Here is a 72,089-nt window from a genome sequence, read left to right as displayed (position 1 = left end):
TTAGCTTCGCCAATATGCTGAATGAATTGAACTTAACAATTACTTAGCCAACATGGTCATTCATCGTATCGCATTAGTTTAAAATATGGCGAAACAGGTGTTGAAGTCGCATGTTGAGGAAGTGTTGTCATTTGCGAACCAGGTGGTCGGAGTTGTGTGTTGAGGGAGTGTCGAATGGTGAGAGCATGCATCATATCATATCTTCATATGCGTATTTAACAAGAGTATTTAGAAAATATTTATTTTTTTATTTTATCATTACCTGCACTGATTGAGTTGATAACATGTGTAACTTAGAACTAATTGAACCACTGAGTTAGCTACTCACTCCCACATGGGACGATATTTTAAAACACAAAGCAGGCATATTATTGATGCAGATTCTATCGAGCCCTCCGACAGGTAGGCTTAGATCGGCTTGTGCCACCACCGTTATGTTCTGGAAGATTTGAAATAAACTGAAAACTTTACACTTTAACCATCTTAGGTATGTATATTGTGACATGTATAATCCTTATTAGGGCGGACACAACTTTTCAATTGTACTTTGACTGTTTGCCATATATTTATTAAATTTTGTTATCTCTGCCTCATTTTGGTTCTACTATGTTGAATTGCGCAACTCTGATTATTCGTGTGTGGACTTAATGTGCGTTTTATTAAGTTAACACCTAGGAACTCGGAACTGGAGTCTATGTGCTTGGGTGCCGATTTTTTAGGCGTTACACTCTGTTTCTTCATCTGTCATCTGTCCTGTAACCGCTTCTTCACAACCACTTTTCCATCGATTGCTTAAACAATGATGTGGCATTGTTTGATGAGTTTCAGATCTATTCCTAAGAAATTTTCTTCACACATCCATGTAAATTTTCAAATACACCGTGCATATTTTCATAGATCATGCATAACCTATTTGGATTGGTTCTCATTAATGGCAGTAAAAAGGATGAACATGAATAATTGGATATGACTCAATCATGAGCTCAGGATAAAAAATAATCTCTTAAAAATCGGAGGGATATAATAAAAACATCATTGTAGGGTCACGTAACTTTGATCCCATTTGAACCGTTCGTGCAACATAGAGCTCGAGGAATGTCGGCTATGGTCTTCACACGCACGACACGTACCTACACCAGCTAGGTTGTCGGCGTGTGGTACACCAGCAAATCCACTTACCAAATGGGCTCGGTGGAGAAACTTTAGGTACATGGATTGCGACCTACCCCACCGTCTCTAGTGAGTAACGGACAGTTCTATGGGTGGGCCAACTGTGATGTATCTGTTTATCCATGCCGTCCATCCCCTCTCTCATATCATTTCACAGTATGATTACAAAAATGAGACAGATTCAACGCTCAGGTGGACCACACCAAATAATAAGCTTGGTTGCATTAACTGCCCAAAAGCATGCTAATGCAAGTTGCATTAAATGTAATAGTTATTTTTGCTGTGGTCCACTTGAGCGTTCTATCGGACTATTTTTGTCCGCATATTTTAAAATGATACAAGAGAAAGGATAGACAGCATGGATAAACAGATTCATCCCGGTGGGCCCACCCACAGAACTGCCAGTTCGTGGCTAGAGATGGGCGGCTGTAGGACGCAATCCCCATCCATTTTTAAGTGCGTCGGGTCCAGTCACATGGCATTGGGTTGTGTACGTCAAAAGGACCACATTGTCCAAAAATCAGTCACATCTACTGAGCGGATCATACTTTTATTTTATTATGTATCAATGAATAAACATGGTTCTCTATAGTTGGGCCCATCCGACAAGCGGACGTGGCTAATGTGGACGCGGATTGCGTCCTACCCCGCCGGTCTCTATCTGGGAATGGGCAGCAGCTTTGAGTGGCCACCGTGATATATGTGTCTTATCCACACAGTCCATTCACTTTTTTCTTATTATTTTAATATATGAGTTAAAAAATGAGGCATATTAAAGGCTCAAGTGGACTACAAAATGTGGATTAAACTCTTACCGTTGAAAGCTTTTTGGGGCCACGGAAGTTTTGGATTTAACTGATATATGTGTTTTCTCATCATCCAGATCTATGTAACTTTATGATTAGGTTGTATGGGAAATAAACATCACGGTGGGCCCTAGAAAAGTTTCAACGATGAGAATCATGATCACCGCAGCTTCCTGTGTTGTGGCCCACCTGGGCCTTGAATCTACCTCCTTTTTGGGCTTCTTCCATAAAATGATACGAAAAAATGGATGGACGGTGTGGATAAGACCCATACATCACAGTGACCACGCAAAGCTGCTGCCCGTTCCGAGCTGAAGACGGGCGGGGGTACGACGCAATCCGCATCAACAAGTAAATCGAATTGCGTACTGAGTTACTCAGAAGGCTCTTATCATATGAGTAAACTCAATTGGGCCCACCTTGAATGTACATGGACTATCCACGCCGTCCATCCGTTTCTCCATCTAATTTTTTATACTAAAATTGAAGCATATCCAAAGATCAAGTGGATCATAACACAGGAAACAGTGGGTATAATGATTTCCACCGTTGAAACCTTATTAGGCCTCACAGTGATGTTTATTTGTCATCCAACTTGTTCATAAGATCATTCAGACATAGATGAACTATAAAAACAAATATAAGCTTGATCTAAAACTTCTATGGCCCTAAGAAATTTTTAACGGTAGACATTCAAATCAATTGTTTCCTGTGTTGTGGTCCGTTTCAATATTTTATATAATTCATTTTTGGACTCAATGGATAAAATTATCTGATAAAATGAATGAACAGATCGGATGAAATAAATAAATCACGGTGGACCTCACAGAGTTTACTCAGTACACTAACCTTAGTGAGTTACAACGCAATCCGCTTCCTTGCACAAGCGGGACGTGGACTGTGTCCTACCCCACTCGGACAGTAATCCGTCCGGGTAGGGCTTGATTTAAGTATTTTATCCACGCCGTTTAACGCTTTTCTAATCTTATTTTGAGATATAAACCAAAAAATGAGGCAGGTCTAAGGCTTAAGTGGACCACAAAGTGGGGATTGATCGTCTACCATTAAAAACTTTTTCAGAGCTTGAGAAGTTTCGGATCAAGCTGATATTTGTGTTTTAACGTCATCCACGTCTACATGACCTCACGAATAGGTTGGATGGTAAAAGAACGTCACGTTGGCCCTTAGAAATGTTTCAACAGTGGGTGTCATTATCATTGTAACTTCCTTTGGTGTGGTCTATTGGACCTGTAGAACTGCCTAATTTTTAGCATCATAACTTAAAATGATATGATAAAAGTGATGAACGGCGTAGATAAAACAATTACCTCACAGTGGGCCCCACAGAGCCCTGCCCGTTGGTAGGACGGAATCCGCGTACGCACAAGCGATCGTCATGATGGGGGTGAACTTGACATTTCGTTCCAACATGGACCATCCATGGTGTGGACCACCACATCAACGTTTCGGATTAATGGATCATGGGTTCCACTCCTAAAAACTCAGAGGCTGAACGTAGCGTACGAAACTTCGGTCTGCACATTGCGTAACTGTATCTTTCTCAAAATGCATTACTTAGAAAGGGACTCGAGAAGCAAAGAGACGGAGATTTCTTGGCTCTAACGGGCGGTGGACCCGCGTCGTTTCTTGAACGGATTCGAGTGCGCGCGTGCTCAATTGGACGGACTGGGATCTACGAATGTGACAGGCTCCACTATTTATTTAAGGGATTTTATAAAACAGTACCTACTTAATGTAGAGTTTATATTCCATTCCCTTTTCTGAAAATTTTTCAGTAAGCTGCCCATGAATTATCATTTGCCGACCATTGATTTCTTTAGGGATGTTGGGGTTGGGGTGCCGTCAAAGTTTCCGTCTGGGAAATGGCAGGAGCCTTGAGTGGCCTTCATGATGTATAGGTCTTATCCACATTGTCCATCCATTTTTTCCTATCATTTTAGTATATGAGTGTAAAATTGAGGCAGATCCAAGACAGATGTGGACTACACAATGGAGATTAAACTCTTACAGTTGAAAACTTGTTGGGTGCACAGAAGTTTTCGATAGAGATGATATTTGTGTTTTCTCTTCATCCATGTGTATGTAACTTTATGAATAGGTTGGATGGAGAATAAATATCACCACGGGACCTAGAAAAGTTTCAACGGTGAGAATCATTATCATCGCTGCTTCTTGTGGTGTGGTCCACTGGAGCCTTGGATCTGCCTAAATTTTGGTCATATCTCATAAAATGATACTGAAAAATGAATGGAGGGTGTGGATAAAACTAGAGTTGTGCATGGGACGATTCGACTCATTTGACTCGTTCAGATCTGACTTACCCAAATCGAATGGGTGAGTCGGTCCGAACCGAGTAGGCTTCGCCCAATTCTAACTCAAACTAAGTCGAGTTCAAGTTACCCAGTAACTCGACTCGACTCGACCTGGTCAGACTCAATTTGATCCAAAATCGACTGGACTCGGATTCGGACACACACACACACCTTAATTTCTAAGTGTCTTTAACCCTATATGCCACACGCAACCCCAACCCGATCCCAAACTCTCCCTCCCTCCCTTATCCTCCTCTTCTTCCAAGCCCATAAATGAAAGAAATACAAGGGATAGATCTAACCACCTTAAGATTGGATGGCTTCGATCTTCCCTCTAATGGTGGCCACCACCACCTCCTCCTCCTCCTCCTCCTCCTCCTCCTCCTCTCTCTCTCTCCTCCTCCTCTCTCTCTCCTCTCCGTTCCCTCCCTATCTCATCTCTCGATCTAAATCGGTGCCAACTCGAATTGACTCAGTGCTTTTGACCAGGTTGGACTCGGTCCGGATTAGTCCAGGTTAGACCCGAACTCGGATCGGTTTAGGCATGCTGGACTCGCTACCGAGTCGAGTCGAGTTCGGGTCATGCCTATTTCAAAGCCGAATCGAGTCAGGTCAACCCTAACTCGGTCCAACTCAACTTGATGGCCAACTCTAGAACCCATACATCACTATGGCCACTCAAAGCTCCTGCCTGTTCCTAGTTGGAGACGGGCGGGGGTAGGACGCAATACGCGTTCTAGTCAAAGGGTGTGCGGCTTTGGTGGGCCCCACTCTGAAAAAACCAAGTGCACCACTCCATGCTATGCCTATGCACTAGCAGGTGGACCACTATAATGTCCTGGATTTTCATTGTTTTGGATTTTCAAAAATCCTTGATTTTTTTTTTGTAATTAACTTATAATATCACTTACTGACCATTAGCACTCAATGTTAGTTTATACACGGGTGGTACCAGTAAAGAACCGCACAAGTCTGATTAATCAACCGTAAGAAGCCAACGAATCCGCCCGATCACTTAAACACCAAATTTAGTTACATGATTTGCTCACACAGAACCTAAATCTAACTGACCTACCACTGATTAATCAAGACAATTATAACTAAATTAAAAATCTAATTGAAGCCGAGTCGAATAAGGCCCCGATCTTGACTAATAGACCAAATCAACCCCGTTACTCTTTTAGCCTAAAACCGACGATTTAGAATAATCATGACCAAATCTCCACTTTCACTAGTTATAAATAGGCCACACTAAGAACATAGTTAATCCAAACCCTAATCATTGCCGATGAGAAATCTCAATACGTAATTCATTCCAGAGATGCCCCGATTTCCCGAATAAGCTCTACACCGCTCGTTGGTGGACCACTAGTTCCAAAACTATAGAATAATGTCCATCTTACTGGGCTTGACGCCCATCGCGGGAGTCAGACCAGGGTACTGTCCAGAGCTGCTCAACTTGAGCCGAAGGACGAGTGCATGAGAAGTGCAAATACCCTAAAGAAATGAGCTGAAACTTAAGTGAATTGAGTCGTCCACTCTTATGCAAAGTTGAGGATTTCGGACCGTCGGTTTGCGACCAAACTTCACACGTGGAGTAAGGATATTTCCCTACTCATATCCGTATAGCCGCGGCCCCGATCGACCATCGGTGACCATTGAACAGACTTATAACCATATTTGTCAATCGGTGCATCCAAATGGCAGGTCGAACATGTCTATATGTAGATCATCATTAGGGCTAACTATCCTACGGTATATATCAATATGTACACCCCATAGTGGGCCCTAGAGACTAGAAAAACCCCCTCATATAGCTAGTATAGTAAAAACCCAACCCTTGGGGTCATTTGCACCAAATCTAACATTATAAAAGGGCCTCATTTGGGCACCCCCTCTCCCCATACGAATTTGCCTCAGAGCAAGAGAAGAAAAACAGGAGAGAAGAGGAGAAAGAGAGAAGGAGAGAAGGAAGAAGGGAGAAGGAAGAAGGGAGAGAAAGGTGTGCCCAAGGGAGTTTAAATCTTGCAACTCCTTCCTTCTTCCTCAAGAGGTCCCACACCCACCACTCTAAATTTGAATTCCAACCGATTGGAGAGATAAGTACCTATATTCTTGAGATCCTTGGTGTTGAGCTAGACGTTGCATGTAATCCTAACATGCAAGTTCATTTGATTCAGAATCTCTACGAATCCACCTGCGAGCTTGGCAACCCTAGATCGTTTCCTAGAGCTCTCAACAATTCATAGGTGTGGACTATTATGCTTAGGTGGCCTAGCACCAATTTTAGCATGAATTTCATGATTATGAGTATTTGGGTGGAATATTTGAGTAGCATAGGGAGAACCTAGTCAAACCCTCACATGATAGATTATCCGAATGATATGAATGATTTTGTATTGCTTGTTGTTCCTCAAACATGTTTGGGCATGAATTTGGTGAGTGCATGTTCATCTCATATATGTATTCTTGTTCCATGTTTCCTTGTAGTAGGTATGATAAGTTTACCCTTGTTATATTTTTGTGCTATGAAATATATAATTCTTGATCTCTCCGCTAACCCCTCAAATACACATGCACATTCATTTCGTAATATTGCTAGTACTTATATTTATAGAAAAATTTGGATTCCTATGTTGATGCATGAGTGCATGATATTATTTAAGTTTAGATGGTAAACCATGAATTATTGAAGTGTTACTGAATACCATTAAATCTCTAGGTTGGTCAAAAAAACTGAGGTGAGAGAAGGTGGCTCCATTGGTAGGATTGCCTTGAAGCTAGGCCGACGGATTTGGGCGAGTACGGATGGGCGACAGTAGTTGGACTACATGGGTCGTTGTACCCGATGTCGTCCGTCTTGTATACGCCCGGACTCGCAAGGTCTAGTCCACGTACTGACCAATCATGTTTATTAACCATGTTTGCCCACACCTGTATGGAACTTGGAATACCCTTCAACCATTAGAGCTCATTGCCAACCATTTGAAATCGATCCACTGACTAGAGAGCCGGACATGGTGGAATAGGACACTGTGTTCGAGTTGTCAGCCTACGCTGGGGTGACGCGCCTCCCCGTAGTGACCGCGAGCGATCCCACATTTCAGTACTCCCCATGTTCTTGAAGTCGGGGATGGGGGAAACCCGACGGGATCAAGGATTGCGGGGTCTCGGCCTCACACGTTGGGGGGCATTGGCCTCGCAACCAGTTTAAGGCATTGATACGTAGGGTGTACCAGTTTCTCCAATCTACTGGATAAACTAAACTAACTAAATACCCGGTTAACATTTTTCATGCATTGCATTAGTTAGGATTTTGCGACTCGGCAGTCAAGGTCGCAATGAAGGAGAGTTGGTCATACGCTATCGTTAGACGAAGTCACTTGAGTGAGTGTTGTTGTGAGGGCATGCATCATATCATTTCTCATGCACCTGCATTAACAAGATTAGTTAGGTGCTCATGAATGTATTGTCTTTCATTAAATTCATAGTATAATTGATGTTTGAGTAACTTAAGACTAATAACACCCACTGAGTTGATTACTCACTCCCACTCTTAGATGGTGTTTTAAAACACCAACCAAACTCTCCCGTAGATGTAGGTGATGAAGAGTATAAGGAGCCCGGTGGTGCGAGTCTCAATGAGGACGAGCTGTCCTACTTTCAGTTGATGGGCGGTTCTCCCTCTGCTTAGTAGGCGGGATTTTGGATCGCTGAGTAGTGGACTCAGCCCTATTCTTTTGGACACGACATTCTTTTTATGATTTTGTTAGGCAACGCCTTGTGCGACCCATTTATATTCTTTTGGACATATATATATATATATATATATATATATATATATATATATATATATATATATATATTTAACCTATTTCATTTCAGTAGACTGGTTGTGGTTGTGTTTCATGCTTCAAGAAATTTCATATTGTGCATTTAAGCCTGATTAATCATAAAACAATAAAATCGGTTATAAGTGACACTCGAGAACTCGGGAGTCAAGTGTAGGCACGACCCCCGATTTCCAGAGCGTTACAAGTTGGTATCAGAGCAATAGTTTGGGATTAATTGGGCCATGGGTCATGAACTCACTAACGCGTCCGCTGACTTGAGAGGATACGTAATAGAAAACGCAACAGGGACTTAGGACACTAGGAACCATCCCAGACCCTGAACTAACAATTGTAGACGGAGGGTAAGATTTCCAAGGAGTTAGGAATGGGTAGCGAGAGAGCGAATAGTAACACTAGAGAAGGGGATCTGAGAGTCTTACAGTGCCACGGCCCATTCCCCGGCAAGATATTGGGAACTTGACGGCAAGATTCGATTCGATTAACTAGGAAATTTAGCTAGTTTAGTCCACCAAATTCCTAAGGCCCGTTGGGCCAACTGAAATAGGTGGGATTAGGGTGAAATAAATTTTTTAGTAACGATAAATGTAGGTGTAAGGTATTGTCCCTGGGATGAGTGCATCCCATGTTCTATAATGCCCTGTTGGAATGTATTCAATTAAGGGTAAATCCTGAGTCTTCCTTCCCAATTATACCTAGAAATTCATCATCTTGGGAATTAGAAATCCCACATTACACCTTCCAATGCAAGACTCATTTAGTAAAGCCCGTGAAATGAATTTGAGTCCTATCCCACACTCATTCCAGACATGTCATTCCCAATCTTGAGCTGGGATTGGCATTGTAATTCCATTTAGTATAGCTTAATATCATTAGCCAAACAGGCCTAAGTCCAAATTCCTCTCCCCAACCTATCCCCTTAAAATCTTCACCTACATTTACTCTGTCCTTTAATTTTTCTGAGACATTGATAGAAATGAGCCGGAGACTAAATGATTTGACAATTGAAACCATTTTCCTAGATACATGTTCAAAAGAATAAAAGGGTCGCACATGGCGCCACCCAACAAAATCACAAAAAATAGCAAGTCCAAAAGAATAGAGTTGAGCCCACTGCGCCAACGCCCCATCTACAGATTCGATGAGGTCCCGCCCATTAACTGGGAGTAAGAGAACTCGTCCTCCTCCTCGAAGTTCGCATCGCTAGGCTCCACGTAATCTACATCACCTGCATCGAGAGAGTCGGTTGGTGTTTTAAAACACTGTCCCAGAGTGGGAGCGAGTGATCAACTAAGTGGGTGCTATTAGTCTCAAGTTATAACAGACATCAATTATAATATGAACTTAATAAAAAGCAATCAATCATAAATACCTAGTTAATCTTATTAATGCGCATGCATGATAAATGATATGATGCGTGCCCTCTCCACAATGCTCCCTCGAGCGACTCCATCTAACGATCACGTATGACAACATTCCCTCAGAGCGACCTCAACTGCCGAGTCGCCACCCTAACTAATGCGATGCGATCGTGTTAGCCGAGTTATTAGTTAAGTCCATTCATCCAGTAAGTTGGGGAATCTGGTATACCTCACGTATCAATGCCCTAAACTGGTTGCGAGGCCAAGACCCCCAATGCGTGAGGCCGAGACCCCGCGGTCCGTGATCCTGTCGGGTTCCTTATCCCCGACTTCAAGCACATGAGGAGTGCTGAGAGAAAGGGATCGCTCGCGGTCACTACGGGAAGGTGCATAACCCTAACGTAGGCTGACAGCTCAGACACAATGTCCCATTCCACCATGCTCGGCTCACGAGACTGTGGATGAATATTCAATTCGTTATTGATGGGCTACAACGGTTGCAAGGTGTTTCAAGTTCCATACATAGGTGAGCAAACAGTGGTTAACAAACAAGGTTGGTCACCGTAGACTAGACCGCACGAGTCCAGGCAAGTACATGACGAACGACATCGGTGCCAAAGAACCCATGTAGTCTAACCATCGTTGCCCATGCGCACTTGCCCAAACCCATGGGTTTAGCCTCGAGGCGGTCCTTCCAATGGAACTACCTTCGCTCTCCTCTTATTCCTGATCAACCCAAGGGTACAACTAGTGATTCCTAGCATGCCGACTACCAATGTATCATCTAGCATAAACAACATCATGTCCTCATACTTCTCACATACAATTCAAATTCTCATGGCAAGCAAGGCTAACAGTATCATGAAACAAGTGCATGTGAGATGTGGGTATGTGTGAGGAAGTTAAGCACTTCCTCCATCTTAGAAAATCATATACACAAGAGTAATGAAATCATACATAATATGAAGCAATAATATATAAAAATCAACACGGCATGAGCATGTAATCATCCATACACCAAATTATGTGAGAAACATGAACAACATCATGAGAGAGCTAAACATGCAAATCCATACAATTCCAACAAACATACAATTCCTAGGATTTCCCTAGACTTTCAAATATTACATCCAAGCAATCAAAATCATTAAGCTCATACTAAAATTGGTGCTAGGCCACCTAAGAACAATAGTCCACACTTTCGGATTTGTAAAAGGCGTGGGATTGACCTAGGAGGGTGGATTTCGGGGGTTGATCGGCCGAAATCCTTACAACAACATTTATATGTTAGAACCCAAGCAAATCCCTTCTCAATCACATGGGTTTCAACGAAAATGGGTGATGGATCTTACCTAGATGATTAACAGAGTGAAAAGGGCGCACGTGGATGAGGGGTTCTTCTTGGAGAAGATGTAAGGAGTTGTGGGGTTTGATTTCGCTGGGCCCCACCTTGATTTAGAGTCCTCCTAGCTCTCCTTCACACTCTCTTCTCTCTCCTTTACTCCTTTGCTCTCTCTCTCTCTCTCTCTCTCTAGAGCTTGGTTGTTGAAAAAAAATGGAGGAAGTTATTAAGTAGAGAACTAGGGTTTATTTCCTAAACTAGGCCCCTTTGGCCTTAAGTTTTTTTAAATGCCTACAATAGCCCTCTAGGACTCCATATTGGCCTAGGGGCGGCCATAACACTCATCCAGCCACTAAATTTGGTGGGTAGGTGCCTTATGGCCCAATGTGAGGTCATATAAAATTTGGGAACAAACAAATGAACGGTTAAGGAGTTTGAGTCAACGGTTTTGATCTTTAAATGACCCCGTGGGGGCCATTCCTCTGATTGGAGCGGTTCTAGTGGCCCTCTGGCCATGAAATTCATAGGATAGCTGCTTCATGGCCCGATGAAGGGCCATGTAAAATTTGGGGACGATCGGATCTGGGGTTTGGTCGTACGGGTTCGATTTGCGATCAACGGTCACCGCTCCTCGATTGGGTCCTAGAGTTTGTGGACGAGTCTAGAAAAATTCATTAGACCTTCGCCATCAATGTAGAAGAGATCCGATGGCTGGATAACTTAGTATCCCGGTTTCATTTACAAGTGCCAAATTTCGATCCTGACATTGATGGGGTGCGTTTAGCCAGTGCTAGATCCCATTTCTGGATGATCACCGGTTCCATGGTCCGTGATGTTCTACAAGCCCAGTGAGGTCTATGCTTCCCTAAAATTTCATAATTTTCTGGCCCTCCCACATCGCGGTATAGCCTGTACGGGTTGTTGCTGAGTGTAAATGACCATCTGGCTTAACGGCCCACACTTGGTCCTGTCATGATCCATCTGGTCTATTCAATTGGGCTAATCTTAGATTAATTTATTTGTGGTACCTCACTATGAGTGGCTTAAACGAACGGTCCTGTGGCAAATCCTACGTGGACGCCCCAGGACACTGTTCTGGTTGGACGGGACGTTACAATCTACCCCCCTTATAAATAAATTTCGTCCTCGAAATTTGTACCTGTTCGTATTGCTGAAGAAGGCTTGGGTAATGCTTGCGGACTTCTGCTTCTGTCTCCTAAGTGGCCTCTTCTTCATCGTGATGGGTCCATAGTACCTTGACCAATGGGATAACCTTATTGCGTAGGACTTACTCCTTCCTATCCAGTATTTTAGTGGGTCGAAGAATATATGTGGCAATTTTCTTGAGCTCCACATGCTCCCACTTGATGATGTGCGAGGGATCAGGGATGTATTTTTTCAACATTGATACATGGAAGATGTTATGCACTCTGGCGAGAGGCGTGGGTAGGGCCAAGCGATAGGCAACCGTACCCACATGGTCCAAAATTTGGAAGGGCCCTATGAACCATGGCGCGAGCTTTCCCTTCTTGCCGAAGCGTAAAACGCCCTTCATTGGGGAGATCTTGAGAAACACGTGGTCCCCAGCTTTAAATTCTAAGTCTCTCCGCCTTGTGTCGGCATAGCTTTTCTACCTGCTTTGAGCCGTCAAGAGGTGGCACCGGATAATTCCAATCTTCTCGGTCATGATCCGCACCAAATCCGGTCTTAGTAAACTCTTCTCGCCAATTTCCTCCCAACAATGCGGGGCTCGGCACGGACGCCCATACAAAGCCTCGTAAGGCGCCATACCGATGCTAGCCTGGAAGCTATTGTTGTAGGCGAACTCGGCATATGGGAGACAATCGTCCCAACTCTCCTGAAAGTCCAGGACACAAGCCCGCAACATGTCTTCCAAAATCTGGTTCACACGCTCGGTTTGCCCATCTGTCTGCGGGTGGAAGGCGGTGCTAAACTTCAACTTCACTCCCATGGCCTCTTGGATGCGGGTCCAGAAGATCGACGTGAATCGAGTATTCCGGTCTGACACATTCTCCAACGGGACGCCGTGGAGCCGCACGATTTCCTTGACATACAACTTGGTCAAATCATCTGCGGAGCTAGAAGTCTTGATTGACAGGAAGTGGGTTGATTAGGTGAGCCTGTCCACAATTACCCATATCGAGTCATGCCCCTTGTCTTGGGCAAGCCGACAATGAAGTCCATAGATATGAAGTCCCACTTCCATTCTACTACGGGCATTGGTTGCAAAAGGCCCGGCTTTCGGCGGTGTTCAGCCTTGACCTGTTGACACGTGAGGCATCGGGCCACATACTCTGCTATCTCCTTCTTCATGTTGTCCCACCAATAGTTTCGCTTTAGATCCTGGTACATTTTTGTACTTCCAGGACGCATCACTAACTTGGAGTTGTGAGCAGCATTTAAGACTTCTTCTCGCAGTCCCTAAAGATTTGGAACGAAAAGGTGGCCTCGGTACCGTAACCCCCCATCGGTACCGATCATCCACTCAGACCCCACATCATTCCTTGCTTTCTCTTTTATCTTCATCAACAACTCATCGCCTTCCTAGGCTTCAATGATTTTGTTGTTAATCATCGGCTGAGCCTGAATGTGGGCTATGAACTCGTATGGTTCCTCCACCGTTAACTTAATGTCGAAGTCCCGCACAAACTCCACCATGTCCCACTCTCTCACCATTAGCGGGGCCGCAAATTTGATTGTCTTCTTGCGACTCAGGGCGTCTGCCATCAAATTCGCCTTGCCAGGGTGATACGAGACGTCGAACTTGAAGTCCTTCAACGTTTCCATCCACCGACGCTGTCTCATATTCAGGTCCTTCTAGGTGAAGATGTATTTGAGGCTCTTATGATCAGAAAAGAGCTCAAACTCCTCACCATAGAGATAGTGTTTCCATATTTTTAATGCGAAAATTACCGCTGCGAGTTCGAGGTCATGAGTGGGGTAGTTCTCCTCATACTTCCTTAACTATCGAGAAGCATAAGTAATTGCCCGATCTTTTTGCATGAGTACATAACCCAAGCCTACGCGAGAGGCGTCGGTATATACGGTGTACTTGACCCCTTGTTCAGGTAACACGAGCACAGGTGCTGACGTCAGTTTATCCTTCAACTCTTGGAAGGCCGCCTCCGCCTTCCCATTTCAGGCAAACTTGAGGTCTTTTCGTGTCAGTTGGGATAGCGACCGAGCTATTTTTGAAAAATCTCTTATGAATCTTTGATAATAACCGGCGAGACCGAGAAAACTTCGCACTTCCGTAACCGACTTCGATTGCTTCCAATCTTGTACCGCCGCCACCTTGGTGAGATCCATAGATATTCCTTCCTTGGACACTACATGTCCCAGAAATTTGACTTTCTCATTCCAGAAGGCGCATTTCCTAAATTATGCAAACAGTCAATTTTTCTCTAAGGTCTCAAAGACTGCTCTTAAATATTCTCCATGCTCTTCACGGCTCTTTGAATAAATCAATATGTCGTCGATAAACACGATGGCGAATTTATATAAGAATGGCCTAAGGATTCTGTTCATGAGGTCTATGAATACCGCTGGGGCATTAGTGAGCCCAAACAACATAACTAGGAATTCATAATGGCCAAAGGAGGTTCTGAAAGCCGTTTTCTATATATCCTCGTCCCTGACTCGCAGTTGATGATACCCTGATTGTATATCGATCTTTGAGAAGTATTGAGCACCCCTCAGCTGGTCGAACAAATGTCGATTCTAGGCAACGGGTATTTGTTCCGAACCGTCAATTGGTTCAATCTTATGTAATCCACACATAGTTGTAAGGAGTCGTCCTTTTTCTTTACAAATAGGACCGGGGCTCCCCATGGCGATACACTGAGTCAGATGAAGCCTGACTCTAGCAAATTATCGATTTGAGACCGCAATTCTTCCATCTCACATGGGGGGATAGGATAAGTAGGCAAGGAGATGGGCTTGGCACCCGGAGTTAGATCGATCGTGAAGTCTATCTCACGTCAAGGAGGAAGTCCAGGTATAGCTTTAAATACGTCCTTAAAATCTTGGACCACGGGTGTGAATGTTACCGAGGGCCCATCAAAACCGTCATCCAATGAAGCATAACACAAAATTCTGCGATCGTAGCTGACCTGGACTGGGAATGTGAGGAAAGTGTCGTCGTCCTCATGTATCTTCATTGTCATTGTGTCACAATCGATTTCTGCTTTCATCATTGTCAACCAGTCCATGCCCAGGATGACATCATAATGGAAGATCTTGGTCACTATCAAATCTACAAGTGCCACCTTGCATCCCAAGTCGATGGGGCAATCATGGCATATATTCGTTGCTTCTGAGAAAGTACTGGCGGCGGTAATGATCTTTACCCCTACGAAGGGGCTAGGGCGTAGCCCTAGATGCTTGATAGTTGCATGGGATATAAGAGAAGAAGTGGACCCGGTGTCCACCAAAAGAAATATGGGAGTACCTTAAATGTGGGCCGTCACCTCAAAGGCCGTAGGAGTGAGAACTGCAGCATCTTAGCCCTCGGCCGCCAAGGCATGTACCCGTGCTTGCTGTGGGAAGTTCGGCCGCTGCATGGGCCATTGTGGTGGCCTAACTTGAGGTGGTAGTGGACGGTGAAACTGTTGACTAGGCGTCATTGCCCGTAGGGGCGGAATCTGTAAGGCCTGCTGTGGGGGCCTATTGTTGAGGTGTGGCGGCGTGAAGCCAAGGTCCCTCATCCTGGTAAAATAATAAGGCTCAGAGTGACCCACCTTCTTACAGTAGCTACATGTCTGGGTAGGTCGTGCAGGAGGTGCCAGTATGGCGGCCAGTCAGGGCGGAGAGTTAGGGGGTGGCCTTTTTCTTGCAAAGGAAGAGGACGGTCCCTCCATCCTGTTTCATGGCTCTAACTGTGAACGGGCCCGTGCGACGCGCTCCTCATCCTGCTCTGCCCGTGTCGACATCTCAACGAGCTCGGCATATGTTCTGATGTTGGCACAACACATCTTTGAGTGAATACTACTCCTCAACCCCGCCGTGAACCGCTTCATCTTAATCGCCTCGTTGGCGATCATTTCGGATGCATAGCGCGATAGTTCCGTAAATCGGTTCTCATATTGTGCTACGGTCATTCCCCCTTGTTGGAGGCGGAGCAATTCATTCTCCCTCTCATGCTGGTACATCTGAGGGAGATACTTTTTGTTGAAGCAGGCCTCGAATGCCCTCGGGAATAGACTGAAGAATACTCTCCCACCACAAATCTGCCTCTTTCTCAAAGAGGCATGAAAGGAGCTCAACGTTCTCCGCTTCAGAGTAGTGGAGAGGCCATAATAGCTTGGTGACCCAATTGAGCCAATATTTCGCTTCCTCGGGGCAGTGGGTGCCAGCAAAAGTAGACGGCCTATAATGTTGGAACTGCTCAAATAAGTTGCTCATATTGGTTGCGGGCGCGGTTAAGCCGGGTTGTGCCGGTTGTGGCATACCCTTGTTCTGGGTCATGACTCTCATCATAGTGGCCATCATTTGCTGTTATTGTTGCATGAGAAGCAACATCTGGTCCATTCGATCCATAGCCTGTGGCGTAGGAGGTACGGGTGCCGTGGCTTGTGGTGGCGGAGCACTCGGGGCCGCCTCCTGGGTAGTACTACCCATATTTTGGGAACCACTCACCCCTTGAGGGCCTTGTTGATCATCGGGGATTTGGTCCCTCTCGACCAAGTCGCCATGAGGGAGGCGGATATATCGACCCTCCAGTCGCATAGGCATTTCCTGGAAGAATGCCCTAGGATAGGTTAGGTTCTAAAATATTGCTCACACCAAAGCCATGCGTAGATGCACAAGATGCATATGTATTCTATTCATGAACATAGGCAACTATACATGTAAGCATTTTTATGCCGGCAAGAAATTTTTGAGGCAATCCATACATTCACATTGATTTCAAGATGCCATAGGTATGGCTAATTATATGTTACAGCATGGATTTCAAGCATTACTAGACATGTTAGACAAAAAAGAAATACAATCTAATCAAACTAACATACGTAAGCAACAAGCAAGAAGAGAACAATAACTCATCTAATCCTAATACGACTACGGTAGCTAGGGTTGGGGCCCACTGGCCCTTGGAGTCGGGTGAAGGAAGGGGTGCTCCCTCCTTCTGTACGCAGCACAAGGTAGCTTTCATTGTGCAGTATAGTTTCTTAATCAATTTCTCCTGCCTGTCGAGCCTGGCCTCAAACGCATCCATGCGCTCTCATATCTCCTATGGGGCAAGGGGTTCTTCGCCCATTCCTCCCTTCCTAGCCTCAGTTTCTTCTTTGATTCCTTCTTCACTCTCTTCCTCCTCCTCCTCTTCTTCACTCTCTTCTTCTTCTTCATCCACTTCATCCCTAAACTCCTCATACTGAGCCATTTTCTGTTTTGGGCCCACTTTCATGCGATTGAGTGTGTCTTCGTCGATGACTTTAACTGGTTCAAAGTCCCCATTGGATCCTCTAACCCCGTACTTGCGAGTGATCCGACAAATCAGACGACTAAACAGAAGTCCTGCATTCACCCAAGTTGATGTTGTCGCTTTCACAATCTGGGTAAGTATAATGGTGGGGAGGCATATTTGTTTTCCTTGGCTCACTTGGTAAAGGAACTCAATCATGTAGCGATTTCACTCCTTACGGTTACTTGTCCTTAGGTATACATTGTACGTGCAAATGTGGTAGAGCAACCGGCATGGGGTGATCAAGTTTAAAGCAAACATACTGCTATCGCGTCTCCACTCAACGAGCTTTCCACACAAGTGCATGATGCACTCATCCCGACTCTGCTTCTTCTTCATGTTCTTCAAATCAATGTGCACCTTTCCTAGGGGCATGCCGAGGATTTTTGAGATAGCTTCTATGTCAATATGGATTGTCTGCCGGAAGGGATGTTGAATCCTAAAGGGTCGGTACTTGGCTTACGAATCAGGGCATAGAAGGACCTTACCAAACCCGCATCGGAGCGATAAGTACCCCCAAACATGTGCGCCTAATCGTTGTGCAATAGGCGATTGAGCAACACGAACTCGCCAAAAAGCTTATCTTCGATGGAGACCTCAAACATGACCTTCTACTTTCGGAACCTCCTTAGGTTCACTTTAGGATGCGCGGGAGGAACCACCATTACTTGTTCGTCGAGACCGCGCTTCGAGCGTCTCTCGCGGCTTGGCCCCACCTCACTGGGAGCTATTGCCAGTTGCAGCTCACTCCCTTTTTTCGCCCATCCACCGCGGCTTGGCCCCGCCTTATCGGGGGCTGCCTCCTCTTTCCCATGAGGGAAAGGATCAAGGAGAATGAGAAGACTAAAGCAATGGCTCCAAGTAAGGCCATCTTCTCTATACTTTGGGGGCTTGTATACTTGAAATAGATGGTTTGGATGAGTGATGGATGCTTGAGATGAGTAATGGATGGTTTGGATGAGTGATGGACGGTTAAGATGAGGAATGAATGATTGAGATGAGAAAATGGGTGTAGAGTTTGGGATAGTTTGTAGGAATGGAAAAGAAAAGGGTTGAATGAAGAGGTTATGAAGACTTGAGAAGATGGATTGGATTGTAGAGATAGGTTTTGGAAATGGGTTGGGAAAAAAATGGATTATAGAGATAGATTTTGAAAATGGGTTGGGAAAATGTTGAGGAAATGGGTTGTAGGGATTTGGGATTTTGAAATAGGCTTAGGGCATGTAGAATAGTTAGGGATTGAGATAGGGGAGGGATTTGTTGCAAACAGGAGGTTTTGAGGGTTTTAAAAGACCACATCGCCCACCACCCTAGAGCGTAAATCAACTTTAATCCAAAAGCATCTATGCCAGGTGTATTTACAGGGGTTTGAATTTAATTACTAAATCAACTTTAATATCCATAATTAGGAAGGTATGTAATTTTTAATACAATGGTTATGATAAACCCGCTGAAATATATGCTTTGCCCGAAAATGATGAAATTCCAAATCTCAGGTGAGCCACAAGCACACGGTCATGTATGAGTGACTAACCAACGATTCTCAATCGACGATTCTCAATCGCTGATTTACATGAACAATGTTTGGACGGTGCTGATTTACATGGGCAGTATTTGGACGGTGCTGATCATCATTAGTGGGCCACGTGCCCACCAGAATGATAGTGGGTAGAGACACACAGGTTAGACCTGCAACCATTGAAATGATTTTTTTTATTTTATTATTATTATTATTGCAAGAGACTGAGAGTCTCTCCCCGCAGATCCCGCGGCGGCACCGCGGCTCTCTGGCTGATCGGCGGTGGCCCGCAGATCCCGCGGCTCTCTGGCCGTTTCGGCGGTGGGACGCCGATCCCGCGGTGGCCACCATGCCCGGCGGGCGCAGCCATGACTGCTTCTGCTGCTGGTTTTTTTTTTTTTTTTTTAAATGTGGGTTGCTGTGATGGGTGAGGCCCTGTTTATGGCCTTGGTTGTGGCCCTGTTTGAGAGTGGGTGTTGATAGAGTGTGATGGTGACTAGAATGTTTATTTTTCACCCAAACTATTTATAAGGTCACACGGACAGTGGGTAGGGCCCACCATTTATTTACATCCAATCTGGCACACGGTCAGGGAGCCCATCGTGATGATTTTTTATTATTATTATTATATATATATATATATATATATATATATATATATATATATATATATATATATAATTTTTATTTTTCTTTGCTGCATATTTTAATTCTTAAATGATCATTTTCTTGGGGGATTTTTGAGAATCCCTTGTAAACTGGAGGACTCTTCAGATCACACTATTCAGATCAATGAGTCTTGATTACAGAAGCATGGGCTCCACTTGTACAAACTCTCGTCAAGCATTTATTAAGAGGCGGTGGTGCTGGTGGGTTTGAGGGCTGGATTGGCAGCAACAATGGCTGCCATGGTGGGTGTAGATGGGTTTGAGGTGGGTGCTGAGATGATGAAGATGATGTGTGATGCTGTGATGGGTGGTGAAGATGGGTTTGAGGATGAAAAATATTGAAAGGAACCCATGACTTTTGTCAGGCACGAAAAAGCTAATTGCCAAGTTACAGATGATAATTCGAAGAAGGCAAATCAAATCGCAACAAATTCATTACAAATCATAACCATTGAGAATTTGATAAAGAAACAACAACGGCAGTTGTTACAAGATATGACCAGGAGTAATATCTATTGTTGTAAAGGGAAAGAAGTCCTTCCTCCTCCAATACATTGAGAGCCTTTGTCAACCAAACAATAACTATGTCTGGAAAGAAATGAAAGCCTACATAGACCCAATTCATGCAAAAACCATCCGCAATAAGAAAGAAATGCACCCTCTATTGAAAATGTAAGTATGCAATCTTTAAATTTACATACTTATGTGTAAGATTTTTATTTTTTTATTTTTTATTTTAGCATGATGATCATGATTTTTATAGAACAAAGAGGGAATTATTAGCTTACTTATATCAACAGAAGACATAGGGACGTTTTTCGATAATTGGGTTTTTCTCATTTACATGCGTTGCGCGCGCGCACACACAGATGGAGACAGGCGCATTTAGACCGTTAATCAAAGAATCGACAAATCTGTCCATTTAAAAGAAAATAAAGGGAGTAAAGATGGGATTAACATCATGATTGCACAAGGATTGCATGTGTGGATTTTAAAAGAAGCTCAAATGAAGACGGCGGTCAGATTTGAGTCGGCGGTGGCCCATTTGGGCAAAATTATATTCGTTCTTGCCAAAATTATATTTTTCTTACTCTATGTCTCCCCTTCTTCTTATTTCTGACATCTTTCAATCATTTGGGGGTTGAGATCAATCTCAACAACCCAGTCGAAGTCGGCAGTGGCCTAAAATGGGTTAAAAAGGCCATATCGGAGTTAAGCGTGCTTAATGCCCCCCGGGATGTAGCATATATGATTTTGGGGTAAGAGAAACCAATCTACGCAATGAGCCTAGTTGTTTCATGAGATCCCTCATGGTTAGCAATCAAAATTCAATTTGTTCACATTTCTACTAATTTCAGTAAATTCTCATTTATCCTCAAATCTCTATCCCTGAAAGGGATCAGAACTATCGAGTTTGGCCTGGTATTCGCTCATTTGGTCTAGGATGATAGTTTCGACTGTCTAATCATTTAATTTTCAGCTCATTCCTAATAATGTGTTGGGCCGCTATAAGACCCTCGGATCCATTTCCTAGCGACGTTACACTCTCTCGCTACCCGGTCCTATCTCTTTGGAAGTCTTACCTTCCATCCTTCCATCAAAGATTGTCGATTCAAGGCCTAGGATGGTACTTAGCATCTGAAGTCGCTATTATGTTTCCTATCACGTCAGCGAATGCGTTAGTGAGTTCATGATCCACGACCCAATTAATTCCAAACCATTGCTCTGATACCAACTTGTAACGCCTTGGAAATTGGGGGTCGTGCATATGCTCGACTCCCAAGTAATTTATGTTTAATCAGGTTTAGATGCGCAGTATGGAATTACTCAAAGCATGGAGCACAACCACAACTAGTTTACTGAAATAAAAGAGGCTGAGTATATACAAGTTTCAAAATAATATGAATGGGTCACACAAGGTGTTGCCCAACAAAATCACAAAAATGTGTCAAAAAAGAATGATGAGTTGAGTCCAATACCCAACGATCCTCCTCATCAACTCGTCCAATGAGGTCCCGCCCATCAGCTGGGAGTAAGAGAACTTGTCCTCCTCCTCGAAGTTCGTATCGTCAGGCTCCACGTAACGCATCACCTGCGACTATGGAAGAGTCTGGTTGGTGTTTTAAAACACCGTCCCAGAGTGGGAGTGAGTGATCAACTCAGTGGGTGCTATTAGTCTCAAGTTATAACAGACATCAATTATAATATGAACCTAATGAAAGCAGTCAATCATAAACACATATCTAATCTTATTAATGCGCATGCATGATAAACAAAATGATGCGTGCCCTCTCCACAACGCTCCCTCGAGCGACTCCATCTAACGATCGCGTATGACAACACTCCCTCAGAGCGACCTCGACTGCTGAGTCGCCACCCTAACTAATGTGATGCGATGCGATCGTGTTAGCCGAGTTATTAGTTAAGTCCATTCATCCAGCAGGTTGGGGAATCTGATACACTCCACGTATCAATCCCTAAATAGGTTGCGAGGCCAAGACCCCCCAATGCGTGAGGCCGAGACCCCGCGGTCCGTGATCCCGTCGGGTTCCTCATCCCCAACTTCAAGCACATGAGGAGTGCCGAGAGAAAGGGATCGCTCGCGGTCACTACGGGGAGGCGCGGTACCCCGGCATAGGCCGACAGCTCAGACACAGTGTCCCATTCCACCATGCCTGGCTCACGAGGCTGTGGACCAGTTTCAAGTGGGTTATTGATGGGCTATAATGGTTGTAAGGTGGATCAGGTTTTATACATATATGAGCAAACAGGATTAATAAACAAGGTTGGTCAGACAGTAGACTAGACCGCACGAGTCAGGCAAGTACGTGACGGAACGACATCGGGTGCAAGCAACCCATGTAGTCTAACTACAGTCGCTCACGCGCACTCGCCTAAACCCATGGATTTAGCCTCGAGGCGGTCCTTCCAACAGAACCACCTTCGCTCTCCTCTTGTTCCTGACGAACCCAAGGGTTCGAATAGTGATTCATAGCATGCCGACTACCAATGTATCATCTAGCATAAACAACATCATGTCCTTATACTTCTCACATACAATTCAGATTCTCATAGCAAGCAAGGCTAACGATATCATGAAACAAGTGCATGTGAGATGTGGGTGTGTGTGAGAAAGTTAAGCACTTCCTCCATCTTAGGAAATTATATACACAAGAGTAATGAAATCATACATACTATGAAGCAACAATATGTAAAAAAATCAACACGGCATGAACATGTAATCATCCATACACAAAAATTATGTGAGAAACATGAACAACATCATGAGAGAGCCAAACATGCAAATCCATACAATTCCAACAAACATACAATTCCTAGGGTTTCCTCAGACTTTCTAATATAATATCCAAGCAATCAAAATCATTAAGCTCGTACTAAAATTGGTGCTAAGCCACCTAAGAACAATAGTCCGTACCTTCAGATTTGTAGAAGGCGTGGGATCGACCTAGGAGGGTGAATTTCAGGGGTTGATCGGCTAGAATCCCTAAAATAACATTTATACGTTAGAAACCAAGCAAATCCCTTCTCAATCACATGGGCTTCAACGAAAATAGGTGATGGGTCTTACCTAGATGATTAACAGAGTGAAAAGGGGGGCCGAGGATGAGAGGTTCTTCTTGGAGAAGATTTAGGGAGTTGTGGGGTTTGATTTCGTTAGGCCCCACCTTGATTTAGGGTCCTCTTAGCTCTCCTTCACACTCTCTTCTCTCTTCTTTGCTCATTTGCTCCCTCTCTCTTTACTCATTAGTGGTTGTAGTAAAGGAGGGAGTTATGAGAGAGCTACGACTTTATTTCCTAGACTTGGGCCCTTTAGCCTTAAGTTTCTTTAAATGCCCACAATGGCCCTTTATGACTCCATATTAGCCTAGGGGCGGCCCTAACACCCCTCCGGCCACCAAATTTGGTGGGTAGGGGCCCTATGGCCCAATGAGGGGTCATATAAAATTTGGGAACAAACAGATGAACGGTTATGAGGTTTGAGTCAATGGTTCTGATTCTTTAAATGGCCCTATGGGGCCATTCCGGTGATTGGAGCAGTTCTGGTGGCCCTCTGGCCATAAAATTTATATAATAGTTGCTTCATAGCCCGATGAAGGGCCATGCAAATTTGAGAACGATCGGATCTGGGGTTTGGTCGTACGGGTCCGATTTACGATCAACGGTCACCGCTCCTCGATCGGGTCACAGAGTTTGTGGACGGATATAGAAAAATTTATTAGACCTTCACCATAAATGTAGAAGAGATTCGATGGCTGGATAGCCTGGTATCTCGGTTTCATTTGCAAGTGCCAGATTCCGATCTTGCCATTTGTGGGTGCATTTACCCAGTGCCAGATCCCACTTCTGAGTGTCCACCCTTTTCATATTCTGCGATGGTCACCAAGCCCAGTGAGATATATGCTTCCTTGAATTTTTGTAATTTTCTGACCTTCCCGCGTCGCGGTATTGCCCGTACGGGCTGTTGCTAAGTGCAGATGAGCCATCTGGCCTGACGGCCCGCACCGGTTCCTATTATGACCTGTCTGGTCTATCCTAATGGGCTGATATTAGGTTAATTAACTTGTGGTACCCCACCGTGAGTGGTTTAAACGAATGGTCCTGTGGAAAAGCCTACGTGGATGCTCCAAGACACTGTGCTGGTTGGACGTTGTAACCCCATTTAGTACAACTTAATATCACTGGCCAAATTGGCCTAAGTTCAAATTCCTCTCCCCAACCTATCCCCTTAAAATCTTCACCTACTTTCACTCTGTCCGTTAATTTTCCTGGGACATTAACAGGAGCAAGCCGAAAATTGAATGATTGGACGGGCGAAGCCATCGTCTAAGTCCAAATGAGCTAATACTAGGCCAAACATGATAATTTCGACCTGCTCTAGGATGAAGACTTAAGGGTGAATGAAAATTTACCGAAAATGGAGGAAACTGTAGAAAAATAAGATTTTTCTTGCTAATCAGGGATAATCTTGTGAAACCACTAGGCTCATTGCATAGATCGGCTTCTCCTACCCCAAATTCATATATGGCACGTCAAATAACTCATTCCGGTTGGCGAGATATGTGCGTCAGAAGATATCGACCCCCCCAGGAAGCCAGAGGCCCGCGTGGCCCCCGCCCGGATTCCAGAGGCCCGCGTGGCCCCTGCCAGCCCGCGTTGCCCCCGCCAGCCCGCGTGGCCCCCGCCGGAATTTTCTGCGAATTTGGGCCCACTTCAAAAATCCATATTTCCTTCGTTACAACTCCGATTTAGGTGATTCAAAGGCCAGATTGAAGCTTGATGAGTCTAGTTTTATATAAAAATAATAAAAAAAAATAAAAATTATAATATAGTTAAACTTAGGATGTTTTACCAATTGTCTAAAAAAATTATTAATTTCAGATAGCTGTTACTCCTAGAATTTTTAATAATTTATCTATAATTCCAAATAATATGAAATTTTTTAGGATGACTTTAAACTTAATAATAAATCATCATAAAAATTTTAAAAATAATTTAATTACTAAAAGTATAAGAAACGTTGCAAGAATTAGATACATTTTAGTATCTTATAGAAAATCGTTAGTTTCGAATAACTTATGCTTTTAAAATTTTTATGATTTTTATGGACCTTGAAATAGATTGAAATTTTGTATGAAAATGGTAAACTTAATGATGAATTACCATAAAAATTATAATTTTTTTTAGTAATTAAAAGTGATAAATAATTTATGAACAAAAGATGTATTGAAACCTTCCTCAAATTTATTCCTAAACTCATTATCAAGTCTTCTCAAAACCACCCCTAAAATCTTCCCTCCAATGACCCACCTACATTTCTCACAGCCAATCCATCCTAGCCAAGGGATATGGCGTTCTTGGCAACCGTTGCCTCTTTCTTCTCCATTCCGGTGATCCTTTCCCTCAAGGGGAAGAAGCACCCCCGTCTGCATCCGACTCAGAGGAATAGTGGCTTAACCTAATGGATAATTAGTAGTTTGTTCGAGTCAGTTAGAATTACTTTCATGTGTTGAAGGATAGTTGTAACCTTTCCTGCTTTGATTAGGCTGTATTTTCCTTAAGTTTGCGGTATCTAGTGATACATGTAAATTCATACTGTAGGATGTAACTGGCCATGACAATGGCATTTTGGAATTCAACGTAAGTGTATGGATTGAAATTCTCTTGTCACTTTGTGAATGCTTGCATGTATTGTTGCCAATAGACTAGTCAGGTCTTTTCATATTAAAGTTTAACATTGGGTGTCTATTTAGGAATTATTTATAATCGTGCTAGGAATCATCCCGTGATTAAGTTTAATTACTTATATATATTTGTTTAAGTTGTTTTGGTACAATTAAGTTAGGACCCTTAAGTAGGATTGAGTTTCATAGTTTAATACTCTTTAAGCTCATGTTGATGTGGACTACAGTAAAATATATTAAGTTTTCCTATTTTCTTATGGACTCAAGGTTCAAACAACATCGAGAAGATGATATCCTTTATCTTTGCCTTCCTGCGTCCTTACTAGTGTTATTAGCACTCCAAACCTCCCGAATACCTTAGAACCTCGACTATTCCTTCATTCTTGAAATTTATGAAACCAAAGTGTAGTCTGCGATTAACCCACTAGCCATACGATTAAAATGGTAATTCATATAAAATTTTGTGCCTTTAAAAACTTTTTAGGATGATCTTTGCCCATAGGCATGTTGAGAGATTTATTAAACCCCAAATTGAATATAAATTAAAACGAGGACTCTCGTAGACCAAGACCCAAAGGACAACCTTATAAATAGGAGATTTAAACTTTCTAACGATGGCCGTTCCCTAAACATTTAGATTGATCAGACTACGAAATTACGGAAGTATACACCTGCGAAGCATTCGCGGCTTGACCCAATTCTCAATCCTGGGCGACTACCAATGGACTCACTGCTTTGACCGAGCAGAAGACCAGGATCCACCAGGACGAAGAAGGGATACGATGAGCCTTCTACCCTGGTCAGGTAGATGATCGATGTATCGGGTTCAAGCCCACTACAACCGTCTCTCCGTATTGGTCTAACATTGAAAACAAATATTTTTACTCTAGATAGAGGGAAATCGTCATCATGAATCCAAATCTTTAAAAAAAATAAATAATTAATTAAATAAATTGTAATAAACTATCAGAGTGAAAATGTTTTAAGGGGGGTAGATTAAAATGAGTCAGATTAATATAGATAGTATACACCTTACCATGTATATAAATTTGAAATCAATAACACTTAAGCAAATGAAATAATAAAATCTTTACTTATTGCCCTTAGGCAATTTTGGGGACGAAATTGTTTTTAAGGAGGGTTAGATTGTAATGTCTTGAATTTTTCACTGTTTTGAATTTTCAAAAAAAATTCTTAATTTTTTTTATGTAATTAACTTATATTACCACTTAATGACCATTAACACTCAATGTTAGTTTATACAGGGGTGGTACCAGTAAAGAACCGTACAAGTCCGATTAATCAGCCGTAGGAAGCCAATGAATCCGCCCGATCACTTAAACACCGAATTTAGCCACATGATTTGCTCACACAGAGCCTAAATCTAATCGACCTATCATTGATTATCAAGACAATCATAACTAAATTAAAAGATCTACTCGAAGCCGAGTTAGATAAGGCCTGGATCTTGACTAATAGACCAAATCAACCCCGTTACTCTTTTAGCCTAAAACCGACGGTTTAGAGTAATCATGACCAAATCTCTACTTTCACTAGTTATAAATAGGCCACACTATGAACATAGTTAATCCAAACCCTAATCATTGCCCACGAGAAATCTCAATACCTAATTCATTCCAGAAATGCCTCGATTTCTCGAACAAGCTCTAGATTGCCCGTTAGTGGGCCATTAGTTCCAAAACTATAAAATAATATCTGTCTTGTTGGGCTTGCCGTCCATCGTGGGAGTCGGACCTGGGTACTGTCCAGAACCGCTCAACTTGAGTCAAAGGACGAGTGCATGAGAAATGCAAATACCCTAAAGGAAGAAGCTGAAACTTAAGTCGTCCACTCTTATACAAAGTTGAGGATTTTGGACTGTCAGTTTACGACCAAACTTCACACATGGAGTAAGGATATTTCCCTACTCATATCCATATAGCCGCAGCCCCAATTGACCATCGGTGACCGTTGAACAAACTTCTAATCATATCTGTTGATCGATGTATCCAAATGGCAGGCCGAACATTTCCATACGTAGATCATCATTAGGGCTAATTATCCTATCGTGTATATCAATATGTACACCCCATAGTGGGCCTTAGAGACTAGAAAAACCCTCCCATAGGGCTAGTATAGTGAAAACCCATCCCTTAGGGCCATTTACACCAAATCTGACACTATATAAAGGCCTCATTTGGGCACCTCCTCTCCCCATACGAATTTGCCCTAAAGAAGAGAGAGAGAGAGAGAGAGAGAGAGAGAGAGAGAGAAGGAGAGAAGGAAGAAGGGAGAGAAAGGTGTGCCCAAGGGAGTTTAAATCTTGCAACTCCTTCCTTCTTCCTCAAGAGGTCCCACACCCACCACTCTAAATTTGAATTCCAACCGATTGGAGAGATAAGTACCTATCTTCTTGAGATCCTTTGTGTTGAGATAGATGTTGCATGTAATCCTAACATACAAAGTTCCTTTGACTCAGGATCTCTACGAATCCACCACGAGTTTGACAATCCTAGATTGTTTCCTAGAGCTCTCAACGATTCATAGGTGCGGACTATTATGCTTAGGTGGCCTAACACCAAATTTAGTATGAATTTCATGATTATGAGTGTTTGGGTGGAATATTTGAGTAGGATAGGGAGAACCTAGTTAAACCCTCACATGATAAATCCTCCGAATAATATGAATGATTTTGTATTGCTTGTTGTTCCTCAAACATGTCTGGGGCATAAATTTGGTGAGTGCATGTTCATCTCATATATGTATTCTTGTTCCATGCTTCCTTGTAGTAGGCATGATACGTTTACCCTTGTTATATTTTCGTGCTATAAAATATATAATTTTTGATCTCTCCGTTAACCCCTCACAATACGCATGCACATTCATTTCGTAATATTGCTAGTACTTATATTTATGGAAAAATCTAGATTCCTATGTTGATGTATGAGTGCATGATATTATTTGAGTTTAGATGGTAAACCATGAATTGTTGAAGTGTTACTAAATATCATTAAATCTCTAGGTTGGTCAGAAATCTGAAGTGAGAGAAGATGACCCCATTGGTATGATTGCCTTAAAGCTAGGCCGGCGGATTTGGGCGAGTACGGATGAGCGACAGTAGTTGGACTACATGGGTCGTTTGTACCCGATGTCATCCGTCTTGTACACGCCTGGACTCGCAAGGTCTAGTCCACGTACTGACCAATCATGTTTGTTAACCATGTTTGCCCACACCTGTATGGAACCTGGAACACCCTTCAATCATTGACAATCATTTGAAATCGATCCACTGACTCGAGAGCCGGGCATGGTGGAATGAGACACTATGTCCGAGCTGTCGACCTACGCTGGGGTGACGCGCCTCCCCGTAGTGACCTCGAGCTATCCCACATTTCAGCACTCCCCATGTGCTTGAAGTCGAGAATGGGGGAAACTCGACGGGATCAAAGATCGCGGGGTCTTGGCCTCACACGTTGGGGAGCCTTGGCCTCGCAACTAGTTTAGGGCATTAATACATGGGATGTACCAGTTTCTCTAATCTGTTGGATGAACTGAACTAACTAAATACCCGGTTAACATTTCTCATGCATTGCATTAGTTAGGATTTGGCGACTCGGCAGTCGAGGTCGCAATGAGGGAGTGTTGGTCATACGTGATCGTTGGATGGAGTCGCTCGAAGGAGTGTTGTTGTGAGGGCATGCATCATATCATTTCTCATATACCTGCATTAACAAGATTAGTTAGGTGTTTATGAATGTATTGCCTTTCATTAAATTTATAATATAATTGATGTCTGTTATAACTTAAGACTAATAGCACCCACTGAGTTGATCACTCACTCCCACTCTAGGATGGTGTTTTAAAATACCAACCAGACTCTCTCGTAGACACAGGTGATGTAGAGTATGAGGAGCCTGGCGGCGCGAGCCTTGAGGAGGAGGACGAGCTGTCCTACTTCCAACTGATGGACGGTTCCTCGTCGGCTTAGTAGACGAGATTTAGATCCCTGAGTTTTGGACTCAGCTCTATTCTTTTGGACATGATATTCCTTCTGTGATTTTGTTGGGCAACGCTTGGTGCGACCCATTTATATTCTTTTGGACTTGTATGTATGTATGTGTATATATATATATATATATTTGACCTCTCTCATTTCAATAGATTAGTTGTGATTATGTTTCATGTTCCAAGAAATTCCATGCTGTGCATTTAAACCTGATTAAATGCAAATTAGTAAAAATTAGCAAAAGTGATACCCGAGAACTTGGGAGTCGAGTGTATACACGACCCCCAAATTTTCAGGCATCTCCATCCATGATTTAAGTGGACTATAAATAGTGTGGAGGAAAACACTTACCCTGCATATGGTTTTCCTTGTCATGGCCCACATGAATCACAGGTAGGCTTTATTTTTGCACCCCAAGAATAAATTTTGATGTGGCATCTGATGATTGGAATGGATTTTATATAATTATCATGGTGGGCCATGTAAAAATCAAGGGTAGACTTCATTCTCCCAACTGTTCCTTTGTTGTGGTCCACATGAATCACATCTCCTCTTGATTTTTTGTGGATTAAACCTTGGTTGGATTTGGTGTTACATACACATTATAGTGGCCCCTAAAAAATCAACAGTGGTGCAACTCCCAGGATTAAAGAATATTGATAAAAAAATAAAATAAAGGAATTTTTTAGGACACCGACCCTTGAATTTTGACATGTCCACAGTGATATGTATGTGAGATCTGTTTAGATCCTTGAATGCCTAATCCCATGTTAAGATACTGGTAAAAATAAAATTAAGTTGACTAGTTATTTAGATGGGCTATGCCAAAAGAAAGAGGCAAGAGAGAGACATACACCCTTGAATTTCACAAGCTTTTGTGAGGTAATTTTATAAATTCTACTCCAACCATCGGATGCCACACAAAGTTTATGCACTGACCAAGACATTAAGCCCATCTGTAATTCTTGTGAGCCACATCAAGGGAAATAGTTTGGAGGGTGAGAATTACCATAATGCCTCGAGTTTTCAGAACCCGAGTAGATGACTCATTTTCTAAAAATTCGAGTGTTAACCTTAAAAAATACAAATACAACTCCGAGTATATATATTCTTTTCAAAGTGAGCATTTAGGCGGAATAGGAACAAATCAAGCATAAATGGAATCTTCATACACATTCAAACAGCTGATTTTTTGAGCTCAAAATAAAAAAATTTCGAGCCAAGTTTGAGCTTACCCAAGCTCAACTCGACTCGGATCGAACCCCAACTGGAATCGAACCAGTTGGGTGACTCAATTATTATGATATTGATGTTTCTCAGCAAGTGTTTGATGAAATGACTCAACGAAGTGTCGGCTAGTAGCGAGAAAGGTATGAACATGAAATAAATACAAGGTGTTTGATGAAATACTTGTAAACCAATGTTATTGCTTTAGATTCAGTGAAAAATTGAAGATGCACTTAATGTGTTTGAGAAAATACTACGGAGGCTTGATCTTGGCTCGAACGGGCCCGAGTTGTTGACCGAATTGAGCTGAGCGGCCTAATCAGGCTCGAGGATTGAGCCAAGTTCGAGTGGGATCAGCCAGTGGCTGAGCCGGGTCTAGGTGTGCCAAGCTTGACTCGTGTACACCTCTGTCAACTTTCTCATGAAATCTAATGGAAGCTGACAAATGATGATTTGTTTATTGAAAACCTCTTCTAAAAAAAGGTAATATAATATAAATTCTATATCAAATAGGCAGCTTTTCTTAACATTTCCTTTTCTTATTCGTGTGGCGTACGTTTGTTCTGCACGGTTTAAGGAAAGCTCATCCTCCTCACATGTGGGAGTAGCTATCGAGACCATCCAATTCGTGGGGCCGATTATAGATGGAAGAAATTAATAAAATCAACTTATCAATCAATTCTAACCATCCAGTCAATAGCTATCAAATGGACGGTTAAAAGTAAAATAACCAGTAATCCAAATCTTAAGCAAAAAATCTAATAATTAATAGTGATTGATACGCTCCTTTAACAGCTGTGTCAGGATTTGGACGGTCAGATTTCCTTACAACTATGCCACGTGTTGGATAGTCACCCGGCCCATAGGCCCAACTAAACCCGGTCCATCGTATCCAAAACCAGACCCGGTCGACAGAAAATCCTCTCTCTATCCACAGGACCAGCACTGCCCGAGAAGCAAGGTGAGTGCATTGCGCACCATGATTATCGGAGCGCACCGACGTTCAAAAATTAGAAGTGGTCGTCAATCGAGGTGAACAAGGAGTTCGTTGGACGCGGTTTGGCTGGTGACCCCAACACCAACTAGCTGGTGTCATAGCTCCGTGGGCCCCAACATGATGTATATGTTTGATCCACGCCGTCCATAGAAAATTTCATCTCATTTTAGGATATGATCATAAAAATGACACAGATCCAAACCTCAAGATGACCACACCACATAAAATAGTGGGGATAATGACATCCACCGTTGAAACCTTCCTGTGACGCACAGTGATGTTTATTTATCATCCAACCTGTTTATAACGTCACAAAGTACCGGATGAATGGAAAAAACAAATATCAGCTTGATCCAAAACTTCCGTGGCCCCAGTAAATTTTCAACAGTAGGCGTTCAATACTACTCTTTCCTGTGGTATGGCCCACTTGAGATTTGGATATGACTTATTTTTGAGCTCATAGCCTAAAATGATCTTTAAAACATGGATAGACAATGTGGATAAAACATACATTATGATGGACCCCACAGAGCTTTGACAGCAGCTAGGTGGCTGTGTAGAGGTCACCAGCCAAACCGCCTCCCATCTCGACCAACACCAATCCAGCAGCGCGAGTAGCTGAATGTGGCCCACATGCGACGATCCGAACCGTCCATATTCTCAGCGTTGATTTGGATATGACTCATTTTTCGGCTCATACCCTAGTTAGAGACATACGGTCATGGCAGGGGTTCTGTGGGGCTCACAGCGATGTATTTGTTTTATCCATGCCATCCATCCCTTTTAAAAGATCATTTTAAGCGATGATCTTAAATATGAGGCAGATTTTTGGCTCAAGTGAACCACACCAAAGGAACAGTGGGGATTGAACATCTACCGTTGAAAACCTCTTGGGGCTACAGAAGTTTTGGATCAAACTGATATTTATGTTTTCCATTCATTAAGATCTATGTTACATTATGTGCAGTTTGGATGGAAAATTAAAATTACGGTGGGCCCTAAAAAGGATTCAACGGTGGGCGTCATTTTCACTACTCATTCCTGTTTCCTTTGGTTTGGTCCACTTGAGACTTAGATCTACCTTATTTTTGGTCTCATAACTAAAATTATATTTCAAAATGTATGTATGGATTGGATTAAAATCATATATTATGGTGGACCCCACAGAGCTACTGCCAGGACCATTCGTCTCTGGCTAGGTACCGGTGGGAGGGACGCGGATTTCCTGCGTAAGCCTTTCGCAGGAAGTTCCTGTGCTGGGAACCAATGTGGGGCCCACCTTCATGTTTTTAAGAAATCTACTACGTACATACGTTTTGTGAGATCATTTTAAGACATAAGGACAAAAATGAGATGGATCCAAATACTCAAGTGGGCCACAAAAACGAGGATTTAACGTTCACAGTTGAAATATTTGTGGGGCCAATATTCTTTTGAATTAGGATAATATTCGTGTTTTCAGTTTATCCAAGTAGTAATGATGTTATGAACGGTATGGATGGCATGAAAAGATGACTGTCGACCCCAGGGAGATTTCAACGGTACGAATTTCCTTACCCACCTTTTCCTTTATTACGGACAACTTGAGTATTGGATCCGGGTCATTTTTGGACTTATGTCCTAAAATGATCTCAAAAAACGGATGGACGTAATGGATCTCTCATAAACATCACGGTGGGGCCCACCTAGTTCCCAGCGCAGGAACTTCCTGCGAAAGCCCGCGTCCTGGTGGGAGTGGTACCCAGTCCGCCGAGCGAAGCTCTTTTATCCATACTCGACGGACAGTAATACAGTGTCGTCTGTCGCCTACCGTCTCTCTCTATATTTCTGTCACCTCCAAAAACCCTCCAAAACCTAACCCTAATTCCCAAATTACATCTCCTTCCAAAACCAACCTTCCATGGATTTCTTCAAATCCATTCTCTCAGACGACCCTGAACCCTCAGATCCCGAAAACTCCTCCAAATCCCCAAAACATCCATATCCAGATCCAGAAGATCAAAATGCGGATCAAAACCCTAAACCTAACCCTAGCTTTAATCCCTCTTCCAGCGCCTGGTCCTTCGGTGGCCTGATCAAAACCCTAGCCACGAAATCCGAATCCGTCATCGACACGTACCGCCGCGATCTCGATGAATTCCGATCCGGCCTCCAGCAAGAGACTGCCGCGATCCGAGAAGCCGCCGCCCGGGCCGTCAAGGACCTCCCGGGATCCCTTGACGCAGGCGCTTCTGCCGCCACCGACTCCCTCGAGTCCGTCGGCCAGGCCATTGACAGCTTCGGCAGCTCCGTCTGGCGAGGGACGGCCGAGATTATTTCCCAGGGCAAGGAAGCCCTCCTGCAGGCCGAGCATGACAGCGACTCGTCCGATGCCCAGAGCACGGCTGCCCCCGCCCTGAATTCGAGGCGGTACAGCCGGTTCGAGTCACAGGTTATGGGAATTCAGTCCGATCCGGGCACGTACTGTGAAGACCCAGAGGACGAGGAGGAGTTCAAGAAATGGAAATCTGGGTTTGAATTGGAGGAGAAAAGGGATGAGATTGAGAGCTTGATCAGCGAGAATGGGATTATGGAGGGGATTTATGCGAAGCTCGTGCCAAATGCCGTTGATGATGAGACATTCTGGTGTCGGTACTTTTATCGGCTTCATAAGCTTAAGCTGGTGGAGGATGCAAGAGCTAATCTCGTGAAGCGAGTGATTTCGAGGGAAGACGAAGAGGAATTGAGTTGGGAAGTTGACGATGATGATGAAGAAGAAGTGAAGGAGGAGACCCGTGTCATGGAAAACCGAGAGTCGGAGAAGAAAGAGAGTCCCGAGAGAGAAATCAGCGATGTGGGTTTTGCTGCGGGGCCCATTAGTGATAATGCGTCCGGTTCACAATTGCTGTTATACAGGAAAGAAGAGGCCCTTGAATCAAACAGTGATGAATCAGGGATTAGATCTGATGAGAAAGTGTCTTTGGAAGGGAAAACAGAGGCCTGCGAATCAAGCAAAGACAGTGATTTTTCAGTTGTGTCAAGTCAGTTGTCGCATGAGGAGGATGAGCTCGGGTGGGATGAGATCGAGGATCTTGGGAGCATTGATGAGAAGAAAACAGCTACCAGTGGGAGCCCAAACAAGGCCGATCTGCGGAAGCGGCTGAGTGCTGCTGATGAAGATGAAGATTTGAGTTGGGATATTGAAGATGATGAGCCTGTCAAGAAATGATCCGTGGATGGAAAGTGGTTACATTTATTACACTATGCTCCACTGCAAATGTTTAGTTGCATGTTTCAATAATGATTATTTGGTCTATTTCGCTATTTTATTGTGAATAGTTTATCTGTATATTTCAATATTTCTAAGCTGAATCAATTGTTTCACTGAATGTCATCTCAATCTGTTCATCTTTGAATATTCCAAAAGATAAATTGTGATTATTGTAGAACTTTGTTGTGATTACTGTTAATGCTGTTGTGATTCTGTGGTGATTTTCTTCAGGCTTCAATGCAGGCAAATTGCTTTGTAGCGGAATTTTCATATCAAATCGAAGGATTTTCAGTATTTTCTCTACTTTTAGTTTACCCTTTATTTTATTTGTTTGCTGTATATGTGAAATGCCATTTCTAAGTGGATATCTCCAAGCCTTTGTTCCACGAATTTTAGTTCTGCAGGCTATCTGCAAATAGTTTTTCTAGGAATTTTTTTTTTTTTTTTGGGAGAGGTAACGATTACTTTATATATAAAGAAAAAGCGAACAGCAGGAATGAGAAACTATGTAATGTCCTGATAGAAAATTTCCCAGCTCGGTCGACTCTCTATACTAACCTGTCTTCACCCGACTGATCTGGCTTACACCTGTTGATACACATAAGAAGAGCCATGTATTCTTCCATCTCCCAATCTTGCAAATTTCTTCGACAGATAGGGTTCCATAGATTTTGTTCGCCACAAATGGAATAGCTTTCTGCAACCGAAATGTGCCGATCTAGAGCAAGCCGAAAAATACTAGGGAAAACCTCTTTTAGAGCCACTTCTCCCACCCAAATGTCTTCCCAAAACCGGATGTTTCCTCCTTTTCCTACGACAAGACTGATGCCTTTAAGAACCTCTTTTTTGACAGATAAGATATCTTTCCAAAGAGTGGAGGCTCTATAAACTGAGGAGTCCTTGCTCCACCATCCTCCCACTGAACTACCATACTTACACTTAAATGTGTTCCAACTAGTCCTCTTTTCTGTTCCTAGCCTCCAGGAACAAATTGTGTTAGGCTTTTTGGGAAATGATATTTGAATCCATGTTTATGAGGGACTTACAATGTACTTGCGTACAATTTATATCCTCGAAGATATCATCATCGTATCCTTGTCCCAGCTAATTGATAAGTTGAAATTATCCAAGGCATCAGATGTAGAAGCTACTGGGTTATGTAGGGTCTACATTGAGACGCGGGAAGGTCGGCCTGCCCTTAGACCATTGACAACTGAGGTTTGTGAGGAAATGGTACATTTGTGACCCCACACGGACCCCAATTCTCTTTGATGCCCAGTCCATGGATGACAATTGCAGAGGCTGTCCATCCATTCTGCTATGTCCATCGCTGCCCAGCTGAAAACTGTATGAGCTTGTTGGCACGTTTTACTAGTAAGTTTTTATTTATTTATTTTTATTTTTTAAAGCTAGGAAGCAACAGCTTTAAACCCGTTGGCGTAAATTCATCAACTTCCTCACCTCCAGTGTATGGTGATACTTCTACTGGTAGAGATATAGATAGGCCTATTCTAATTCACCCGGGAGTTCAGCTAAGAGTCTGATGTCTCCAATCTTATCCTCCCTTGGATCACTCCAAAGCTCGAGGGACCACACTACCTATGACAGTACTATATTGCCTCTATTGTTGAAATTGTCTCGTGCTCCTAAGTTCTCAAAAGTTCGGAAGGCTCCAACTCAAGGGAAATTCTTCACTCCAAGCATTCTCCCCAAAAGGCCTAAACTTGACTCCATGCCATGGCGGTAAATTACTTGTCCTTCTGGCTTGATGTAGAGGGTTTTCATTGGCTGCGGGAAGTTATGTAGGTAAAGAAATATGCTAGCAATGGCATTGTTCTCCCCTTGGAAGGGTTGGAGTGGAGAGTGGTAGGTCTGAGTTTCCTTGGGTTAGATGGGCAGTGGTTCTCATGTGGCACTCGTCAAGTTCATTTAGAATAGGGGATGGGAGGAGATTGAGGATATTGAAAACCTTATTGGGTGCTTTGAAGTAGATGGTCATTTTAGAGGAAAGGAAGATATCTGGGTGTATGGAAATAGTCTCCAAGATGATTTCTCCCTTAAGGTCTCTTTCTTGCTGTATGCCTATTCGGTGGAGGGAGTTCTCTCCCTTGTTCTCTTGTTTGAGTGAATGCCGGTTGTGCCTGGTGTGTAGGCATTTTGTTGGGCAATGGTAGCCAATAATTCCCATACCTGACAAAATTCGATAGAGAATGCTTTGATTTTCATATATTTCTTTTATGTGCAAGTACTTGGAGAAATTGGTGAACCATTTCTTTATGATGTGTGAAATGTTGAGGTATATCTGGTGTCCACTCCTTCAGCTCTTGGCTTTTCTTTGCACGGCGAAAGAACGGGGACTGAAAACCATGCTGGTACTTCGCAGGCCCGTGAACTATTCCTGGTGTTTTTTTTTTCTTTTTTCCTGGGACAAAAATGGGCCATAGACAGATTCAACGGTCAGAGGATGGCTCATTAAGCAAGCCATTTTGGTGATTTGAATTGATGGAGCAGCAGACGAGTATACATTCCGATCTCATTGAGCCTACTGCTTCTGCTTCTTTGGTTGAATAATTTCGAGGCTCGTTCTCCGGCATCTCTTCCTGAGGAACCTGGAGCTTTCCTCTGGGATCCGAGGGCGTTGTCTGGTGCCTAACTCCCTTTTTGATGCATTACTGAGCTCAATTCTTTGTTCCCTAGGAAGTTAATGGTTTCTGGTTGAGGATGGGAATACCATGGTTTTCAGATAGAAAGGCATCTTAATGGTTAAGTAACTTGAGAGGTGTTTCATTTTAAAAATCCCTCTGTAAATACCTTATTACTTCTTAGGTATGTTTGCTAGAGATGGAAATCAGCGAGTATTTTCTCCATGAAAATCGATCAGGAAAGGGCTGGCTTTAATTTGTGGGCCCCACCATGATGTATGTGACTTATCCTTATCAGAACATTTTAGGGCATGAGCTAAAAAACGTGGCGGATCCAAAGCTCAAGTGGACCACACCACTGGAAACAGTGGTCCTAGAGACATCCCTGTTGAAAGCTGACATCCCACATTGATGTTTGTTTGTCATCTAACGTCTTCATAAGATCACACGGACATGGATAAATGGACAAGAGAAATATCAGCTTGATAGAAAACTTCAAATATCAGTTAACCTGTTCATAAAGTCACACAGACATGAAAAAAGGGGAAACATAAATATCATTTTGATCCAAAACTTCAAATATCAGCTGATCCAAAACTTCTGCCCCCAGGAAGTTTTCAAGGGTAGGCATTCAATTCCCACTGTTTCCTGTGGTGTGGTCCACTTGAGCTTTGGATCTACCTCAATTTTCAGCTTATGCCCTAAAATGAGCTGGTGGAAGGGATGGACAGAGTTGATGAGTCACACACATTATGGTGGGACCCACAGTTTTTTTTTTTTAAAATATGTTTTCTGTCTCGGGTTTAGAGACCAAATATGTTCAAAAAGCGTGCCCGTCAACGTCACGTAAATAATTATTATCTATTTACGGTCAATTACAATGGGAATTAAAAATTCAACACCCCCTTGGTTTAATTTCTCGCCTATGCAAAAGTCAGACCTTTTCATTGAGTGGTTGGTTCCTGACCAATGCCAAAGAGAGGTATCTGGGAACACCCCATATTAGGGGGGTTTGATCTTGTGGGCCAGGCCAGCAACATCAAATGCCCTTGAATGGAGGAGCCCCTTTTGTTGTAGTGTGGAGCATTGGGAATAAAGGAGTGTATTTTGATGACATTGTTTCTAGGGTTACTATCTAGGCCTTATTCCAGCTAATTGGGGTTAGATGCAGGAATCCTGTCTTGGCGTTCCAATCTATCAAGGACAAGCCAGATTTACAGAATTTAAGAGAAAAATCTATGGCCAGAGTTTAACACCGGCTGCTTACCTGATGCAACCCTCTATCCTGGCTTAGAACTGGCAATGAGAGCAGAAGACTCCCATTGGCAAAGCTTTCAAGCATCAAAGGTATTTCTGATTAAAGAAAAAAAAGAAAAGGAAAAAAAAAGAGCTTCATCAATTGCCACCATGCATGAGGATTAGAGGGTTTCTTCCATTGGATCCATCTATGAGGGTTTCGGGAAGAAGAAGAACATCATCATGCAATCCGTATCCCAATTAATTGGAGTCAGCTACATGAATCCTGTTTGCTCTTTCACTCCATCAAGTGCCTTAACTTTAATTAGGCCAAAGATCATTAAGTCTATTTTTACTAACTCCACCCACGTCCTTTTAGACCTTCCTTTTGTCTCGGGGAATCTTCAACTTGCACCAACTCACTCCTATCCCGTGCGAGTTATTGTTCTCCGTTGCACATGACGGAACCATCTAAGAAGAAGGAAAACGAACCTTCAGCTTAGAAAGGTTATCCAACAAGAACATCTTTCTAAGCCTTTCCAAACATCCCAAGGCATTCCTTTCCAGGCAAATGGGATATCCGTGGGCCTTATTATGTCTTCGATGCCATTTGTTTCTATCAGTTGCTGTGTTTTCTTTGTTGTTGTTCCTTTGTAGTGGGTGTGAAGCTCTACTTTTTTTGCTAGTCTAGGAAGAAGGAAACTGTTTATCCTTATGCTGGGATTGTTTGCATTTTTGTCCTTAACAATGTCTATTTTATTGGCCTCGAAAAGGAAGACATTCTACAGTATTGGATTTTACAATTTATTTGAGGGTGGGTGTTGCCTGTGATTTTTCATTTTTTGGTGCTAGAAAGGAATTGATGCTTGTTGGACAACCTAAGCCAATCATTAGTGGGTGGGTCCTATGAGGATTAGTCTCTCTCTCTCTCTCTCTCTCTCTCTCTCTTATTAATATGTTTTTCTTTCTTTTGTCTAACAAATTCAACTTTAAATGAAGATTTACATGAGGAGATAAAGATATGACTGAATAATTTCTGATCTCCTCCAAACTCTCAGTCCTTTCGTTAGAGCTCTTCTTAAGAAAATCATATAAAGAAACAACGAGAATGCAAAGAAAATTGAGAGAATAATATTATCCATCTAGCTTGTCCCTTAAACGATTTAAGTTGTAGATTGTAATCCGAGGTCATCTATACTAGAATTAGAGAGGTGATTAGACCCATCTGCTCTGATAGTAATTAGGTGGACCGATGGACCTATACTGTTCATCCTCGGCTTTGTGGATGTCTCATGTCACATAGACCATCAGATCATAAGGGCCCACTCTTCCACACAGACTTGCACAGACTTTCGCATCTGGCCAGTGTTTCTTCTTCGTGTTTCTTCTTGGTGACTTGACTTGCATTAGTGCATGATCTATACTTGCATTTATTCTTATGGGAGTAAGGGGGTGTTTGGATCTTTGGATCTTAAGTTACATAAGATAATATACTTATGCCTAATTACTTATCTACTGCAGTAAGTAGAAAAAATGACTTATTCGGTGGTATCCAGACGGGCCCAAAAGACCTTTTGGTGTGACGAGAACGGTACCCTGATCCGGTTTGGCACCACAATCCAGCATTGAAAAATATGCGGTGACTCAGTCCAACTCAGCTGAGTCAACCCTCCCTCCGAGTCTTAAATCCTTGTTGAAGACCACCATCCATCAGACAATGAATTTGGATGCTATCTTTGAATCAAGAAGTTACCTGGCTGAAGGGAAAATTGCCCTCTTCTACTCACACAAGGAAGCGAAAGCTAGGTGGGGTCCACTGTGATGTTTGTGAGAAGTCCACTCAATCCATCTGTTTTGCTAGATCATGTTACCACATAACTCAAAAAAATGAGGCAGATCCAAAACTCAACTAGGCCACACATGAGTAAAAAGCGGGGATGGTAGTACCTACCGTTGAAACCTTCCTGGGCTCCATCTTGATGTTTATTTGCATCCAAACCGTTCATAAGGTCATTTCCACTGGGATTAACTGAAGACACAAAAGTATTGGCCCCAAGATGGCCCGAAGAAAAACTTATGTGGCCTCATGAATGTTTCAACGGTCAGCATTCAATCCCCACTATATCCTAGTGCGGCCCACTTGAGCTTTGGATCTGCCTCATTTTTGGGGTCATGTTCTAACATGATCTGGAAAAACGAATGAATGTGTTGGATTTCTCACAAACATCACGGTGGGCCCCACCTAGCTTCTGACCGCAGGGGACTTTACCTGGGCCCACCTATGATCAACAATGACTATTGGATTGGAGGGACTGATCGGATAATCAAAACCATCTAGATTGCACATTGCCCAACATGCAAATTGGGCGACAGGAGAACATATCCTTACCATCTGTTAGGAAGGCCCTTGTTTGAATGGACGTGATCGGCCCATCAGTGGATATTGGACGTCTCCTGTCCAATAGTCCTTCATGACCATTTAGGTCTGGCCCACTTGGTCCCCACATAAAGATTGACACTAGGGATATTATAGGGTCGTTACACGTCAGCAAACCCAATATATGATGACCCAAAGGATTACATACATCGTGGGCGTTGGTTTGGTGATTTGAACCGTTGATTTGATGGTTCCTACCGTCCAAACTCTTCCACGTTGGCCTGCTGATTAGGTAGGCCACAGTTTGCATGAACAGATGTACGGGTGAAGAAAACTCGGCTGAAGTTCTTCTGAGCAATACAACCATTTCTAATATTGTGGCCCACCTGATGAGTGGACCATCCTAAAATCTGGGCGAGATCATCTACAAGGTCAGGCCCATCTGGTGGCCGGTTGGATATTGTACCTGTTTTCTGTGGTGGCAGATTCAACGGTGCCTGCTTGGGTTGGGTTTGGAATCTAACATGGAATCTGCACGTGTCAGTATTTGTGTGAAATGAAATCTAAGCTCTTAGGTGGCCGGCTTCTTTTAAAAATGGACGGTCCTGTTTATTCTATTAGAAAAGCTTTGATCGTCGTCATTTTTTGTCCAAGATGCTTTAAAAATCAGTTAAAATCTAACTATTAGGTGGGCCACACAATAGATTGCCTGTGACCTCGGGCGAGGTTGTGTGGGGCCCACATATGTCCGTGACAAATCTACTCGTCCATCTATTTTGAAAGACCACAATGGGACATAATTCAAAAAATCAGTCAGATCCATGGCTTAAGTGGGCCACACCAAATAAAACAATGGAAAAGAAATGTCCACCATTGAAACCTTCTTACAGCTGAAGATGATGTTTATATGCCATCCAAACCATTCATAATCATAGGTTATTACGCATATGCTGATACAAAGCTTCTATCACCCCCAGCCGTTCAATCCCCACTGTTTCATGTACTAGGACCCAAATGAGCTATGGATGTGGCTGATTTTTAGAATTCGGTAATATTGTTGTCTTTCAAAACATATGAATGGAGTGGATTTTCCATAGACATCTCTGTGGGCCCCACACATTCCTGGACACATAATATATATCCTTCCGCGTCGATACTGGACTGGCGTCTCTCGACCAAGCTATTCGTAAGGTCACACACACATGGATTAGCTTCATCCAAAACTTGTGGCCCTTGAGAAGCTTTCAACGGTAGGTGTTTAGTTCCCTTATTTCTTGTAAAGTCGTCCACTTGTGCTTTGGATTTGCCTAATTTTTATACTCATGCCTTAAATATGAGCGGATAAATCAAATGGAGAGAGTGGATCATACACATAACTAACCGTCCTAAATTTCATTTCTACCCGTCATTGCAGTGATTTCTACTTTATACACACACATACACACCAAAATAACTCTAAAGTATAAGCCGCTTCAAGTGATAGCTTACATTAGTATTTCTTTTTCTTTCTTACCTCCTGACGATGTTTAATTTTTTAGGACCAAAATGCCCCTATCAAGTTTTGCTAGTACCGTATGCCACAGAGCTTTTTAACCCCTTCCAATGCATGATGTGATATAATGGGATTACTGAGTCGCCTGTAGGTAAATTTAATCTATTCATTTTCTTCATTACCCAGCATTTTAGTGAAAAGACAATTTCATTTGGATATGGGCTGGCCGTGGCCCACAATTATAGACAACAATGATTATTCACTTCAAACTACCTTCTCATAGTGTAATCCATCTTATTTGTAGATGTGACTTATTCTTTGGCTTATAACTTTAAATTAAAATTTGAATATAGTTGATAGAGTGGATTTGGCACGTCCCCATGGTGGGCTGCACAACCCTCAACATGTGACAAGCTCGACCCTTAATGTATGATAGCCCAGACCCTTAAAACATAATAACCTTAACATATAACACAAGACAACTTAGATCGTTAACATACGACAACTTTGATCTTTAACAAAAGATAATCTAGACCCTTAACACATGACAACTTTTACCTTGACCTTTAACACTACAAGGATATCGTCTGGGGGGTTCACCGTTAGGTATGTGTCAAATCCACTTCATTCATTGGAGTCAACATTTTATAAAAGGCCATGGGCTAAAGAATGAGCCACATTTATAGAATGTGGATAAGTCACATACATTAAGTGGACCACACCACAAGAAAATATTTGAGCGTGAACGATCGCCGTTATCGAATGTTGTAGGCCACATAGAGCTCGTATCCAATTGAAATTTGCATTTTTCTGCTGAAAAAGTGGGTCGTGAAGAAAACGAACGGATTAGATCTACTTTCAAGTAGGCCCTATCATCACATGATGTCACATTATGTATCATGGAGCTTGGAAACTTCTCTCGCAAGGAAAAACAAGTATAAAATAAGGGTTTTTTTATACATAAAAAAACGAAAAAGGGGTTCTGAGGCTTTTAAAATAAGGAAATGAGAATAAGAGTTATTTTATTGAAATGGCCATACCTTAAGATCATTTTTAATAAAAAATCCTATATTTGGTAGGACATAATTCTTGAAATATGAAATCTACATGTGTCAGTATTTGTGTGAAATCTAATATGGCTATCAAGTGGGTCACATGTTAAAAAATTGTTTTTAGATACATTGAAAATAAAAATAAATTGTGAAAAAATTTCTTTCTACTATGCTGAGTCGCGTAAAAAATTACGTTGTCCTTAAAGCGCAATTCGCCCCCTTAACAACTGCTGATGGGTTACAGGCGAATTGCTTCCAGGATAAGACAAGCCTTATCTGGATCCAGCATGCAACAATCACGATAGGTCCATTATGGAACGGTTGAACGCAGCAAATCTATTGTGGCAGACTCAGAACAGTAGAGATGTTCACAATATTCTAAAAAGGAGATTTGAATTGTATCTGATCTAATTGGAGAGATGGTGTGTTGAGATATGAAAATCGGACTGGAATGGTCTAGTTTATATAGGCATCAGGTAGTGGACCATTGCTAGGCGACTATCAATGGTTTAGAACGTTTGGAAAATATTTTTGACCGTTGATCATTAATTCCAGCCATTTCTGGTCGTTGGATCATCATGGTCCGTCCGTTTTCGGACCATTGTGGCTTTCAAGGCAGAGAGCTGTTTTCAAAAACTGCTGAACGTTTTAGATTTATGATTCGATCGTTCTCAGTCTCTTATAAAACCCAAACCATTTCAGACCCCACCTTACATAGGCACTGACCATACCTATCGCACCGTCTCGCGACGGTTCACGTAAGGTCGCGAGGGAGCGACTACTCTGCGACACGATGCGCACTTGCGGAAGTGCAAAGTGTGCCACTACAGCCACACTGCCCACACCCACGCCCACGCCCGTGCCCGAGCCTGAGCATGCACGCGCAACAGGAGCATCTCTACATTCAAAACACCAAGTAAGAACTCTTCACAAGTCCACATATAAACCACAAAAGGATTTCAACCATTTCCGATGTGGGACAAAGCACACACCGCACTTTTTGGATTTGAAATTTTCGGAAAAGCGTTTTGGTGGCAAAATACCGAAATTTTGAAAATTAATTTTTTTTTCAAAAAACCACTAAATTTCAACAATCCCCCACTGGTTTTTTTTTTTTTTTTTTTAAATGATAGAAAAAACTCTACCAGAATAATAATAGTTATTATGCATAAAGAAAGATATCTTGCGATTTGAATCTTTCCTTAGTGTAAGTATTTTAAAGTTATTTGGAAAATTTTGGTTGCCGTAGCATTGAACCAGTTCTTTCTATATGACATAACCGAAATTACAACATACATAATAGCTCTTGCATTATGTGTTCCTTTATAATCTCACTTAACACTTTTAATAGACATGTGCTTATCCTGTTTCATGAACGATCCTGAGATAAGTCTAACTCTCATGAGAAACGACACAACTTCTATGTTCACATAGGTGAAATCCTTCCAATGTTTCCGTTAAAACACTTGTCCTATTTGACTGGACTTCATTAAGAGTTTAATACTCATCCCTTTTTTATAACGGCTAGCACTTTCATCCTGGATGAGGTTAATTAATTTTTTTTAGTGCTGAAACTTTTCACTTATTAATGAATTGTTGTCACCCATTAAACCCAATCTTTAGAGATTTTCTAATTTTGGGTTGGGTTTCTTTCACTGGTGAAACTTTGAGTAAAGAGTTTCAACCCCATCCCTCTAAATGTTGTCCTTACTACCTCTCTCGTCAGAGATTTAGTAAAAGGATCAGCCAAGTTATTACTTGACTTCACATATGAGATTGCAATTATTCCATCTTGAATCAATTGTCTTATATAATCATGTCTCAAACTTATATGTCTGGACTTTCCATTATAGGTACTGCTATAGGCTCTTGATAGAGTGGCTTCACTACCACAATGAAGTGAAACAACCGGTATAGGCTTCGTATATAATGAGATTTCTAATAAAAGATCCTTTAACCACTCATCCTCTTTGCCTGTAGCAGCCAAAGCTATGAACTCAAATTCCATAGTTGAGTGCGTTATGTAAGTTTTTTTTTTTTTGGATCCCCAAGATACAGCTGCACCTCATAGGGTGAATATCCACCCTGTAGTGGACTTGTTGTCCCCTGCACTCGATATCTAACTTGTATTGGTATATCCTTCCAATACTGCTAGAAATTCTGAGTAAAATAGCCATAGTTCTTTGGTTTCTTTAAGATAACCTAGAACTTTACTTATTACTTTACAGTGTTCAACACTTAGATTACTCGTAAACCTGCTTAGTTTACTCACAGCGTATGTTATATCCGGTCTTATGCATTGCATTGCATACATAAGAATGCCTATAACACTAGCATACTCTAATTGTGCAACTGTCTTCCACTGTTTTCTTTTAACTTGATACTTAGGTCAAATAGGGTTTTTACTTCTTTGATTTTCAAGTGATTAAACTTGTTTAGAATTTTCTCAATATAATGAGACTGGCATAATGCAAAACCCCCATTCTGTTTTTTAAGTTTGATACTTAATATAGTATCTACTTGTCCAAGATCCTTCATTTTAAAAACTGAAGAGAGAAACTTCATGGTTTTAGTTACACCTTTCATTTTATTACTGATTATTAACATATCATCTACATACAAGCATATGATTACAATATAATTATTACACACTTTTGAATATATGCATTTATCAGCAATATTATGTTTAAAACTATAAAACAGAACTTTAGAATCAAATTTATGATGCCACTGTTTTGGTGCTTGCTTTAATCCATACAAAGACTTAACAAGTCTACACACTTTTCTTTCATTGCCTGATAGAATAAATCCTTCTGCTTGCTCCATGTATATCTCCTCATCGAGATCACCATTCAGGAATGCTGTCTTCACGTCCATTTGATGGATATGAAGATGATGTATGAATGCTAGAGCGAATAAGATCCTAATAGATGTTATTCTAGCTACTGGTGAATAAGTTTCAAAATAATCGATTCCTTTTTTCTGTCAGAAACCCTTAGCAACTAACCTTGCCTTAAAGGTTTGAATTGTACCATCTATGTGATATTTTTTCTTAAATACTGTTTTGGTGCTTGCTTTAATCCATACAAAGACTTAACAAGTCTACACACTTTTCTTTCATTGCCTGATAGAATAAATCCTTCTACTTGCTCCATGTATATCTCCTCATCGAGATCACCATTCAGGAATGCTGTCTTCACGTCCATTTGATGGATATGAAGATGATGTATGAATGCTAGAGCGAATAAGATCCTAATAGATGTTATTCTAGCTACTGGTGAATAAGTTTCAAAATAATCGATTCCTTCTTTCTGTCAGAAACCCTTAGCAACTAACCTTGCCTTAAAGGTTTGAATTGTACCATCTATGTGATATTTTTTCTTAAATACTCACTTACAACTTATTGGTTTAGAACCTGAAGGTAGATCTACCAACTCTTATGTTTGATTAGATATAATGAAATCCATTTTATCATTAATGACCTTTTTCCAAAAAGCGGAGTCTCTTAAAGTCATAGCTTCACTAAAGGTTTTACGTTCATCTTCTATAGTTAAAACCATAAGTATTTTCCTAATGACCTTCTCTCTATCACCCTCAACTAGATGAAAAGAGAGTCGTTGAGAGTCTATATGAGCAGGATCAAAACTCTTCCCTACTCTTGCTCTTTGACTCCTACGAGGTTCACTTGAAGTTTTTTCTTCTATTTGTGTTTCTTTTATAATTTCATTAGGGGATTGAATCTCAGTGTTCTGTTTCTCCATGAATACAGAATTCTCAAAGAGCTCTATATCTCTAGAGTCTATGATTATATTGGAGTCTAAGTCTATAAGTTTATAGGCCTTACTATGTTGTGCATACCCTATAAGGACGCACTTAATACCTCTTGGTCATAACTTAGTTCTTTTAGGTCCTGGAGTTCTGCAGTATGCAAGACACCCCCACGCTTTAAGATACCATATGTTCGGTTTTCTTCCTTTCCATATTTCGTATGGAGAGGTCTTGATTTTTTTAGATGGAATTCTATTTAAAACATGACATGCAACTAACAGTGCTTCTCCCCATAGGTTTAATGACAACTGTGCTTGTATTAGCATTGAGTTGACTATTTCTATTAATGTCTTATTTTTTCTCTCTACTAAACCATTTTGTTGTGGTGTATAAGGTACTGTGCATTGATGTATTATGCCGTGTTCTTCACAATAGGTAGAAAATTCATTAGAGAAATATTCCCTTCCTCTGTCACTACGAAAGATTTTAATATTTTTAATTAATTGATTTTCTACTTCAGATTTATAGATCTTGAATGCATTAAATGCTTCATCTTTTAATTTTAACATATACACATATACATATCTTGAACAATCATCTATAAACGTTATATAGTACTTTTTACCTCCACGGGTAAGAATGCTATTTAGTTCACATATGTCAGTATTACTAAGTCTAATATTTGAGATGATCTCTCAACGCTGGAGAATGATTTTTTGATTATTTTAGACCGTATGCATACTTCATATTGATCTTTGTTACTATCATTGTATGATATTACGCCGTTCTTAGTCATGATTTTTATGGTATTGTAGCCAATATGGGCTAGTTTACCATGCCATAGCGTTACAGATTCAATCATGTAAGCAGAAGAATTTTTTTCACTTAAAGAAAGTTTGATCATCCCATTACAAGCATAACCCTTACCCACAAAGTTTCCATTTTTAGACAAGATCAGCTTGCCTGATTCAAACACAACCCTGATCATAGGTTTACTTAAGATCCCCTAAGACAAGATTCCTCCTTATGTCTGGGATATGCAGTACGTTGGTCGGGATTACTTTCTTTCTAGAGGTAAAGAGTAATTTTACGGTTCCTTTGCCTACAACTTTCGATTGTCTTTCATTTTCCATTTGAACCTCTTGACCATTGGTCTCGTCTTTATTGGTTTTGAAGGCAGATCGATCGTTGCATACATGGACTGTGGCACCTGTATCATACCACTAACTAGGAATTTTCTCTTCAACTAAGTTCACTTCTGTGACCATGGCTATGATATCATCGTCTACTGCATTAGCCTCCTTATTAGGTTTTTTTCGGTCCCTATAGACTACGGCGAAATGCCCGGTCTTTCCACAAACATAGCAAGCTCCCTTAGGTTTGCCGTTTTTCTTCTTTTGGGTTTTTTTGAATTTCTCTTGATCTTTGTTAAGTTTAAGAGAATTAGCTTTCTCATAGGTATTATTTTGGGATGACCTTTTTACTGCATTCACCTTGGATGAGGATGTACCATTAGTGTCATCCTTCTTGTCTCGGTTACGGGATTCTTCTTCAATACGAAGATGCTTTTGGATTTGTTCCAGGGCGAATTCTTTATATTTATGCAGTAGTTTCTTCCTATAGTCTTTCTAACTCGGAGGCAATTTTACGATAATAGCTCCGACTTGAAAGGATTTAGGAAGATCAATTTTTATGGCTTTGATTTTGTTTACTATAAGCTGTAGTTCTTGGATTTGGGCAAGCAGCGACAGATTGTCTACCATCGTGAAGTCGAAATACCTGGCAATTAGAAATTTCTGTGTACCTTCCTCTTCAGCATTATATTTGTATTCCAACGCGCTCTAAATTTCTTTAGCTGATGTGGTCCATGTGTACAGATCATACAACCGATCAGAGAGAGCATTGAGAATGTGGCCATGACACAGCAGTTCATCTTCTTGTCGCTTGACCCTAGCAGCAACCTGTTCTGGAGTGTCAGTGTCCTTCACTTCAGGCAGAGGCTGGAGAGTCGAGTCTAAGATGTAGAAGATCTTTAGAGCTACGCACTGGAACACGCAACCCGCGCATCTCTACATCCAAAACACCAAGTAAGAATACTCTTCACAAGTCCACATATAAACCACAAAAGGATTTCAACCATTTCCGATGTGGGACAAAGCACACACCGCACTTTTTGGATTTGAAATTTTCGAAAAAGCGTTTTGTCGGCAAAATACCGAAATTTTGAAAATATTTTTTTTTTTCTTCAAAAAACCACTAAATTTCAACATCACATTGGTTAGATATTCTGCTTAAAAGTGCTAGGTGGTCCTACTCTTAGGTGAGTCACTTCCTTGAAAAATGGATAGCCCTGTTTATTATGTTAGAAAAGTTTTGATAATTTATTTAGGCCAATGTTATTTTTTGTCCAAAATGCCCTGAAATTCAGGTCAATCTAATTATCAAGCGGGCCACACTATAGAAAACAATGAACAATTACCCAAAAACCCCCCAAGTTCATATGGGTCCCATTTAATGGTTGGATTCACTTGATTTTTGGAACATTCCATTTTTATTATTTTTATTATGAGGTACCATGTGGAAGGCTAAGATGGCCTACAAACACCATGATTGGGTCCCACAAACTAACTAGTTTGACTTGCAACTAGGTATGGGTCAGCATTTCTTATATGGTAATGTCTCCAAAGCTTTTAAATGACATTGAAGTGACCTATCATTGATTTAAACCTTTTTGTCATTCATATAACTATGGACAAGCAATGGCGCGAAAAATCATGCCGATAAAAGTGATTCTAACCTTCCTATCAATAGTATGAAAATGGACGGTCAAGATTAACCAGATAAATAAAATATGTCCAATCATCATCTTCAAACATCTACTCGATAGATCTAACTTTGTATTTTTTATTAATCTGAAGAAACAATTTGATTTAATGATTTTAACCATATGATTTATGACTCATAAACAACAGACGATTATAACAAATTGGTCTCACTCAAGGGTTAGGATCATCTTATCGATATGATTCTTCCACCATAGCTTTCCCTTAGTTATACGAATGAATAAATGGTTTAGATCAACCATAAGTTACCCAATGTGCGGTTTAAAAGGTTTGGGGCAGTTGCTACCATTCTATGAAGTGAGGAAATTAGCAAAACTCAAGTATACACATTCGGGTTCTAGTCCTTGCCTCAGTGGTAGACTATGAGGAGTTTCAACATGAGGTCTTGGGTCGGGAACCAAAGGTGGTGAAATCCTACTACGGCGTACATGGGTGTGTGTGTTAAAAAAACAAAAGAAAAAGAAAAAAGTATACACATTCGTGTAATTCTCAATGCGCACCAATTCATCATACTAACGTTTCGCGTGATAATCCGGCACTGACAGCCTCCGTAGTACCCCATTCTCGGCTCCTGGCACCCATATACCAGGTTCCGATCCTAGGATCTTACAAGGAGGATTTTCATCGTGAATTTAATTCGTAATAAGCATAACTATAAGTATAACCCACGAATAATAGCCAGAACTCCATCACAAAATCCACTATGATAAAAAAAACTTTAAGATACAATGTGCAGAAAGGAAAATACAATGGTAATAATAACAAAACTCCAGAAGTTCTGTGGCACGCTCCTGATCCTGTTCAGCTACGGTCTAGTATTACCTGCATGCATTAATCATGCATAAGCTTATAGAAAGTTTAGATGGTAGTGAAAGTGTGTGCACAATATAAGCGTGCTCAGAATGTAATATCGGAGTAATGCCGAATATACTTGTAAGTCTATGAATGCAATCAGCTGTACCAAGGCTATGCGATGCAAGGCATGGATACTATTGGCCATATCAAGGCCATGCGATGCAAGGCATGAATGATGTCGGCTATACCAATGCCATGCGATGCAAGGCATGAATGATGTCGGCTATACTAAGGCCATGCGATGCGAGATGCAACTCAAGCATATCAATCCTCATTCGAATCCACATATCAATGCAGCTCATCACTGGAGCATCAAATATCAGTACAGTTCTCACTCTGGATAATCACCGGGGTCTAGTACACTCCAAATGACACTGTCCCTTCCCCAGGTGTGCAGTCCAACTGAATGCAAGAAACCTCTCTATCGGCCTGACCAATAGTCTGCCAATACATATCTGACACGTCGATAGTGGACCCATTTACGAGCTGCTCAGACTTAGCCTAGCAATTGCCCTCTACCCTTGGGCGGGTAAGGCCATACCCCCTTATAACCGACCACGACACATTGGGAGACGTGACCTCCTGGTATTTGGCCCTCGTGCGCTCATGTATCCACTCAGTCTTGATGTTGGAGTCATCCTCTGGTACTATTGGGTTTAGGAATTTTTACCCGGGGACATCTATGGAGCCCCGATGCTAGTAACAATATTTTCGATGTCCAATCCAACCATCCACGATATGCTTGTGAAGGCTATGCCCTGATGTTGTTAGGGCGTATAGAAATCATATCAAATCATATCATACAAATGCGAGATGCATGAATCATACTATCTAGTCATGCAGTAATCATGCGCATACCGCGCGCTCATGTGGACAACTCCTATCAGGGAGTCTAATAATAATCCGCCCAATGACATGTGCGATGATTAATCACTCCTCATATCAAGCATACATATGATGCGCATGGGCATGGATTGTGAAGCTATACTAAGCATGTTATATGATGATGATGAACTCTCCTCATATCAAGGATGGGCTTAGACGGCCTACTCATATCAAGAATGGGCCTAACGATCATGGGGTCCAACGGTTTGAGTTAACTCACTAAGGAAAGGTGAGAATGGGCCTAACAATGGGCCCTAGAGAGAGTTACAATGTGGACATTTAACCATCATTGCTCTCAAGGCATGACCCATCATAAACATTATTACATACATCATGGTGAAATCACACATCACATCGGTCTTCACATACATCACTTTGGGCCTCACATACATCGCATTGGGCCTCACTCATGGGCCTCACATGTATCACATTGGGCCTCATCTATATCACATTGGGCCACAACCCATGGGCCTTAAATACATCATAATGGACTACGATCCATGTGCCTTAAACACATCACAGTGGGCCTCATATCTAGGCCCAATATACATCACATTAAGGTGGGACCCACACGTGTGGGTAAAACACTTTCATTTTATTATATCTATACCATTCATCTATTTTTAGAGATCGTTATAGAGCATTACCCAAAAAAAAATGAGTCATATCCAAAGATCATCTGGACCATGCCACAAATAGCAGTGGAGATAATGATTTTCACCATTAACAATTCACGGGGGCCACCTTAACGTTTATTTTCCATCCAATCTGTTCATAAGGTCACAAAGACCTGAATTAAAAGGAAAAATAAATCTCATATTGATCCAAAACTTATGTGACCCCCAAACGGTTTCAATGGTAAACTTTCAATCCTCCACTGATTTTTGTAGTGTGGTCAACCTGATAGGTAGATCTGTCTTATTTTTAGTTTCAAGCCTTAAAACGAGCTCACAAGTGGGTGGACGGTTTGGATATAACACACCTCAAATCAGACCCATGGAGCTTGTTGACGTTAGAACAACAGCTATATAGGTGGTCCCCACCATCCAGATGGACGGTGGGATAAAATGCATATATCATGGTGGGTCCTAGATAAACGGTCGGGATATAACACATCCCTCATGATCAAACCCATAGAACGTGCTAGTGGGGCCCACGCAGATGGATGGCGTGGATGGAACAGATGGACGGCATGGATGGAACAGATGGACGGCATGGATTGTAATACATACATCAAACGGGACCCACAAAACTTGTTGATGTAATACAACAGCTGAGGCTGCTGGCCGTCCAACAGAAGGACGATCCAGATATAACACATGCCTTATGATCAGACCCACCGTCTAGAGGTCTGGACGGTGTGGATCTGAAGCACATACATCGTGGTAGTCTCCACGTGGGACCCATGGACGGACAACATGGGTGTACAAATACATCATGGTGGACTCCCACCTATATATCCAGAAAAAAGGACGGTATGGATAAACATCACATGGGCCCCACGTGATTTGCTGATGTTAATACAACAACTATATAGCTGATGTGAAGCACAACAGCTAATCCGTTCCCATGACAGGTGGGTCCATGTGCTGGAGGCAGCACATCATCAAGGTGGGCGCCATGTTTGCATTAAGCTGATATTTATTGTTCTCGTACAGGGGTGTTGGATGGTGCCAACAGCTGGCCTGTCCAGGCCATCTAGCCGGCTGGATGGTGCTGACTATCCAAACCATGGGCCCACTTGCTGGACAGGGTGGGCACATACATCACAGTGGGGTCCACAACACATGGAGAGAGAGAGAGAGAGAGAGAGAGAGAGAGAGAGAGAGAGAGAGATCGGTGAAGATGGGAGGAGTTCCGCCACTATGAGCTCCTCCATGTACATGCATACATCAAGATGAGTCCCAAATAGGATCTATACCATCAATTAGTAGGCCTCACTTGGTCCATCACAAAAATTAAAATCTAATCCTACAAAACACCCATCGATGGTCCTCTTCTTTAGCTCCTTGGAATCCTTGACTCCTAAGCTCCCTCTTTAAGGGTGGATGATGAAGTTTGAAAGGTTAGATAGTGAGATTGGGTGATAGGGAGTGGGTCTTGATCTTGGGTTCTTTCTCCCCTTAGAATTTTTTTCTCTCATGGTTGCTTGGGAAATGGAGGGAGATAAGATGGAATGGGTGAGAGATGGGAGAGAGGAATGTGTGTTGTAAGGAGAGATGGTATGGATGGTATGGGCTCTTTTGACTTATTGGTAAGAAAGGAATGGCTAGGTATTAGTTCATTTGACTTGGTGAAGAGAGGTAAGGGTGAGTGATGGGATGTACTTGACTTGTGATTGATTGATTGATGTGATGGGTTATAGAAATTCTCTCAGAATTTACAACGCGTGGTGTTTCTTCGGAATATATGTAGGCCCACAAATCCCAGCCTGGGTATCGCATCGATGCGTAAGATGTAGCATTGGAACTACAACGATGGCGCAGTCGCAAGGGTACAAGTCTCAGGTCGAGTCGACTCGGGTTGATAGGGTATGATTCAGGGTCGCGCGCAAATGCTATCTACGTGTCGCAGATTGTTGAAATTAGACCGAGAGGACCGCCGGTGTTTAAGGAACGGTACAGACTAGGATACAAGCCTTGCACCTACGGTCTGCTTTTACCTTGATTAAAAACTTTGGTGGGCCATGACAAAAGAAAATAATTGATCCATTTCATGAGGTGCTGCATCACTACGACCACTAGAATTTTCAACTAAAGACACGTATGCAAAGATGCATTCATGCTTATGTGTGCAGGTGAGCATATATATATATATATATATATATATATATATATATATATATATATATATATATATATATATATATATATATATATATAGCACTTGCTACGAATTTGCACGTGCCAGGGGCACATAATCTAAATGGTCCATGTGATGCGACACTCCTTAAAACCTCATTGGCCCAATTTTTAGCCTAACACATGATAACTATTTTCCTTTTGCCAGAGTTATGTATCAAGCTGAAAGTTGGACCCCTGAGGTTTTAAGAGGTGCCACATCACGTGGACCATTCAAATTTTGTGTCCCTGACACGTGTGCAAAGGTGTGCATGGGTGCTCATATATATATATATATATATATATATATATATATATATATATATATATATATATGAGTCATGCTCACCTACGCACATGCGCACCTTTGCACACGTGTCATGGGTGTCTAGTCTGAACGGTCCATGTGATGCGGAATCCCATGAAAACCCTTGTGACAAATTTTCACCCTGATCTAAAATTCTGGTGGGCCATAGCAAAGAGAGATGCAAATCAAGGGAGGAAACTGTTTTCATTTTTCATAGCCCATCAAAGTTTTAGATCAAAGTAAAACTTGGTCCCGGGGGGTTTCAGGAGGTGCTGCTTCACATGAACGGTTCAGATTTTGGATCCACTTCACGTATGATGGGTTCTCAAAAAAGTCCGCAGGTGAGCGTTTCGAATATATATATATATATATATATATATATATATATATAGAGAGAGAGAGAGAGAGAGAGAGAGAGAGAGAGAGAGAGAGAGAGAGAGAGAGAGAGAACTCTATTCAAGAGAGATAGCAGAATATACTCGTACGGGAACTGGAAGACGGTGATAGTTAGTAATCAAGCATACAAGAGTTGTACATGTGGTATATGTTAACTCAATTTAAAACGTCCAAATTCCGAGACTTGTTGGTACATGAGCCATCTATCTTTGGGCCCACTATTTTAATGTTCTAAATTAATCTATTATATTCAACCATCATGTCTGCAACCATATAAATAATAGATCGAAGACAGTGACAGCAAACAAACAAACATTCATGAAATGTCCAAAATCATTCGGTGAGATCAAACGAAAGTGTTTTGAATGCATGCATCCACACCTACCCTTTGGTGTATTATCGAATCCGTAGTTCTTTTCATGGTGGCCCACCTTGATCTACGTTCTGGATGAAAGACACGTGTGATGTGAGGGAAGTGGGCCTTGTAGTTGATGTCTTTTTACGTGGATGAGCAGTCAAAATTGGGACCTATATGATGGATGGTCTAAATTAATCTGAACTTTTTTCACGGTAATCAATATGTAGCGTCCATTTCCTAGCTACTGATTTCATTGTTAGGATTATCAATTTAAAGTGCATCTTATCTTTGAAAGGAATGGGTAATCAGAGGTGGGCCCCACGTGATGGGAGGTCTATATCAACATTCCAGCCTTTTATAGTGTAATCGATATGAATGGTCCCTCTAAAAAAAAAAAAAAAAAAAAAAAAAAAAAAACTAGTTATTCAATGATGGTTAGATCATTTGATCAAAGTAATTCTGAGAGAGGCAGGCAATCAAATGTGGGCACACTATAGAAAACAAAGAACAACCACTCAAAAAATCTCCATATTCATGGCTAAATGATTTGTAGGGATGGAGAATTTTGGTATTAGGTATATGGGTACTGGGGTAAGGCAAGTGCTATGCACTTGGAAATAGGAGAGGGAAGTGGGTTGCGTGGAGGGTCACACACCATTGACCTCCGTGGTGTGTTGATGTCACCAAGTTACATGGATTCCACCTTGATGTATGTGTTATATCCACACCGTCCATCCATTTTGTGAGGTCATTTTATGGCATGGGCCAAAAAATGAGGCAGATCAAAAACTCAAGTGGACCACACCAGAGAAAGTAGTGGGGATAATGACATCACAGTTGAAACCTTCCTAGGGCTTATCATGATGTTTATTTGCCATCTAACCTGTTTATAACGTCACATAGACATGGATGAAAGGAAAACACAAATATCAACTTTATCCAAAACTTTTGTGGCCCCCGAGAAGTTTTCAATGGCGGGCATTCAATTCCCACTGCTTTCTGTGGTGTGGTCCACTTGAGCTCTGGATCTGCCTCATTTTTTCCCTTCTGCGCTAAAATGATCTCACAAAATGGATGGATGGTGTGGATATCGTCAACACACCACACGATCCATTTCCTGGGAGAGAGAGAGAGAGAGAGAGAGAGAGAGAGAGAGAGGGAAATGTGGGGGTCATACATAGGTTTATGCTACACAATGAAAGAAAAGGTAACGATAGGCGACCCATCCTGTTTACCTTGTTGTGGCTCAATTGATGTTCTAATATGAGCCAATACAACAAATGTATGAAGTGGATGTCACATAGTCATCTAGGCAGGCTCCACATATCCATCATGGAACAGTATCTCCATATGTGTGTGTGTGTTCATTGGATATAGTTCTATCCATAAAGACTATAGATTTCTTGACATGGCAACGGATGTATCGTTTGTTTCTTGACTTGTTTTTGATGAGTTATCATTTCTATCTGCGGAACTTATGTGAATATCTACGCCTCAGACGCCTTCACCAATTCAAGTTTATACAAGGGGACTTTGTTGATTCATTCCATGTCTTTAATTCACAGGCTATTCCATTTTCATATGCTTCATTTCTTCAGCACCATGGACCTTTCTTCATCATATGATTGTGTGCTATGAAACATCATGCACTGCAAGCCATCACCCAATGAAATCCTCCCTTCGGCTAGTATCAAAATCTCCTCGCGGCCACTGATGCTTTCACGAGCCATGAGCATATTCCAAGGCTTGAGAAAAGCCCAAATGTCATGATGCGATGGATGAAAAATATGCTGCCTGCAATCACTCAATGGTGGCCTACACATTAGTTAGACTTCAAGAATGCCTTCTTGAATGAAAATGTTTACATGCAATAACCACCTGGCTTTAAGGAAATCTCTTTATAGTCGAGTAATCCGCTTTAATTTCTTAGAGAAAGTCTCTTTGTCAGTTGCGTATGGCTATGTATGGTCTAAAACAGGCCCCTTGTGCTTGAGTGACCCACTTCAGTTCCTTGTTTTTGCAGAATGAGTTTCTTTGCAATCAAGCTGACTCATCCTCATGGGTGAAAAAGACTGTTTGATTTCATCCTTCATCCCTTTTTACATTCTAGATGCCTAGATAGTTTCAGACCCATTATCATTGGTACAAAGTGCAGTAATGGTTACTCATTTCATCCTTCTCATAATCAAAAGCTTACAATATCTCACTCTTACATGTTCAAATCTTTGCTCTGTCATCAGTTTAGTGTGCTGATTCATGTATGTTCCTATTTCAACCCAATTTATTTATTTATTTTGGTTATTTGAACAGAATTGTGTGTAGAGGTAGTAAGAAAAGACTTGATGACCTATAATCTAATTGAAGCTATGGCCGTTGATCAAGGTATTCAATAATGGTAATGGTGGCCATAACGGCCATCCTTATGGCGGTTATGATGTGGAAAGTATGCCTTTATGGCCTTGTAATGGTCAGAATTTTTTAAAGGAAGAAAACATAATGGGCCCGCATCGGACCTCTATGGTCTGTATCGGCCTGTTATGTTACAAAGGGCCATTTTTTTTTTCCCTTTCAGAATAGGCTTTACAGCCCTTTATTGTGTAATGGGTCTCACTGTTACCGTTATGTAATGACCCTGGCCATTATGCAACTGTTTTTTAATACCATGCCCTTGATAGAGTGGAATGGTGGAACATGATTCATGTAGCCGACCACAATTAGTTGGGATAAGGCTTAGATGATGATGATTTGAAAAGAATTGTTGATCATGGATGTTGCATTCGTCCCTATTGCACCCTTGTGGTCAAGGCTTATATTAATGTTGATTGGTTGGAACCTTGATGATTGAAGATCAAGTACTGGATATTGTGTTTTTGTCTTAGCTTGAATCTCATCTCTTGGCATGCTAAGAAACACCTCTCTATTTCTCTCTCTAGCAATGAAGCTGAATACCGGTCTCTAGCATCTCGAGCATCTCTATCCACCCCAATCACTCTACGTTGTGATGACACTAGTTCTACACATTGTGCTATGAATCTGATCTTTCATGCATGCATCAAACATAGACCGATAACTACTGTTTCATTCGGGAGAGTTTTCATCCATCAGGTGAAGGTTGTCTTTGTGACCTCTCAAAAACTTGATGACATCTTCACCAAAGCTTTGTTATGGGATCATTTTCAGTGACATAATAGCAAGTTGACTGTCGCAACTCCAAAGATGCTCAATTTGAGGAGTGTTAAGGGATTATGTGTATTATGCTAGTAATTTGTAGGTTAAAATTCTTAGGTGGTAAATCTTTTAGATAGGCTTGAGAAGATATCTAGAAGCACTCTTAATAAACTCGAGAAAATTTCAGGAATCTTCCTAAATGGACTTGAGAAATATAAATACCATACCTTCATATTCATTGAATCAAGGAAACTATATTCATCAAGGTTTTTCAGTAAATACTAGGAAACATCATTAAATTTCGCAACTGGGAATGCAAAGTAACAAAACCATACTTACGAAGCATAGCAAAAAGAAAAACGAAGAAAGAAAAAATCCAACTACTTTGGATAAAAACTCAACATAAGTAGAATACAAAATTCAAACCCTTTACTGGGGAAATCCTCGTAATTGAAACTCTTTTTTAGTTCATCTCTAGCTATATTCTAATCCTCTATCGAGATGATCATCTAAGAAAAAAAAGGAACAGTTGCCAAATCCTCCATATTCGATGCAAGAAAAAAAAAAAAAAAACTAATCACATTGTGACAACTGGATCGGGGGAGGGCTTTGCTGTATCTGTTTCCGTCAAGGAAGGTAACGAAGGAAGCCTTCCTCGTTGGACACGTGGTGGAAGATGTTTCATGGATTTCTTGGATCCCACTGTCCAAGGTAAGAACACGCCGGTTCCACCACGTGGTATCCTCTTGGGGCCCATAACCATGGGCCGTGGTGGTGCTAGCATGACCAATGGGGTGCGGAGGACTCCCCATTTTTGGACCATATCAATTGCTTCGTAGCCGAGTGCTCTGAATGGTTGTGTTCCTCCTGGTTGCCAGAGTGTCATAGCACTGGTCAATGGAGGGATGACGGATGGGGAGATTTGGTTGGTTGAGGGCTGAACCTTGGAAAATGTGATGCTGACCCTCTTGTTGGAAGACAGGCACATGACGTGTCTTGCCATGTCGGCACTGTTCCCACGCATGACTAAGAGTGACCTGCACAACAATCAAAATGCAGGCATGAAAATGCATGAGATTCTGCTAAACACAATTCAAATATCATTTTTGCTTATCATGTGGGCCCTTGGCAAATACAATATGTTGACTAGGATTTCTCCCTACATTTGAATTTTAAAAAAGAAGAAGATATGAAAAGTATAAATAAGGATGATTAGATTTTTTTTAAAATACATGATAAGCTTTGTAAAATGTGGTAAAATGGTGAAAAACGGATGTCTAGATACATTTGGTACCATGTGTATTCCCAGGGGAATGCCTCGTAGTGCATTTTTGATACAATACATTCCATTTTGATCTTCTGAATTGTAGGTTAAGCAAGAGGCAGATGCAACTCTGACAAAAGTTTAGATACCACATGGCCATGATCAACCTAACAGGATTGAATCAGCTTCATGCTCTAGTGATTGTGACTGATGGGTTTCAACATTGATTGACAAGTTCGACTCACCTTACAGACCAACAAAACTGATAGCAAGAAAGAACCCATCAACAGCAATTCAGATTAAAGAGAGCCTCAAATCTCAGGAACTGAGGAAAATTTTCTAATTCAGAAGATGGGTATGTCTAATCTTCCTTTTTAAATGTAAAGGAGGCCGAATTTCAACAGTAATGTCACATGGGTAGTTGAAAGTGGCATTTTACTGTTGTCAATATCCACTAGCATCAAGGGAAGATGTTAATTTTCTCAATGGTTCTCTTATACTCAATATATTTGGACTAAACTTTCCTCTATGACGTGCTTTTGCAATAGTGTACCTAATAGAACCTTCACAAATTTCAAACAACAAAGGAGGGCAAAAGGAAAGTGATATAATAAAAGGCTCCGATGGTATACGTACCCTGCCTTCAGAGTAAGCATGAGCGGGCCTTTGTAATTTCCATCATGATCACCGGAAAGAATGCGACCGAAAGCCATTGTAGATTCTGAAAGAAGAAGTGTAGAAATAGGGTGGTCCAAATGCGGTGGTTTCAAATATGGTTGTGAGTATTCCCCCTGCAGAACAATTGTAACATCAAAACTTCAGTCCTTTCAGGAAAATCAATAGTCAAAACAAAGATTTGAAAATTAGAACAAATGGGGCAACATTATTTATGGCTGACCATCCTTCTCAAAAAGATAAACAAGAAAAAGAGACACAGTAGGAATTAACTCTTCATCCCTACAAAAAAAAAAAAAAAGAAGAAGAAAAAAAGCAAAAAGGAAAAAAGAGAGTAGGACTTACCTCATCAAAGAAGCTGATAATACAACTGTTTGGCTTCCTACTCTCTGGAATTAGGTGCCATTGAACCAGATGATCTATGACAGATTGCAGAATTGAAGGCATCGGTTCAATATGGCCTGCAAGACAAGATTACAAGATTACAAATATGTAGTGTAAAGGCACAAAACATATATCTTGGGTTGTTAATTCATGAGAGAGGATAGATTGAGAAAGATGTTGCTCATAGAATTAGAGCTGAGTGGATGAAGAGCAGATGTGCCTTTGGAGTTATATGCAACCTCCGCATACCAATCAAACAGAAGGGAAGAATTTATAGGATATCTATAAGACCAACCATACTTAATTGAATACTTTCTTGGACACAAAAGGTACCTTTTGGATGTTAATCACCATTGTGTCTTATGTCTGTTGTGATTTGGACAAACACAAACATTCCACTGGAAGCATGTCTGGTGAAGGAGCGATTTAAATAAGCTAGCCAAGGAAATCTCTTTTCTGCCCCCAAATCAACATCCAGATAATTCAGAGTTTGAAGCTATCTGGGTGAAATACTGAAATTTGGGGGAAGACAGCTCATCTGCTGAAAGAGGCAGAAACACCCAAATGGACCCTTAGTCATAATATGGATCATAAAAGAGCAGGCACCCTTTCTTTGGGACCAACAGGACATGTCTTAGATCCGGAAAACTGCTATTAGGTCATCATTGTTTCGACAGAAAAAGGAGTTACACCCAAATATATGCATAAACACACAAAGACAAGATAGTTGATTGCTCATGGTATGAACACTATGTCTAAGATAACAGTGTTGGGGAAAGAACATGAGCATGCATCCGTGCATGTAGGTTGGCTAATGAGTGTATTATGCATTTCTGATAATTTCAAGAATATAGTTCTTGATGCACTTCTTCATGATGCAGTGGAACCACTAGACAAGATGAAGGAATCTGAATGCAGAATACCATCCTCAACATATTCACTTTTTAAACTATTCCTGAGACCCTAACACTTACACAGTAAACTATCAAGGTTTAATAAGAACTCCATTGATATCAGTATTAGGGAAACAGGACATACCATAAGAGAGGACATAACACTTCGAATGGGCAATAGAATAATGATATTCTGGAAGCCAAACAAACATGTCACATGAAGTACAAGGATCAGTTGGCCGAGACTTACTTGTTGCCTCCTCTTTAATCGGTCCAAAGATGGGAACACCAAGTTGAATTATCTCCCTCTTATTCCCTTTCAATTGTTTGTTGAAGAACATGAATGTTTCGCCTGAATTTATCCACATAAGTGACATTTAGCAAAAGAAAACATGACATAATCTTCAAATCAGATACTGTCCTAATATATCATATCCTAGCCAAATCCAACTAGAATGTATGTGGTAGAGATACTGATGTAAATAATCTAGTATACTATAATACTCACAAAATGCTAGAATTCTGCCAAACAATTCAATAAAGGAATAGTAGAAGAACATGTCCCTCATAGTTATTGTACATTTTTTCTTGAAAATCACAAACCCATGTGGATTCAGTTACATAGGTGCGTATTTGGATGCTCAACTGAAAGAATTGAAAATCTTTCAATTCTTATAGATGAGATGACCAAAGTGAAGGGTGGCACCATTCTTATTCACCATGACAATTCTTTGATATTGAATCTATGTATATTGGACTTGAAAAGGTCCAATATACATAGATATTGAATCTATGTATATTGGACTTGAAAAGGTCTGTAATTCCAATTTTGATGCCTTTCCCTGATAATGAATGGACTGGGCCTAGTTTCACTTCGTCCATTTACTTTAATTGAATCGAAACTATCACAATTCAATTCAATAAAACATCCAAACACAGCCTAAGTACATGGATGCTCTAGTTCATGAAAATTGACTACACAGAAGGGATGAGGAGTCAAGGGAAGATGTACCGACCTGATAGATCTCCCCTCCGACCCGCAAGACGGAGTTCGCTTATGAAGTCAGATAACTTTGAGAGCTCCAAATCAGTGAAAATGTCCTCGTACATCTTTAGACTCTTTACAACATTAACCTGTCGGCATGTATATAATGTGGAGGATTAAAAACAGTTCAAGAAGAGATTGATACAACTGTCAAAAGCAAACAACTAACAACTACTAGTGTTTTCCTACGAGAATCTTCTATTCGATCTCTACAGAAAGAACTGTCTCGAATCATGTAAGGGTAGAACTCGCCATATGCCCTTTCACTGGCTCCTTGGCTACGAAACCTTTAGTGATCTTGATACTGGCGGGCCGTTGTTCGCAGTCTTCATGATTGGAGCAAAACGAATCGTCTACCAAAGAAACTTGTCCTACTTGGGATCCTAGAAACCAACACATAAACAGAGATGCATCATGATTTCAAGGGAGAGAAAAGAGACATAATGTGTTAAGAGCAATGTACTTTGCAGCAAGAAAGAAACTGAAAAACTGAGAAAATTTTCAGGATGATCTTAACATGCACCTAACCAAAAGAAAGATACTCAAAAACCAAGAAACATTTGAGGAATGATCCCGCATATAAAATATACAATTGAATTTTGTGTATAAACACATCTACTGTCCAATCTCTGCAAATGCCAATCCATCTGAATAGCCCAATTGTTGGGGTCACCTTGGGGATGGGCTATAACCAAAACAGCAGATTCAATGATCCTAACTGTCCTATCGATGTGCTTTTTGTTGGTCATTTTCCCATCACTTGTGATGACTAAAAAGATGCATGAGATCAATAGGACATTGAGGAATATTGTGCTGTTGCATTGTAAGTTATGGCCAAAACAAGGGATGGTCTATAAAACATTGTACTGAATTTCAGTGTATTAACTTATACACACATCTCTTGTTACTATCTTGTTGGTAGAAAGAAATGTTGATTATATACATGGAACAATGCCTCAGTGTAAGTTCTTATTGTATTATGGTGCAAATTCCTCCATGCTCATGATCATGGGAAACCATTGGATAGGAAGGGTCCACTGTGGAGTGCTCATGGCCCCAAAATCACCATGATTGGGACAATCAGACCATCCAGTTAAGGGCCTGCAAAGGCCAATTTTTCTCTTACAGTCCATCTTCCATGCCTTTAATTGGATGGCACAAATCATTGAGGACTCCATGGCAAGCAGTTCTTAGTAATTATACATGGGCCCCATGTAGGAAATTGCACCAAAGTAAGGCAAGAAGAATCCATAATGGAACCATTGCCACACAACTGAAATAAAATGAATATATGTTTCTAACCGATCTGATCTCCACTTCCCATTCAAAGGCATCAATGGTTCATTCTCTACTACTTTCTTCTCAATCTGACAGTTTTTTATAATGTTTCTATGCAAACTTAGTAAAATTGGTAGACTCAGTTTATGGTGAATTTGGTGTGTTTGGTTGCTGGTTTTCTTATTCTTCACTTATCAATTCCCTGGTTTTCATTTTTAAAGAAATTTAGTATGTTTCTCACTTTATATTCAGTTTCTACATACCCCAGGAATTTGATTCCCCAGCTTATCCTCAAAAAACATGCCCCATCTTTTAGCTGGGAATGTAAAACGTAGGGAATTAAAATAGAATTTTGGACATTTTCTAGGTTTCCTCATGAAACCAGTTTATCAACCAAGCAAGATTTTATCTTTCCCCCATAAACATAAAAACCAGGGAATGAATTACCAGTAAGCAAACAGGCTCAATCTCCACCCCTTGTAGTTGTGGCGTGTATACAGACATAATACAGTGGGACCAGGGCTCTCAATAGGTTGGGATGGCCTACCAGGCTTCTGAGCCAGGCCTTCCTTCGCTATGGTCTCATTTTTCATGTTCGGAGAATAATGGGCCAGACCCAAGCCTAGATTTGACAGCATTTTCTCCCGACCGAGACCTAGATGGCAACCTAACCGCAGAAGAGAAAGGGAACACCCCTAGAGCCAAAACACAGGCGCCAGCAGCACAAGTGAATAAGAGAAGATTACGTCTCCTAAGGTGGCAGTATCACCGTCTACAGGTCGAGTCACGAGATCTCAAGTGCAAATACTCCACACCATGAATCAAGCCCAAATGAGCAGAGAGCATTGATTGGACTCTTGTGATCAATGGCCTAGATTTGTCAATATTATCTATCGAGGCCTTACAAGGGGAAGGCCCCAAAAGGACGGGATAAAGGTATTAAGAAAAGACTTGATGACCTATGGTCTAACTGAAGGTCTAGACCTTGATAGAGCGGAATGGCAGAACAGGATTCATGTAGCTGACTCCAATATACGACGATGATCTCTCTATCAAGGCCTTGCCCACATCTCGAAAGATCCCCACTATGGCTGCAACAATCACAAGCTCATTAATTAGACTACTGATATTTAGGAGCCGTCTGGGAATTTTCCATAACTGGGTAGTGCAACACCCAAGCATTCTAATTGCTCATTAAAATTACTGTGTTTGGATAACATCTTTGGAGGAGGTGAATGAATTTGTAATACCTGTGTTTGGTTCAAGTATAAGTTGGAAATCATAGGTGGTGTAGATCATGGTACATTTAACTCTGGAAACCATTTGATTTGATTTTGGTGCTGATGGGCCCACCACTGGATAAACGGTTCTAATAACCAACAACGGCACCATGTAGTGTAGACATGCTATGGACCTTACATTAGTCTACACTCATATTTTGATTTGTGGCCTAAATCATTGCATAGGGTTTTTAGTTATGACAAGTGGGCCCCCATATTTTGTGTCCCACCCTCAGGATATTCCTGAAAATCTCCTCAATGGGACAATCTCATCCTTTTATTTTTTGGCTTGCAGATAGATGGTTGAGAAAAGAAAGTTGTCACTGATCACCGCTTCCCATTGGATCCTTCAACCAGGTAGGCGAACCATGATCCAATCCACCATGCTGCTCAACAGGCCATTGATCTGGATCGCTGAACCGTGGGCACCAATTGTTAGAACTTGAAAACCCACATATATTGCAGAAAGATGGGCCACCACGGATCAGGTAATTCCTCCTGTCCATGTATAGGCCATGCCTGGGCAGCTTTGTCCAATCAAATGAGCCAGGGGCCATTGGTAGCCCGTAGAATTGGGACCGCCAATTTCCTACCGTCCATCGTAGGGAGCTCATGCAACAACAAGCTGTGGGGCCCACTGTGATATGTGTGACATCCACTCCATCCATCATTTGCCTCAGCTTATGTTAGGAAGTGAGCCTAAAAATCAGGGCCTATCCAAAACTTAAAAGTGGGCCACGCCACAAGAAAGACGGCTAGAATTGAATCCTTCTTGGGGCCCACAGAATTTTTTGGTTTAACCTTCATCCTGCTGCGACCCACCTTATGAACAAGTTGGTGGGTCCAGTAAGATTTCAATGATCCCACACCATTCCTGTAGTGTGGCACACTTCAAATTTTGTGTCGACTTTGGGGCTTGAGTCCGAACATGAGCTGGCTCAAATGCTGGACAGAGTGAATGTCACACGCACATCACAGATGGGCCCAAACAGCCTTTTTGTTGCATAGGCTCGGGAGAAATTCGAGACTACAAGGGTCATTTGGCACCATGGATTTAGGGGAATCTGATGGGATTTTAAATCCCCTTATATGTTTGGCATCATAAAGTAATCGGTGGTTTCTAATCTCTTGGGCAAGGGGTTCGAAATCTAAGGTGAAAGCTTAGATTACATCTAAATCCTTTTAAGAGTTGCATGTGTAACATGTATGTCACTAGACTACTAATCAATTGGGCACATAGCCCATTGATGAAATTTCGAAACAATTAAATTATCAATCGCATTACCATGATTACTTTAATATGATGATTTGCACTGTCCAAACATTGTCCATTTGAATCCATAGTTAAAAATCGTTGGTTAGTCACTCGGATATAATCTTGTGCCCCGGTCCATTCGTGACTTGAAATTTCATCATTTTCTGGCAAAGTATATATTTTAATGGCCTTATTACAACTATTGTGTCATATATTACATACATACAGTAATTATAAATATTAAAGTTGATTTAATAATTAAATTCAAATTCATGTAAATATTATGTAAATTTAGGGTGCAAACACAAACCAGAGGATTTGATCCAGGGTTCCAAATCCACGCTCCCAAACAGGCCAACCTTTTACACGTTCCCACCCCAAAAACACTACGGCCGTTGGCGCAAAATACAAAGCACTGATCACGAGCTCGACTAAAACGCGATAATTATATTCCAAACGCGTTTGGTGTCGACCGATTAAAATACACGCAGCACCACGAAATTCCCAACAAGCAGAAGTATCCGACGGACGAAATTTCATGCTGGCCATAATAAATTCAACTGACACGTCTCGAGGCGAGCCTAATGAAAAAAAACAGTCGAGGAATCACAGCTCCCAAAAATAACTGAAGCCTCGTTTCTATCAAGATGCATGAGACATCGGGGACATCAAACGCATTTATATTTCTTTCGAGAAGGCATCCAGTCCAACTGGTTGGACCAAACCATACCGTCCATCTCGCATATAACTTCCAACATTTCAGATTCCTGATACATCCAGACCATTCATTTGATCTTCCTTGTAACGAGGATCATCTAGTGAAAAAGCTAACCACATCCATTCATCATGTGGGCCAAATTATATAATTCTGTTTATCAACGGTTACTAATTATTCTCTTCTATGTGGCCGGTGAAATAATAGTGATGATGCCAACCTATTGAAAAGGTTAGGTTTTTAAAGTTATTTCTTAGATGGACGGTAGCCGATGGTCCAACTAGTGGAACTTGTGACATTGTTTTGCTAATGACCCCACCACTCGCTAGCTATCTGGTGTCAAAGCTCTGTAGGCCCAGCATGATATATGTGTTTAATCTACGCCGTCCTTTCATTTTTTTCAAATCATTTTAGCGTATAAACCCAAAAATGAGTAAGACTCATATCTCAGGTGGACCACACCACAAGGAAAACTGTGTTCATTGAACATCCACCATTAAAAACTTACAACGGCCTACTGTAACGTTTATCTGCCACCTGGACGAAGGGAAGACACAAATATCAATTTGATAAAAATTGAAAAAAAAAACCCTTCTGTGGCCCTCAAAAAGTTTTCAACGGTAGGCATTCAATCCCACCGTTTTGTGCGGTGTGGTCCACCTGAGAGTTGTATCTGTCTCATTTTTCAGCTCATGTACTAAAATAAGCTGAAAAAATAGATGGATGGCGTCGATAAAACACATACATCATGATGGGCCCCACGGAACTTTAACACCGGCTAGACGAGTCTAACGGTCACGAGTCAGATCCCCAGCAACGGACCGTAACCCTGACGTCTGGTCTGATGAATTCTCGCTTTTTCAGTCAGATGCATAGGGATCGGAGCCTCTGCACATAATGCTCGGGTTTTCAGTTCTGACGAATGATCGATGATCCAGACCGTTGGTCATCAAGGGCTTATCTAGGATGGGCTATAGGACAAAAATCACATGTATAGGATGATCTTGACCGTCTCATATCACAAATATACGGTCTAAAGGAAAATTGAGATAGCTATCTACATTCACGAAAAGAGGCCCAAGATGGACGGCTGAGATTTTCCATTTCTAGCTGGTTTTCGGGGCTCGTTATATTCACACTAGATCACAATTAGCCAACGGTCTGGATTATTGAACCATGGCCTCATTTCTCAGTACTGAAAAACAGCATTGAGATGCTCCGGCAGTTCATCAAGTGGGTCCCACAAGAAATAGCCTGGTCCAAAATCAACCTTGTCCACCCATTAGGTGGGCTTCGTTGTAGGCCTCGTTAACGAACGGCTTAGATCTCGTCCACGTATTTCCTAGATTTTTTTTAAAATATATAATTCTTTTAAATTTCAAACTAATTTTTCTGAAAAATCACCACAAACTTAGGAAACCAAGCCTCAACAGCTTTATATTCTGTTACCACCTTTTATGAAAACCTTTTCTATCTATGGGTGATCCAGACGTTGATCTGATGAGCCCTCTACAGAAAACTATGGCCTCCAAATCTCCCAATCCATCAGCCTCCAAATAGACGGCTAACTAGAAAAGTAAAAAGAAAATTCAACGGTCTAGAAAAGATTAAATGTTATTAGATGACCAAGATATTCCAACATCCCATATTTTACGGTCACAGTTCATCTACAAGTGGGTCCCACCAGACAACACGCCCAAATCCTCCCAACCCAGACGCATAAATCCAACGGGGCCTGTTTTTCAACTTAGACGCGTCGGACCATACGGACGGAAGGAGGATAGCTGACAGGGGTTTAGTGTGAAAAACGAGGGTTCAAACATCAAGAAAAAAATCAATTTACCAAAAAATCCATTTTCTTAAAAGAAAAAAAGGCTTTTAATATTATTTAAAAAAAATATTAATTAAAATAAGGACAGAAAACTCACCTTCTTCTTCCGGAGTCTTTTGATCGGAAGAATCTTCGCTTTCCAAACAAACGCCATTTCCGATCTCCTCTCCGTTCTCTTTCCCCTTCTTCTCCTCGTCCCTCTTCTTCGCCGCGGCCCGCCTCAGCTCGATCGCAACGTCGGTGATCGAGAAGTACTTCTGCATATGGAGGACCGGAATCCAGTTCAATCTCCTGCGGTGGATCGCGGCGAACACGGCCTCGTAGTCCGATCGCCGATCCCCGCCGTCGATCTGCGCCAGGTGGTGGCAGAGGGCGTCGATGATAGCGTTTGCCGCCGCGAATTCGCCGCGGAACCACGAGATGATCGCATCACGGGCGAACGTGTCCGGTGTCATTGGAAGCGGCGAGGACTGCGGCGGCGCTGCGGCCGGCGGCGGCGACGTGGGGCCCTCGGCGGATGGCATTGATAGGGGCGGCCAGGGATCGGCTGAGATAGTCGAAGATAAAGCGTGTCGGCCGGCACGTGCGTTTCGGGCGGCGATACACGTAGCGGCTGGTGGAATCCGATATCGGTCAGGTGCGAGAGAGAGAGAGAGACAGAGAGAGGTGAGAGAGCGGGCGAGTGGAGATCGAATATATAAGAATTACATGATGACGTGGCAGTTGACATGGATGGTTAGTTGTTGAAATTACATAAATGACCATGACTCCCATGTAGCCACGTAGCAACGGTGGGCCATGGATGGTTGTGTTAAAAAAATCTACTCCATGCAACAATTCTAGCCGTTTGATCGGAAGATCCTAACCCTTTAATGAATTACAAAAAGAGAGATAATTCGCATGCGATGCGATGGACGAAATCCCATCGTCTGGCCTGCGGCCCACCTATCACATGGCCGAACCACTTCTAGACCAGTTCTGGCCTGTGGCCCACCGTCTGGCCTGTGGCCCACCTATCACCGATGGACGAAATCCCACCGTCGGACCATACGGAAATTAGGGATCAAGAGGCCTACTGAAGTTTTAGATCAGGCTAATATTAGCTTTTTTCGATTCACCTTACCCATACCACCTTTCCTTGTGGTGTGGCCCACTTGAGTTTGTTAGATCGGCCTATTTTTGGACGACATCCTAACCTAAGCTGGCACAAACAATGGACGGAGTGGATTTCTTACACACATTATAGTGGACCCCACAGAGTCTTTTGTTGCACGGGCTACCTACCACAAATCCTTGGAGGGAATATTCGATCTTTCTCACTAACCAGAGGGCAAAAACTCACGGAGCTGATTTTACACGTGTGGCGGCGGTCAAAGCGGAACAAATTTCACATTTCTGGAAACTGGAGGGGTAGTATAGTAATTTTAGTGAAAAGGGCAGGGCTGCTGCCTGCTGGTGGACTTTCCGGGTAACGGACTGGCTGGTGTACCTCACGTCAGCTATATAGCTGTTGTAGGTACGTGTCGTGCGAAGACGAGCACTGACGGTCCTCCAGCTCCGAGTTGTACGAACGGTTCAAAGGAGATCGAAGTTACATGGGCTCCACAGTAATGTATTTATTATATCTACACCGTTCATCTATTTTTAGAGTTCACTTTAGACAATTATCCAAAAAATGAATCATATGCAAAGATAATCTACACCACACCATAAATAGTGGCAGAGAGAATGATTTTCACCGTTAAAAAAATTATAAGACCCACCATAAAGTTTATTTTACATCCAATCTACTCAGCTGTTGACAAATTCCTTAATGAAGAGGACAAACAAATTTCATATTGATACAAAACTACTATGACCGAAAAAGAGTTTCAATGGTATAAGCTCAATCCCCCACTGATTTTTTTACTGTGGTCCACTTGATAATTAGATCTGTCTTATTTTTCACTTCCATCCTTAGTACGATCTCGCAAAATGCATGGACAATTTTTATATAACACATACCTCGTGATCACACCCACAAAACTTACGGA

The 72,089-nt window shown here is 41.7% G+C and overlaps 2 protein-coding genes across 2 annotated transcripts; one reads left to right on the top strand and one right to left on the bottom strand.

The window, feature by feature from the left end:
- Window positions 1–33,767: 33,767 nt before the first annotated feature.
- LOC131226156 (uncharacterized) lies at window positions 33,768–35,340 on the top strand. Its single transcript, XM_058221873.1, has one exon. It carries the CDS (start codon window positions 33,868–33,870, stop codon window positions 35,173–35,175), a length of 1,308 nt encoding a protein of 435 aa, XP_058077856.1. The 5' UTR covers window positions 33,768–33,867; the 3' UTR covers window positions 35,176–35,340.
- A 24,460-nt stretch (window positions 35,341–59,800) lies between these two features.
- LOC131226155 (RNA demethylase ALKBH10B-like) lies at window positions 59,801–70,734 on the bottom strand. Its single transcript, XM_058221872.1, has 7 exons — window positions 70,154–70,734; window positions 63,950–64,080; window positions 63,669–63,786; window positions 62,903–63,004; window positions 61,721–61,836; window positions 61,337–61,491; window positions 59,801–60,473 (listed from the first exon to the last, which is right to left on the bottom strand). The coding sequence occupies exons 1-7, from the start codon at window positions 70,578–70,580 to the stop codon at window positions 60,014–60,016; spliced, it is 1,509 nt and encodes a 502-aa protein (XP_058077855.1). The 5' UTR covers window positions 70,581–70,734; the 3' UTR covers window positions 59,801–60,013.
- Window positions 70,735–72,089: the final 1,355 nt, after the last annotated feature.

Source organism: Magnolia sinica, chromosome 14, assembly GCF_029962835.1.
Source record: "Magnolia sinica isolate HGM2019 chromosome 14, MsV1, whole genome shotgun sequence".
NCBI classification, from domain to species: Eukaryota; Viridiplantae; Streptophyta; class Magnoliopsida; order Magnoliales; family Magnoliaceae; genus Magnolia; species Magnolia sinica.
Note: the sequence above shows the minus strand (reverse complement) of the source record. Positions and strands in the feature narration are given on the sequence as shown.

Bases quoted from the DNA above. Each gene is read 5' to 3' on its own strand.
- LOC131226156 (XM_058221873.1), top strand. From the start codon at position 33,868: ATGGATTTCTTCAAATCCATTCTCTCAGACGACCCTGAACCCTCAGAT.
- LOC131226155 (XM_058221872.1), bottom strand. From the start codon at position 70,580: ATGCCATCCGCCGAGGGCCCCACGTCGCCGCCGCCGGCCGCAGCGCCG. The intron at 64,081-70,153 runs GTGAGTTTTCTG...GTTGGTTTCTAG, and splicing joins AAAGACTCCGGAAGAAGAAG to GATCCCAAGTAGGACAAGTT. The intron at 63,787-63,949 runs GCGAGTTCTACC...ACATGCCGACAG, and splicing joins AGCCAGTGAAAGGGCATATG to GTTAATGTTGTAAAGAGTCT.